The 72089-nt window shown below is 33.3% G+C and overlaps 2 protein-coding genes and 1 long non-coding RNA gene across 5 annotated transcripts; 1 reads left to right on the forward strand and 2 right to left on the reverse strand.

Moving 5' to 3' along the window:
• Nucleotides 1-32255: 32255 nt before the first annotated feature.
• Nucleotides 32256-33496, reverse strand: LOC139862229 (protein BRANCHLESS TRICHOME-like). Its single transcript, XM_071850796.1, has one exon. It carries the CDS (start codon nucleotides 33396-33398, stop codon nucleotides 32535-32537), a length of 864 nt encoding a protein of 287 aa, XP_071706897.1. The 5' UTR covers nucleotides 33399-33496; the 3' UTR covers nucleotides 32256-32534.
• Nucleotides 33497-34787: 1291 nt separating this feature from the next.
• Nucleotides 34788-37353, reverse strand: LOC139862234 (uncharacterized). Its single transcript, XM_071850806.1, has 2 exons — nucleotides 37217-37353; nucleotides 34788-35294 (listed from the first exon to the last, which is right to left on the reverse strand). The coding sequence occupies exons 1-2, from the start codon at nucleotides 37337-37339 to the stop codon at nucleotides 35199-35201; spliced, it is 219 nt and encodes a 72-aa protein (XP_071706907.1). The 5' UTR covers nucleotides 37340-37353; the 3' UTR covers nucleotides 34788-35198.
• Nucleotides 37354-38939: 1586 nt separating this feature from the next.
• Nucleotides 38940-41732, forward strand: LOC139862242 (uncharacterized). 3 transcript variants are annotated; one of them, XR_011764101.1, is made up of 6 exons: nucleotides 38940-39044; nucleotides 39313-39345; nucleotides 39666-39696; nucleotides 39859-39926; nucleotides 40795-40948; nucleotides 41142-41732. It is a non-coding gene; the product is annotated as an uncharacterized lncRNA (long non-coding RNA). The 3 variants fall into 3 exon arrangements; XR_011764100.1 differs by having other exon boundaries at nucleotides 38944-39130; XR_011764099.1 differs by having other exon boundaries at nucleotides 38946-39345.
• Nucleotides 41733-72089: the final 30357 nt, after the last annotated feature.

The following is a 72089-nucleotide window of genomic DNA, read 5'->3' on the forward strand; positions in this document are numbered from 1 at the left end:
AACAAATCCTGTTCATTTACTTTTTCCTTGTTCTTACCCCTTTGTGTAATCGAATTAGCTAAAAACCTATGAATCACTCTTAATTCAGCTCTATCTATGTCCAAATAAGAGTAATTTCCCCCTTTGAAACGGTGATGGCTTGTCATTTGACTCCACACACCGTGTGTATCAAAATTTTCATCTATCTTTCTACCATTTAGTATCAATCCTCTACAATCGGCAGATGCTAACTCATCAGGCGTATATATACGTAAAGCCTAAGCCATGTCTAGTAAAGACATGTGACGCATCGAACCGCCTAACAAAAATCTAATAAAAGAACGATCGGTTAAACTAGCTACCCGATCATTCAACTCTATACTACACAACAATTCTTCACACCATACTTTATATACAGGTCTACGCATGGTGAATAAATGTACCCATTCATTAAAAGTAGAATTACCATACCTCTGTACAAGTAATTCCCTAATTGGCCCGGCCAATTCTACAGCTTCTAAGGGTCCCCATTCTATGACCCTTGGTACCTCAACAACCTTAGAATGAAGAGTATGCAAACCCCTTTGATATTTTGGATAATCTATCCAAAGTCTGTCAAATCTCAGGTTCGGGTGCAACTCTTCCAAGTGCATATCAGAAAAGGTCATGACTGGATGAGGTATATCCTGCTTGTAGTAGTTATCCACCTCCTGTTGTTCCGCATTCTCAGCAGGAGCATTGCGGGCTTGGGATGAAGATTCACCCCTTTCAGTCTGCAAAACACATCAAACACAATTTTTGTGCATCCAAATATGCATTAGTGTCAGCAAAATCATCAATCAAAATAATTACAATGACATGATCAATTTATATCAAACTTAAGCTCATTTTCATATTTTCATCAAATCTACACTTTTTCAAATAAGCATATACGAAAATGTTCGCCAAGTTCATAAACATTCAACTCAAATAACATGTCAAAATAATCATTACTAGCAATTAAACATGTTTCAAATGGCATTATCTTTCAAAAATCAAGTTCATGAATTTTAGACTTGAAAAAGTCCACTTTAATTCTCAAAATCATGTTTAGGCTCAAAGTTTGGATCATTTAACTACCTAGACATGTTACACTACTTAATTTAGCAACAATTCATGACAAAAATCGGCCATAACCTGTTTATATCAAAAAGCCCCAAATTTGCTCAAGAACACAAACCCTAGATTACTCTAAATTTGAAGTTTAAGGCTTCTAATCATGTTAAACAGCATCAATCTAGGTTATACAAGCATAATACCTAAACAATTTAAGCTAATTACACTAAAAAACATCAAAATCAAATTGGGGAAAAAATTGCTCAAGAACACCAAATTTCGGATTAAATGGTGTTTAGGTGTAGAAATTTACCGTTTTTCTTGAGTAATTCCTAGATAGCATCCTTCTCAACATGATTTTAGTAAAAGATTTGGTGATTAACGGTTAAAAATTGTGATTTTGGGGGTGTTTTTGGGTGTTTTTTCGGACAGTTTTTCGCAGTGTTTTCGGTTTTGGGGGTGTGGACTAATCAGTTTGTGCGTTTATATTTTTTTCTGTATTTGGTCCTCCCGCGACTCGCGGAGATTTCCCCTTCAAACTCCGCGAGTCGCGGAGTTTGGTATTTTTTTTTTTATAATCTTTAACTTATTAAAACAATTAAGTAATTAATTTTAAAATTTTGTTTCCCTTGTTATTTAGGACGAGGTCGTTTCGGATCGATGTCCTAGTCCGTCCTTCGACAAAATTTTAAAATTTGTCTTTTTGTAGCGATTGTTTTAAAAGCTAAGATTTTTGGTTTTTTAATGTTTTTGGCATACTTTAATTCAATAAGATTAAAAATAATGATAATAAAAGTTCTCGTCCCTCCCTTGGGTAAAGCAATTTCGGTTCAAAGACCTAGTCTTCAACTTACGACGAATTTTAAAAATCATATTTTTAACTTAATGAGATAAAGTAAATTTTTGTTTTTAAATTCACACAACTTAAATATGAAATTCAAAATTAATATTAAAAATTCACACCAAACTTAAAATTTAAAATGCATAAAATTAAAAATTCATATTTTAAAAATTCACACCAAACTTAATTTAAAAATTCATATTATAAATTCACACCAAACTTATATTATGGTTCAAATATTTACAATTTTAAATATATTGTTTATACAAAGTTTACAATATTAATTTAAGATTTAAATATTAATTTTAAAAACATGGTAAAAATAAAATTAAAAATCTTTTTGGCTTTTTATCCCACTTTAATCAATCAAATATTATCAAAAATATGCGCCCCTCTTTTCGGTAAAGTAATTTCGGTTCTAAGACCTAATTTAACTCATGACGAATTTTTGAAATATTTTGGGTTGATTGATTAAAGATATTTATACCTTAAGAATAAACGTTAAATTTCGCAGTGATGTAATAAATTTTTGAATGATATCAATAATTTCGGTCGCCAAACCTAATTTTATTCAATACCAATTTAATACTTTTTAGCGAACAAATTAGCGTTTATTATCAAAAGGTTAAAAATAAAAATAAAAATAAAAACTGTACAGACATACCTGTGAAATAGATTTCTTAGTTATATGATCTATCCCATTCATAAGATAGTCGGTTTAATTGGTTTTCCATGGCTACATAGGCGTAACCTCGAGCATTCAGTGTCTTTTCTTCTAAACATATGAACGGTCCGTCTCTGCATAAAGTAACAAATTCGGTATTTGAATAGGTTTGATTATTTGAACATTTACCTCCATGTGACCATTTTCCGCATTTGTGACATCTTTCTAGGTGTCGTGCTCTTCTTTTTGCTGCGGATTTTGATTTTCCTTTACCAAATTGTAACTTATTATCTTCGCATCTGGATTCTTTTCTAACTCCGTCCATTCTTTCTCTGATTACTGATACTATTTCACTCGGTAGTATGTCATTATTACGTTTAGTGATCAAAGCGTGTAGCATTAGACCATGGTTTAGTTCACAGGCAGTCTTCATTTTGTAAAAACCTAAAAAAATAAAAATTCAGAATGGGGGGAGAAGACTAGTTCTTTAGGGTCTGCTAGGGAAAGACCATTCGGGTTCCATTTTCGAGAACTACACGAAAACAGACAATCTAACTCTAACAGAAATACATATTATCCTTTAAATACTTGATTCTCCCCACACTTAGTTAGCTGTGGTGTCGAAATTGTGATTAACTTCGTTGTCAACTTCCATCGGACCATGTATGTAATGTTTAACTCTGTGACCATTAACTTTAAATTCATTCCCAATTGAATTTATTAATTCTATCGTTCCGTATGGGAAAACTCTTTTGACTATGAATGGTCCAGACCATCTTGATTTCAATTTTCCAGGAAATAGCTTGAATCGTGAATTGAAAAGAAGAACTCTGTCTCCTTCTTTAAATTCTTTTGAACTTCTGATTCTTTTATCATGCCATTTCTTCGTTCTTTCTTTATAGATTAACGAATTTTCGTATGCTTCATGCCTTAATTCTTCTAATTCGTTTAGTTGACTTAATCGTAAACGTCCAGCTTCATGTAAATCAAGATTACATGTCTTCAAAGCCCAAAATGCTTTGTGTTCAATTTCTACTGGAAGATGACATGCTTTTCCATAAACAAGTCTAAAAGGTGTGGTTCCAATTGGAGTTTTGTAGGCTGTTCTAAAAGCCCAGAGTGCATCCTCCAATTTAATGGACCATTCCTTCGGATTTGATCCTACGGTTTTCTCTAGAATACGTTTTAAAGCTCGGTTGGTATTTTCAACTTGTCCACTTGTTTGTGGATGATATGCGGTGGAGATTTTATGAGTTACTCCATATCTTTTAAGAACTTTCTCAAGTTGATTATTACAGAAATGAGTACCCCGATCACTTATTAAAGCTTTCGGTGTTCCAAACCTTGCAAAAAGACATTTTAAAAAGTTGACTACAACTTGTGCATCGTTAGTTGGGAGAGCTTGTGCTTCCGTCCATTTAGATACATAATCAATGGCTACGAGTATATATAGATTATTATGAGATTTTGGAAATGGACCCATAAAGTCAATACCCCAAATGTCAAATACTTCACATACTTGGATGACATTTTGTGGCATTTCATCACGTTGACTTATTTTTCCGGGCCTTTGACAAGCATCACAGGATTTGCAAAGAAGGTGTGCGTCTTTGTAAATTGTAGGCCAATAGAATCCAGCATCATAAACTTTTCTTGCTGTTAGTTGAGGCCCATAATGCCCTCCTGTTGGTCCTGTGTGACAATGGTTTAATATTTTACTAGCTTCATCTCCAAATACACATCGGCGTATTATTCCATTGGGACAACTTTTAAACAGATGTGGATCTTCCCAAAAATAGTGTTTTATATCACTGAAGAATTTCTTTCGTCTTTGGTACGATAATCCTTTTTCAAGAAATCCACATACTAAGTAGTTTGCATAGTCTGCAAACCATGGAATTTCATTATAATCTATCTTCAATAGATATTCATCAGGAAAGTTGTCTTGTATGGCTGATTCATTTAGAACTTCTAATTCGGGATTTTCAAGACGAGAAAGATGATCAGCGGCGAGATTTTCTGCTCCTCTTTTATCTCGGATTTCAATATCAAACTCTTGTAAGAGTAAGATCCAACGGATTAATCTTGGTTTAGTATCTTGTTTTGAAAATAAGTATCTAAGAGTAGAATGGTCGGTATAGACCACCGTTTTTGCTAGAACGAGATATGATCGAAATTTGTCAAAAGCAAAGACAATAGCAAGGAGTTCTTTTTCAGTAGTTGTATAGTTCATTTGTGCTCCTTGTAACGTCTTACTAGCATAATATATAGGTTGAAATCGTTTTTCAATCCTTTGTCCTAAAACGGCTCCCATTGCAAAATCACTTGCATCGCACATTAGTTCAAATGGTAGATTCCAATTTGGTGTTATCATGATCGGCGCATTAGTAAGTTTTTCTTTAAGAATATTAAAAGATTTGATACACTCATCTAAAAAGATGAATGGAGCATCCTTTTCTATGAGTTTATTCATAGGAGTGGCAATTTTAGAAAAGTCTTTTATGAAACGTCGGTAAAAACCGGCATGCCCTAGAAAACTCCTAACTCCTCTAACATTGGTGGGATGTGGAAGTTTAGCAATTACATCTACTTTAGCTTTATCCACTTCAATTCCTTCTTTTGAAATTTTATGACCAAGAACGATGCCTTCTTTAACCATGAAATGGCATTTCTCCCAATTAAGTACTAGATTTGATTGTTCGCATCTAAGAAGCATTCGTTCCAGATTAACTAGACATGATTCAAATGTATCACCGAAGACTGAAAAGTCATCCATGAATACTTCTATGCATTCTTCTATCATGTCATGAAAAATCGCCATCATACACCTTTGAAAGGTTGCAGGGGCGTTGCAAAGTCCAAATGGCATGCGTTTGTAAGCAAAAGTACCATAAGGGCACGTGAATGTGGTTTTCTCTTGGTCTTCGGGTGCTATTGGAATTTGAAAATATCCGGAAAATCCATCTAGAAAACAATAGTAACTATTTCCGGCTAATCTTTCCAACATTTGATCTATGAAAGGTAAGGGAAAGTGATCTTTTCTGGTGGCGTCATTTAATTTTCTATAATCAATACATACACGCCATCCTGTTACAGTCCTAGTAGGAATAAGCTCATTTTTCTCATTTGTAATGACAGTCATGCCACCCTTCTTAGGTACGCATTGAACTGGGCTTACCCATGGACTATCAGAAATTGGATATATCAAACCTGCATCTAGCAGTTTAATAATCTCTTTCTTAACTACATCTTGCATATTAGGATTTAGTCTTCGTTGGCGTTGCACATATGTTTTATGACCTTCTTCCATAAGGATTTTATGTGTGCAATACGAAGGACTTATTCCTTTAATATCATGAATCTTCCATGCAATGGCTGGTTTATGAGCTTTCAACATAGAAATGAGTTGTGATTTCTCATTTTCAGTAAGAGAAGACGATATTATTACAGGTAATTCAGATTCACCATGTAAATAAGCGTATTCCAAATGGTTTGGAAGTGGCTTTAACTCTAATTTCGGAGGTTCTTCTATCGATGATTTGTATCGATATCTGTCTTCTTCTTTTAGCATTTGAATTTCTTCTGTTGTTGGTTCATATCCATTAGCTATTAGTGTAGCTAACATTTCAGCTTCATCAATTGGTTCATTACCTTCTCCTAAAGAACATTCTCCTGTTCCTTGTAATTCTAGAAATTCTTCTAATAATTCTGCATGTGCATCTATAGTTTGAATATAATAACATGTATCATCTGCAGATTGTGGTTGTTGCATTGCTCTATCAACTGAAAAGGTAACACTCTCATCCTCTATACTTAGGGTCAGTTTCTTACTGAACACGTCTATCATTGCTTTAGCCGTGTTTAAGAATGGTCTTCCTAATATGAGAGGAACTTGAGAATCTTCTTCCATGTCCAAAACAACAAAATCTACTAGAAATACTAAAGTACCAACTTTAACTAGCATGTTCTCCATTATCCCTCTAGGATATTTTATTGATCTATCGGCTAGTTGTATGCTTATTCTTGTTGGTTTCAATTCTCCAAGGTCTAGTTTAGCGTATAGTGAATACGGCATTAGATTTATACTAGCACCTAAGTCTGCCAATGCTTCTATTGAACTAAGACTACCCAGAAAACATGGAATTGTGAAACTTCCTGGATCAGATAGTTTTTCTGGTATCTTATTCAACAGCACTGCTGAACAATTAGCATTCATAGTAACAGCCGAGAGTTCTTCCATTTTCTTTCTATTTGAGATTAGATCTTTCAAGAATTTAGCATATCTAGGCATTCCTGAAATCACATCAATGAAAGGAAGATTTACATTTATCTGTTTAAACATATCCAAGAATTTGGATTGCTCGGCTTCAAGTTTCTCTTTCTTCATTTTACTTGGGTAAGGAAGTGGTGGTTGGTATGGTTTAACATAAGGTTTATCCTTAGCTGTGTTATCTTCATTAACCTTTTAAACTACCGGTTCTTTTTCCTTATCTTGATCAGGTTGTGGTTCTTGTGGAGTAGGAATAGTTTCATCAGAAGTTACAGGTATTTCAGGTGGTTTAAGTGTTGTACCACTTCTTGTGGTAATGGCTTTAGCTGTTTCATTCCGGGGGTTAGCATTTATATCACTAGGTAGACTTCCCGGTTTTCTTTCACCTATTAACCTTGCTAGGTTACTTACTTCTTGTTCCAAATTTTGAATAGAAGCTTGTTGATTTCTAAATGCTTGAGCATTTTGTTCATTGGTTTGTTTCTGAGATGTGAAAAACTGCGTTTGAGTTTCAACTAGCTTCGTCATCATATCTTCTAAATTCGGCTTTTTATCATCGGTTTGTTGTGGTGGTTTGTTTTGAAAATTAGGTCTTTGCTGATTGTAAGTATTATTGGATACTTGTTGATTGCTAGGACCTTGTTGGTTGTTGTATGGAATATTTCGGTTATAATTTTGGTTTTGATTGTAAATTGGTCTTGGCGGTTGATAATTATTCTGATAATTATTTCCAGGCCTTTGGTTTATGTATGAAATATTCTCTCTTTGTTCCATTGTTAATTCAATACTGAGACAATCTTTTGTCAAATGTGGTCCTCCACACTGCTCACAACTAATTCGTATTGAGTGAATATCTTTAGTCATCTTTTCCATTCGTCTCTCGACAGCATCTATCTTTGCGGAAATGGAATCTAAGTCATGGCTAGAATCGGCTCTAGCTGCTTTAGATGATCTAACGATATCTTTTTCTTGGTGCCACTCATGTGAGTGGGAAGCAGTGTTATCAATAATTTTGTAAGCATCAGTTTCGGTTTTCTTCATAATAGAACCACCAGCTGCATTATCTATGTCTTTCCTTGTAGTGATGTCGCATCCTTGGTAGAATATTTGTACTATTTGACAGGTGTCTAAACCATGTTGCGGACATCCTCTTAACAACTTTCCATATCTAGTCCACGCCTCATATAGAGTTTCATTCGGTTTCTGTGTAAACGTAACAATTTCTGCTTGAATTCTTACGGCTTTAGATGCAGGAAAGAATTGTTTAAGAAATTTGTCAACTAAAACATCCCATGTATCGATCGCCCCTTCAGGTAACGATTCCAACCAATCTTTGGCTTCTCCCTTTAAAGTCCAGGGAAATAACATGAGATATATCTGTTCATCCTCCACTTCTCGGATTTTAAATAGTGTGCAGATCCTATTAAAGGTACGTAGATATTCATTTGGATCTTCCTTAGGCGCACCACTAAATTGGCATTGATTAGTCACCATGTGTAGAATTTGTCCTTTGATTTCATAATCTGGCGCATTAATGTCTGGATGAGTAATTGCTTGACCTTGGCCAGTGCGTTTAGCTTTCATTCGGTCTTCCATACTTAAAGGTTCCAGATTCTCCATAATTGAATTTGTTGAATCGGAATCACTAGAGGATTCTGATTTAATGGTTCGTTCCTCAACAATCTCTGTTTGAATGATTGGTGGTTCCGGAGGAAAGTTTAATGGTTCAGGATCTACGAACCGTTCCTGAATATTCTCCGGATTCTCAATTGTGAGGTCGGGTTCAAAAAATGGATTATCGGAAATTTGAACTGAAGTACTTGGTCGACTGGATGACGATTCTAAAGAAAAATCAACGGCAGTAATATTTGCTAAATGTCTTGATCTAGTTACAGGTAGTGAACGTACAAAAGGTGGTGATCGTCTTGCTCGGTGCATTCACTGAATATCCTATTAGTTTTTAAAAGGAAAGAAAAATTATAATAAGTTATCCAATCAATAGACTTTTCTGATTTTGCCCACGTTTCGAATAGCCAAAAGATGCAGCAGAGGGGCAGGATTCGTTTGGTCTCAATATAATTGAGGACTGTTTGGCTCCATTAACCCGGTCCACGTACAAATCCAACTATTACTACGAACCAGAAAATTTTGATGTCTATTAATTTAACTACTTAAAATAAATTTTCGTAATTTTAAGAAATTTAGATAAGAAGTAGAATAAAAATCTATGTCCTAAAACTAGAATAGCGAGAAATAAGAAAGAAAAAGAGTTCGTCGAAAAAGGTCGAAAAAGAAAAATGGTTGAAAAATAAAAGGTGACGAAAAAAAATTAAAGAAACTTATAAAAACTTAAAAATACTTGACTAACCTAACCTTATTACTACAACTAACTTAAAATTATAATCGCAAATTGAGATTACTAATTGGAATGATAATTGATACATAGGTAAAAGGTGTCTAAAAATATTAAAGCTTATAGGAAAAACTATATCCCAAATGAAAATAACTTAAAAAGAAACTAAAACTTAAAAAGGCGTCGCAAAATTCTAAAGCACCTAAATCTTAGTCTAAAGAAAAAGCACTTAAGGAATTCTACGGCAAAGCCTAAAAATCTAGAAGTAAAAATAACTATGGCAAAAACTAAGTTTAAAACTAAATATGAGCTAAATATACAAATATTACGCTAAAACGATTAAAAAGGGACAAAATATAAAAATATACAAAAAGTTATAAAAATTACAATTTTTATAAAAATATTATTTATTTTATTAAACTATTAATTTTACAATTTAATTAAACTAATTTAACTAAATAAAATAAATTAAATAAAAAGTAAAACTAAAAATAAAATTAATAATAATAATAATAATAATTAGGGTTAATAATAATAATAATTATTAAATACCCCGTAATTAATGCTGAATTAGGGTTCTGTCGCGTGTCAGAGTCACTCCGCGAGTTGCGGTATTTAAAAAATCAAACCCCGCGAGTCGCGGGGTTCCAAAATTCAACTCTGGAGCAGTTTGAAATTTTACGCGTTTTTTTTTTTTTTTTTTTTTTTAATTTCTGTTTTTAATTTTCTGTTTTAATAAAAGTATTTATATAATAAAAACTTATATCTAAAAACTAAAATAGAAATATTTTATAATTTTATAAATAAAAATCTTAAAACTAGAATTATATATATATATTTTTTTTTTATGTTTTTAAATAAAAACAAAATACTTAAATAAAACTTATATTTTTATAAAATAAAAATAAAGAAACTTTATAAAACTTAAATATTTAACAAAATCTTAAAAATACATAAATTTTTTTTTTTATATTAGCGTTGCGCTTCCGGCTTTTAAGAGACTCCCCGGCAGCGGCGCCAAAAATACTTGATGTGGTAGCGGAGTGGTATAAAATACTATTAAATTTTAGCAGAAAATACTATTAAATACGATACAATTTTACACAAGATATTTATTTATTTATTGAATGGATATACTTAAACCTTGCTACAACACTTATAGGCAGTGTACCTAATCGTACAGTAGTGTAGTTTTTAGTAAGTCCGGTTCGTTCCACAGGGAATCTTTTTTAAACAAAGCTCAACGCTATATTGGTTTACTTTTATAAAAATACAAATATATATATATATAAGTAATATTATTATTATAAAGGGGGGGTTTTACCGTTTAATGACCGGTTTGTCGATTTTAAAACTTTAGTCGCAGTTAAAACCTAATGTAAAATATTAAATAAATAAAAGACTTAATTTAAAGCGTAAAATAAATAACGATAATGAAATTGCAATAAATAAAAGTGCGATAAAATAAAATTGCGATAATTAAAAAGTACGATAATTAAAAGTGCGATTAAATAACAATAAATAAAAGTGCGATAATTAGAAGTGCAATTAAATATAAAATAAAGGAAATTAAATATGAAATAAAAGAATTATGCTTATTTAAACTTCCGTAATCATGATGTTTGACGTGTTGATTTTAGTTTTATGCCCATGGGTTAATTGTCCTTTGTCCTGGATTATTTAATATGTCCATACGGATTTGTCCATAATAGTCCATCAGTCATAAATATAAAGAGCGAAAGCCTTCGTCAAATTATTCTTATTCCCGAAGTCAAATATTCCAACTAATTGGGGATTCGAATTGTAACAAGGTTTTAATACTTTGTTTAATGAATACACCAGGTTATCGACTGCGTGTAAACCAAGGTTTTACTACTTTGTTAACAATTACACCAATTACCCTTGAATGTAATTCACCCCTGTTTCAACAAGTCTATTAACTACTAATCCAGTTCCGTGTCCGGTAAAATGAATAATTATTGGTATTTATAGATATCCCGCCCACCGTACCCAGTCAAGCGTATGTGGTTATATATAAATACGTCAAATTATAAGTTTGTATATTAAATTAACAAGGTATTGTTTAGTTAATATAAAACCCATTAATAGCCCATAGTCTAATTTCCACAAGTGTCGTTCTTTTGTCCAAACCCCAATTATGGTACAAAGCCCAATTACCCAATTTTAGTAATTAGCCCAACATCATGATTACTTCGGATTAAATAAGCATAATAATAACTTAGCTACGAGACATTAATGTAAAAAGGTTGAACATAACTTACAATGATTAAAAATAGCGTAGCGTTACACAGACAGAATTTTGACTTACACCCTTACAACATTCGCTAACATACCCTTATTATTATGATTTAAAATTAAAATTAAAATTATAATATATATATATATATATTACGTATATATTGAGAGAAGAAGGAAAAAAGATGATTAAAATGAACAGAATTCGGTTGGCTTTATAGGCAGTTTCTAATTTTGGGGCTCCGCGACTCGCGGCCAATTTTGCCTTCAAACTCCGCGAGTCGCGGAGTTTGAAATTACAGCTCAGATACTTTGGAGTCTTTCTTGCCGACGGATTTATAAATATATATAATATATTAAATAATTATAAGAATTATTTAAATATTATATTATATTTATGTGCATAGTTGATTTGTAATTTTTAGTCCGTTGCGTCGAGCGTTGAGAGTTGACTCATGTCCCGCTTCCGGATTTTCGAACGTCCTTGCGTACAATTTTATATTTTGTACTTTGCGTTTTGAATCTTGTACTCTTGTAATTTCGAGACGTTTCTTATCAATAATTGGAACCTCTTTGATTGTCTTTTGTACTTTTGAGCTTTTTGGTCGTTTGCTTCTTCAATTCGTCGAATCTGTCTTTTGTCTTCACCTTTTATTATTTAAACGAATATCACTTGTAAATAGAACAATTGCAACTAAAAGCTTTTCTTTCTTGAGGAATAATGCTATGAAATATATGTTCATTTTTAGCATTATCAACCTCCAACTGCTTAAAATTTCGGGACGAAATTTATTTAACGGGTAGGTACTGTAGTGACCCGAACTTTTCCATGTTTATATATATATATATTAAATGAAATTGTTATTTACATGATTAAGTGTTTCCAACATGTTAAGCAATTAAACTTATTAAGACTTGATTAATTGAAATAGGTTTCATATAGACAATTGACCACCCAAGTTGACCGGTGATTCACGAACGTTAAAACTTGTAAAAACTATATGATGACATATATATGGATATATATATAGTTAACATGATATTATGATAAGTAAACATATCATTAAGTATATTAACAATGAACTGCATATGTAAAAGCAGGACTACTAACTTAATGATTTTGAAACGAGACATATATGTAACGATTATCGTTGTAACGACATTTAATGTATATATATCATATTAAGAGATATTCATACATCATATTATTATGATAATATAATAATTTAAAATCTCATTTGATATTATAAACATTGGGTTAACAACATTTAACAAGATCGTTAACCTAAAGGTTTCAAAACAACACTTACATGTAACGACTAACGATGACTTAACGACTCAGTTAAAATGTATATACATGTAGTGTTTTAATATGTATTCATATACTTTTGAAAGACTTCAAGACACTTATCAAAATACTTCTACTTAACAAAAATGCTTACAATTACATCCTCGATCAGTTTCATCAACAATTCTACTCGTATGCACCTGTATTCGTACTCGTACAATACACAGCTTTTAGATGTATGTACTATTGGTATATACACTCCAATGATCAGCTCTTAGCAGCCCATGTGAGTCACCTAACACATGTGGGAACCATCATTTGGAAACTAGCATGAAATATCTCATAAAATTACAAAAATATGAGTAATCATTCATGACTTATTTACATGAAAACAAAATTACATATCCTTTATATCTAATCCATACACCAATGACCAAAAACACCTACAAACACTTTCATTCTTCAATTTTCTTCATCTAATTTATCTCTCTCAAGTTCTATATTCAAGTTCTAAGTGTTCTTCATAAATTCTACAAGTTCTAGTTTCATAAAATCAAGAATACTTCCAAGTTTGCTAGCTTACTTCCAATCTTGTAGAGTGATCATCCAACCTCAAGAAATCTTTCTTATTTAAAGTAAGATATATTTCTAATACAAGGTAATACTCATATTCAAACTTTTATTCAATTTCTATAACTATAACAATCTTATTTCGAGTAGAAATCTTACTTGAACTTGTTTTCGTGTCATGATTATACTTCAAGAACTTTCAAGCCATCCAAGGATCCTTTGAAGCTAGATCCATTTTTCTCATTTCCAGTAGCTTTATCCAGAAAACTTGAGGTAGTAATGATGTTCATAACATCATTCGATTCATACATATAAAGCTATCTTATTCGAAGGTTTAAACTTGTAATCACTAGAACATAGTTTAGTTAATTCTAAAATTGTTCGCAAACAAAAGTTAATCCTTCTAACTTGACTTTTAAAATCAACTAAACACATGTTCTACATCTATATGATATGCTAACTTAATGATTTAAAACCTGGAAACACGAAGAACACTGTAAAACCGGACATACACCGTCGTAGTAACACCGCGGGCTGTTTTGGGTTAGTTAATTAAAAACTATGATAAACTTTGATTTAAAAGTTGTTCTTCTGGGAAAAGGATTTTTCTTATGAACATGAAACTATATCCAAAAATCATGATTAAACTCAAAGTGGAAGTATGTTTTCTAAAATGGTCATCTAGACGTCGTTCTTTCGACTGAAATGACTACCTTTACAAAAATGACTTGTAACTTATATTTCCGACTATAAACCTATACTTTTTCTGTTTAGATTCATAAAATTGAGTTCAATATGAAACCATAGCAATTTGATTCACTCAAAACGGATTTAAAATGAAGAAGTTATGGGTAAAACAAGATTGGATAATTTTTCTTGTTGTAGCAACGTGAAAATTGATAATAAATCTATATTAATCATATCCTAGCTAACTTATATTGTATTATACATGTATTCTAATATATTATGTAATCTTGGGATACCATAGACACGTATGCAAATGTTTTGACATATCATATCGACCCATGTGTATATATTATTTGGAACAACCATAGACACTCTATATGCAGTAATGTGAGAGTTAGCTATACAGGGTTGAGGTTGATTCCAAAAATATATTTACTTTGAGTTGTGATCTAGCCTGAGACGTGTATACACTAGGTCGTGGATTGATTCAAGATAATATATATCAATTTTTTTCTGTACATCTAACGTTGGACAACTAGTTGTAGGTTACTAACAAGGACAGCTGACTTAATAAACTTAAAACATCAAAATGTATTAAAAGTGTTGTAAATATATTTTGAATATACTTTGATATATATGTACATATTTGTTATAGGTTCGTGAATCGACCAGTGGCCAAGTCTTAGTTTCCGACGAAGTAAAAATCTGTGAAAGTGAGTTATAGTCCCACTTTTAAAATCTAATATTTTTGGGATGAGAATACATGCAGGTTTTATAAATGATTTACAAAATAGACACAAGTACGGGAAACTACATTCTATGGTTGAATTATCGAAATCGAATATGCCCCTTTTTATTAAGTCTGGTAATCTAAGAATTAGGGAACAGACACCCTAATTGACGCGATATATCTATTGGGCCTAACAAACCCCATCCAAAGTACCGGATGCTTTAGTACTTCGAAATTTATATCATATCCGAAGGGTGTCCCGAAATGATGGGGATATTCTTATATATGCATCTTGTTAATGTCGGTTACCAGGTGTTCACCATATGAATGATTTTTATCTCTATGTATGGGATGTATATTGAAATATGAAATCTTGTGGTATATTGTTACGATTTGATATATATAGGTTAAACCTATAACTCACCAACAATTTTGTTGACGTTTAAAGCATGTTTATTCTCAGGTGAATACTAAGAGCTTCCGTTGTTGCATACTAAAATAAGGACAAGATTTGGAGTCCATGTTTGTATGATATTGTGTAAAAACTGCATTCAAGAAACATATGTCGATGTAATATATTTCTATTGTAAATCATTATGTAATGGTCGTGTGTAAACAGTATATTTTAGATTATCATTATTTGATAATCTACGTAATGCTTTTGAAACCTTTATTGATAAAATAAAGGTTATGGTTGTTTTAAAAATGAATGCAGTCTTTGAAAAACGTCTCATATAGAGGTCAAAACCTCGCAACGAAATCAATTAATATGGAACGTTTATAATCAATATGAACGGGACATTTCATAACTTGCTCCAAGGTCAAAGTTGAACATCAAAGGCCGTCCGGGTTACTTCAACAACCTGAAATCCCGCAATGGAAGTGGGAAAGAATAACGATGGACTTTATCACAAAACTACCAAAAACGGCGGGCGGTTATGATACCATTTGGGTTTTTATTGACCGTCTCACCAAATCCGCTCACTTCCTAGCCATGAACGAAACCGACAAAATGGATAAAATTGCACAACTTTACATAAAAGAGATTGTATCCCGTCACGGCGTACCCTTATCGATTATTTCCGACCGAGATGCCCGATTCGCTTCTAGATTTTGAGGTGCCTTACAAGAGTCCTTGGGAACACGCTTAGACATGAGTACCGCATACCATCTGCAAACCAACGGACAAATCGAGCTCACGATCCAAACTTTGGAAGATATGTAATGAAAGGACCCGTCCTAATCCATCTGGACAAAGTCTTCAACAGTTGGTCCCATTGCGAGGTTCTGACCTCTATATGCCATGAACGACTCCATGTAATATGAGCAAATGCACAGCGGAAGATTTCTTTCATACCTGAGAATTAACATGCTTTAAAGTGTCAACCAAAAGGTTGGTGAGTTTATAAGTTTATCATAAAACAATAAAATTCATCATTTTGATAGACCACAAGATTTAAATCCTGCATGGTACAAATGGGCCTGAATCCTATACCCACCTGTAATGTACATGCTATATCTTTTAAATACAGTACATCTTTCTCGTGTACGAAACCATTTTTCATAAATCTTAGTATCCGTACACATATCGTGTGCACAAAAATAACATACACATAAACTGTGTATAAAATCATTCTCTCGATATATAACATTCACATCAACTGATGGCAATTATCATGTCCACATAATTCAATGGTGGCAATTATCATGTCCACATAATTCAATGGTGGCAATTATCATGTCCACATAATTCAATGGTGGCAATTATCATGTCCACATAATTCAATAATAATGCGCAGAACTTCTGTCTGCATAATAATTCATTCGAGGAATGTTTTGCTTGTGTCTATCTCGTCAAACATTTATAAAAGCATTTCACGTATTCGCAGTTCAAAATATATTTCAAAAGCATTTAATAAAGCAATTGTAAAAACAGCGCATGTATTCTCAGTCCCAAAAATGTAAAGAGTAAGAGGGAGCAAATAAAATTCACGCATATAAATATTGTAAAACAGTTAATAAAGCATTTGCATGTATTCTCAGCCCAAAAATGAAATGAGTAAAAAGGGATTAAATGAACTCACCTATTGTATTTTGTAGTAAAAATACATATAACATCATTGAACAAGTGTAAGGTTGGCCTCGGATTCACGAACCTATATCAAGTATATATATTAACACCTCTAATTGTAATCGAACAAATTTATTTATATTAGATTTATATATTATAATTGTTATCGTAGTAGATTAGGTGCTTCATTTGTAATCTAATTAAATGTATTTATTTTGTATACTTTACAGAAATAAATATATTAATATAGTTTTGTTAAGTATATTTTTTTTATATGACTAATTTTTATAGTCATATTGATAGTAATATTAATAGTAGTATTGATAATATTAATATAGTTATAATGATAACGATAATAATAATAATACTAGTAGTAAAAATAATAATAATATTAATAATGATAGTAATAATAGTAATGATAATAATAATAAAAATGTAAATTTTAATAAAGATAAAGATAATAACTTTACTAATAATGTTAAATTTTGATAAGTAAATGATAGGTTTAATAAAAATGATAACTTTGATAATTTTAGTTACAATGGTACTCTTAATAGAAATGATAATAATAATAATAATTTTAATAATAATAAAAAAAATAATTTTTGTAAAGATGATAATAAAAATAATAATTTTTAGTAATACTCATAATACTTATTTTAATGATAATAATATCTTTAATACTTATAAATATAGATATGACATTAGTAAGAATAATTATAATTCTAACAATCATAATAATAATAATCATACTCTTATCAATAATTAATAATACACATAATTCTAATAATAATAATAATAATAATAATAATAATAATAATAATAATAATAATAATAATAATAATAATAATAATAATAATAATAATAATAATAATAATAATAATAATAAAAGTAATTGTGTATACCCTTAAAGCTTTTGTCTAAAAAGAATGCTCTAGCCAAGTTTCGAACCCAAGACCTCACGCTCCGTGACTAGACGCCTAACCATCAGCACTAATTCTCATTTTGGTTTTTAATTCCAACCCCACATATATATATGTGTGTATTCGGCCCATCAGGAAACCGGCAACCCAACTGACTAACCACACGGCCCATTTAGTAAATCAAACTTGGTAGCCCAACTAGATGCACAACACATGTTATTGTTTTTAAAAAAAAAACATATGTCTTGGCTTAGAATCGAACCTTAGACCGCTCGGTTCCCAAACCCACTGTCTAACCATCCAAGCTATGCTGTGTTTCCTGAATTAATAGTATACTTAATTTTATTTAACTTATTTATGTTTTCATCTTCTTCTTGAATAACAACCCAGAACTATTCCTTATCATCAATATCATGTGATTTTCATTACCATCGTGTAACATCATCACCGAATCATAATTATCATCAAAACTTCGTGATTGTTTTAACACCATTATCAACATAGGTTTATTATCATCCTACATCGAAACATAATCATCAACATACACCATTTTAATCTAATCATCATCCTTATCATCTAGTCGACATACATCATCCATATCATAATGTCCATAATTATCCGTCACTGTTTATTCAACAGCCCAACAGAAAAAAATCTGGAGTTGGGTCACGACCCACTCAGCAAAATTCGAAAGTGTAATAAAATTCGAAACAAAACAATAACAGTAGCATACGCTGCTGTCTTGGCATTAGTAAGCAGAAAGAAGGAGCTGCAGGTTGTAGTTGAAGGTGATGATAGTTGCTTGTCGTTCTCGGTTACAAGGAGAGAAGTTGAGAGAGATTGGCAAGAAGATTTATGATGGTGATAGGGTGTATGTGATTTTATTTATGAACCATGTATATATATGTATATAGATATGTAAAAGAAAGAAAGAGAGAAGGATGATGGTTGGGTTCAAATGGGTTTGTGTTGGTTTTTGTTCTTCACGGTTGCAACAGGAAACCGAAAGATTTTATATATAAATAGGTGGTTGTCGTGCGTGTTCCAAAATAGAAACAAATGAATGATAACGAGGTCTTGGTTTCGTGAGGTGGTCATGTGGTGATCGGTTATGATGTAGACAAAACAGAAAAATAGGAACGGGTAGTAGCAATATGAAGTTGAATATGGAGTATATTACCTGTCAACAAAGTGGTTGTGGTTTTTCTTGATGCAGCGGTAGCTCATAATCGTTACCTGGTGATTCGGTTATGATTATAACAGAAGGAAATACATCTGCAGGTTGTTCTTGGTCACAATATGAGAGAGAGGGATGAGTGAGAGAAAAATAGGTGACGGTTGTTGATGTAGTTTATATTGATAGTGATAAAAATTGAATGAGTGAAATACCTCATGAATTGATTCATTTATATTAAACTGTAGTTGACAAAAGGTTGTTCAATCAGGTACGTAAAGAAGAAAAAAAATATAAAAATATTAGAAGGTGATTTCGACCCTCAACTGAATTTGTTTGAGTGTTGGATTGATTTTGACATGTAAATCAGATTAGAGACAAGGAAATATTCGATTACTAACAGAGTTTGTATCTTTCTGATTGTTTTAGTACAAATAAATATAAATATAAATATATAAAAATAATTCTATTAATAAAAATAAATTATAATAATAATAATAAGAATAATAATAATTATTAATGATAATGTTAATAGTGATATTAATAATTAATAATAATAATAATAATAATAACATTAGTGATAATAATAAGTTGTAAAAAAAAAATAACAATACTTATAATAAATTTATTAGAAATAATAATTTCATTGAAAATGATACAAACAAAACAATAATAATAATGTTAATACTTAATAATAATAATTTTTAATATAACACAATAATATTACTACATAACTATTTATATGAAATTATAAATTTCTATATGTATTATTTATAAATTTCTTATATGTATATATTCATACATATCTATTTACACATAATTGTTCGTGAATCGTCAGGCATGGTCAAAGGTAGTTAATTACATGAATATAGTTTTTAAAACTTCCGAGACTTAACATTATAGATTTTTGCTTATCGTGTCGGAAATATATAAAAGATTAAAGTTTAAATTTGGTCGAAAATTCCCGGGTCATCACAGTACCTACCCGTTAAAAGAAATTTCGTCCCGAAATTTGATTAAGGTCGTCATGGCTAACTATAAGAATGTTTTCATGACGAATATGAGTTGATAAATAGAGTTTTATCATCATTGAGTAATATAGATAAAATAATTTGATTACTCGAGGAGTATAAATGAAGCTATCGCAATAGAGTGAAATGAGTAACGTATATTCGTTTTAACCGATGACGTAATTATGATTGGTTTCCGAAATTTAAGGGATTTAAAGAAAATCTTCATAATAAGATTTGATTCTTCGGCGATTTAGGAAATCAGGATCCACTTTAAATGCGATCACCTGTTTTGATTGCTCTGTCGGATATTTTACTATAAATCCACCTCCTTCGTTTCCTTACAACTCACACCTTCTATTCTTTCCCCCTCAATTCATACTTTAAAACATTCGTCAATATGCTCCATCCCGTTCTGATCCTCGATATAATCTTAACTTTCATATTTGTCATTCTTCTCTTTCATCTGCCGCCAGATGAATCCATTCACTTCTACTATTACCTTGGGGTTATAGTAAATTTTAATTCTCCCGTACCTTTACGTGGCAATACGTATTGATATGCACAGTTTATAATTTATGTGTTGCTGTCGAGCTTTATATTTTTTTTTTATATATTCAAGAGTTCCATACTTTTGTCTCCTCTTCTCGACTTCAAGTCAAGCGAATAATGGTCCAAAATTCGTAGGTATGGGTAAATGAACATAGTTAATGTTCTAAGAAGGAAATCGTAATGGCACGATCTTTATTTGTCAAATTACCAGAATATCCGGAAAGATAGAACTATCAAGAATATATATTCTTAATAGGTTTGGAAATTGAGTAGAATGTAAGAGTCGTGTAAATGGCACATGATGACGTTAGGGTCTGTGAATCATCACGTTTCATTAGAAACTCAGCATAACTGACTATAATATAATCACGTTGATCAAGTGTCATTATATTATACTAACTCATGCTTCAGTTCCCAACACTACTTCAATAACATTCATATTTTAAGCTCGAAAGTTTACAGAATATAGAAACTAACAGTTTCTATATGATGTAACACTGATAGCACGAAGAGATTAATGATTTCTGATAAGAATAATTATGAAAATATCTTCAGAAATATGGAGGATATTTATAATGAAAGATACGATAATATCTTGGAATTTCTAATATCGAAGGATGGTGAAGAAAATTCGTCCGCAAGAGTTTGGAGTCGGAAGCAAGGTATTCGCTAAAGATTTCATCGGAAACAGAATCATCAAGATTCTTAATGTACAAGTTTAGTCCTTGTGATTTGTTCAGAGACTCCTTCGTGGTTAGCTCAATCTTTTTTTCCAGTTCCAACTTTTCTGAGCTTTTCCAACATACTATTCTTTATCATTAAACTTCCGACGATTAAGGTCTTTTACGGTTGTCTACAGTTTCTACTGCTTCATTCAGCTTTTTCAACATTCAGAGTATTGATTTGTAGACTGAGTGCTTTTCAGAATTTCAGAATGAAAGATCATAATTCTAAGAGATGAATGTTATATATATAACTATTGATGTAGATAGGCTATGAGTTTTCAAAGTACTGATTGCTGATTCCCGGTATTTGGTATGGCAGTTCTCGTTATAAGATGCGGATGAGTATATGATAGGGTTTTAACGAACAAATATAATGATTCTTCGGGAAACTTAAGTTGATGAGTAATGAAGTTGCTGATAAGTTTCTGTTAATGTGGTGGAATATAAAGAGTTCCCTGGTAACGATGCTGAAAGGTAGGCTTATAAATCAAGTTATAATAAGTTTAATTCGATCGAAAGTCAAAGTTGATTTGGTGGAGCTATGACAAAATTGGCTAATTTGGAAAGGAATTGTAAAGTTATTTTCAGTAGTAACAATGCCAAAAGAGCTAGCACAGATACGGTTTAAACGTTTACTCAGATTTCGAGAGTTTTTCAGGTGCGTAACTATATGCATCAATCTTTTCTTCCGTAGATGAAGTGCGATTGGTTCATCCTCTCGATTGAGGTGTTTTCAAGAATCATGAAAGGTTTGAACGCAGATTGTAATCGTCAAGATACAAATGAGGTTTAAGATGAAATTAAGTGGCAAACTTAAAGAATTATTTAGTTTCATATATTATAAATAATATTTTAATTTATTTTAATTGTCCAATGTCATTAGTCCACAGTAGATAATCCACAGTTAACAGTCCAATAATTCATAGATAATTTAATATATAATATTCGAATTAATTAATACGTATCGTGACCCGTGTACATGTCTCAGACTCGATCACAACTCAAACTATATATATTATTGTAGAATCAACCCCAACCCTGTATAAAGAACTCGATCATTACTGCATATAGAGTTTCTATGGTTATTCCAAATAATATATATAGATGCGTCGATATGATATGTCAAACCTTTGTATACGTGTCCCGATATTTAAAGTGCGTAAAATGAATAACAGAAATTAAATGACGATAAATAAAATTGCTATAATTAAATTGCGATAAATAAACTGCGATAAATAAAATGTATTTCGGAATTAACAGTTAACTAGGAATAGTTAGCTAGGATTTTATTAGCGTGAATTCTTAACAAAATTCTTCATAATTAATTTGTCTGTTTCTAACAAATTTTATTTTGTCAAATGTTTTCTTCATTATGCCACTTGCTGGATTCTGATAGGTCAAAATTCAAATATGAAATTGAATAAAAATAATTATTCTGCGATGAACAGATACGTATATCAGTGGTTGTAAGTAGGATAGTAAATGACTGTTGGATCAGATTGGAAGAATGTACAATGTAATTTATTAATGTGAAATCTAAATATTCCTCGGGTATTACCTACCCGTTAAAATATTTTCACCATTAACAGTTTGTACGAAAGAATTTTTAATCACAATCTTTATGAAATTATATTTACATATATATTTTCTTCAGATGTAATCATAGATTCAATGAGTTAATATAATATTAAACTCATTTGGTTTACCATTAGAATAAGAATATATATAATCTCTAAAACATTAGAGATTACATAATCGTCATATCGAACGAAGATAAATGATGTAGAACAATACGTAGAACGATGATTATACTCGAGGTACGAAATGAGATGTTGAGGCGTGTGATGTTGAAACTTGGGTTGTTGGTGGTACCGGTGTTGTCGGTGCTGTTGCTGAAGCTGGTAGGTTTTGCACCACGTTTTCCAAATTAATTACTCGAGCGCGAAGTTCGTTGACTTCTTCGATTACTCCGGGATGATTGTCGGTAAGAACGAGCGAATGAATAAGGTTTAGAATCTGAGATAGTATGTAATCATGACGAGAAATTCGGGAAATGAGGGTGAAAATGGTGTTTCGGACTAGTTCACTAGTAAGTGCTTCGGGTTCTTCGTCAAGAGGTAAATTCGGTTGGTGAAAAGGATCGCCTTCTTCACATTTCCATTGATTAAGTTAACTACGAACCCATCAGATGAATTGGGGGTGGTTGATTGATGGACTCATTCTGATGACACCGCTTTCGGAGCTTAGGTGAATATCCATGTCGGAATAGCTGTTGGAATAACTATCGGAATAGCTATCAAAATCTGAGGGACTCGAACTGGTTGAGGGATTCATCTCGTACGATCAGATGAAGGATTTTCGATAAGAAATAGATTATAGGATGTAGATTAGTACCCTGCAATACATAATTTACATATGCATATATAATACTAAAATCCCATAAATTACGGAGGAATCTACAGAAAATGACAGGCAAAGTTTACAATAACAGATACGCTAAGATATGGGTTAGCAGATATGCTAAGATATGAATTTATCTATACATTGTCTATGCAATAGAGGCAGTAAGACGTGTCTAGACTTTAAGGATGATAAGCAAATAATTTTTGACACTAAATGATAAGCAAAACTTTTGACATGCAGACACGGTCGAAGTCCAGACTCACTAATGCATCTTAACAACTATCAGTTAGACACACTAATGCAAGACCTGGTTCGCTAAGACCACCGCTCTGATACCAACTGAAAGGACCCGTCCTAATCCATCTGGACAAAGTCTTCAACAGTTGGTCCCATTGTGAGGTTCTGACCTCTATATGCCATGAACGACTCCATGTAATATGAGCAAATGCACAGCGGAAGATTTCTTTCATACCTGAGAATTAACTTGCTTTAAAGTGTCAACCAAAAGGTTGGTAAGTTCATAAGTTTATCATAAAACAATAAAATTCATCATTTTGATAGACCACAAGATTTAAATCCTGCATGGTACAAATGGGCCCGAATCCTATACCCACCTGTAATGTACATGCTATATCTTTTAAATACAGTACATCTTTCTCGTGTACGAAACCATTTTTCATAAATCTTAGTATCCGTACACATATCGTGTGCACAAAAATAACATACACATAAACTGTGTATAAAATCATTCTCTCGATATATACATTCACATCAACTGATGGCAATTATCATGTCCACATAATTCAATGGTGGCAATTATCATGTCCACATAATTCAATGGTGGCAATTATCATGTCCACATAATTCAATGGTGGCAATTATCATGTCCACATAATTCAATAATAATCCGCAGAACTTCTGTCTGCATAATAATTCATTCGAGGAATGTTTTGCTTGTGTCTATCTCGTCAAACATTTATAAAAGCATTTCACGTATTCGCAGTTCAAAATATATTTCAAAAGCATTTAATAAAGCAATTGTAAAAACAGCGCATGTATTCTCAGTCCCAAAAATGTAAAGAGTAAGAGGGAGTAAATGAAATTCACACATATAAATATTGTAAAACAGTTAATAAAGCATTTGCATGTATTCTCAGCCCAAAAATGAAATGAGTAAAAAGGGATTAAATGAACTCACCTATTGTATTTTGTAGTAAAAATACATATAACATCATTGAACAAGTGTAAGGTTGGCCTCGGATTCACGAACCTATATCAAGTATATATATTAACACCTCTAATTGTAATCGAACAAATTTATTTATATTAGATTTATATATTATAATTGTTATCTTAGTAGATTAGGTGCTTCATTTGTAATCTAATTAAATGTATTTATTTTGTATACTTTACAGAAATAAATATATTAATATAGTTTTGTTAAGTATATTTTTTTTTATATGACTAATTTTTATAGTCATATTGATAGTAATATTAATAGTAGTATTGATAATAGTAATATAGTTATAATGATAACGATAATAATAATAATACTAGTAGTAAAAATAATAATAATATTAATAATGATGGTAATAATAGTAATGATAATAATAATAAAAATGTAAATTTTAATAAAGATAAAGATAATAACTTTACTAATAATGTTAAATTTTGATAAGTAAATGATAGGTTTAATAAAAATGATAACTTTGATAATTTTAGTTACAATGGTACTCTTAATAGAAATGATAATAATAATAATAATTTTAATAATAATAAAAAAAATTTTTTTTGTAAAGATGATAATAAAAATAATAATTTTTAGTAATACTCATAATACTTATTTTAATGATAATAATATCTTTAATACTTATAAATATAGATATGACATTAGTAAGAATAATTATAATTCTAACAATCATAATAATAATAATCATACTCTTATCAATAATTAATAATACACATAATTCTAATAATAATAATAATAATAATAATAATAATAATAATAATAATAATAATAATAATAATAATAATAATAATAATAATAAAAAAAGTAATTGTGTATACCCTTAAAGCTTTTGTCTAAAAAGAATGCTCTAGCCAAGTTTCGAACCCAAGACCTCACGCTCCGTGACTAGGCGCCTAACCATCAGCACTAATTCTCATTTCGGTTTTTAATTCCAACCCCACATATATATATATATATATATATATATATATATATATATATATATATATATATATATATATATATATATATATATATATATGTGTGTGTGTGTGTGTGTGTGTATTCGGCCCATCAGGAAACCGGCAGCCCAACTGACTAACCACACGGCCCATTTAGTAAATCAAACTTGGTAGCCCAACTAGATGCACAACACATGTTATTGTTTAAAAAAAAAACATATGTCTTGGCTTAGAATCGAACCTTAGATCGCTCGGTTCCCAAACCCACTGTCTAACCATCCAAGCTATGCTGTGTTTCCTGAATTAATAGTATACTTAATTTTATTTAACTTATTTATGTTTTCATCTTCTTCTTGAATAACAACCCAGAACTATTCCTTATCATCAATATCATGTGATTTTCATTACCATCGTGTAACATCATCACCGAATCATAATTATCATCAAAACTTCGTGATTGTTTTAACACCATTATCAACATAGGTTTATTATCATCCTACATCGAAACATAATCATCAACATACACCATTTTAATCTAATCATCATCCTTATCATCTAGTCGACATACATCATCCATATCATAATGTCCATAATTATCCGTCACTGTTTATTCAACAGCCCAACAGAAAAAAATTTGTAGTTGGGTCACGACCCATTCAGCAAAACAAGTTCTCGGTCCAAAGTAGAACAAGTTCACGGTTTATTTATATCCTAACTAGCCTAATAGCAGCCCATACCATGTTGTAGCCTTTTAATCCATAAAAGGAGCCCAATAACACAAAGGTTATACGGTCCAATAAATCAACACGAGTATGATTTAGATAGAAAAAGAAGCGGGGTGTTTGTTGGGTGAATTATAACCGTAACAGTAGGTTAGTGATGGTGGTTTAAAGGAGTGATGATCTACGGTTGAGGGTGATTGTGAAGAATTGTGGCAATAACATGTCGACACAACAAGTTATTGTGCTTTGATGACTTTGGCCCACATCCTAAAAGTAGCACGATCAAGTGGAGGTTTATAATATGTATCATGATTATTAAAACAGCTGGAAACTCAATATTTTATGTGGGGTTTGGTTATAATAATAAAAAAAAATAAATAAAGAAACAAATAAGGGTAGCATCATTCATCTCATCTTTGTGAAAGTGTAATAAAATTCGAAACAAAACAATAACAGTAGCATACGCTGCTGTCTTGGCATTAGTAAGCAGAAAGAAGGAGCTGCAGGTTGTAGTTGAAGGTGATGATAGTTGCTTGTCGTTCTCGGTTACAAGGAGAGAAGTTGAGAGAGATTGGCAAGAAGATTTATGATGGTGATAGGGTGTATGTGATTTTATTTATGAACCATGTATATATATGTATATAGATATGTAAAAGAAAGAAAGAGAGAAGGATGATGGTTGGGTTCAAATGGGTTTGTGTTGGTTTTTGTTCTTCACGGTTGCAACAGGAAACCGAAAGATTTTATATATAAATAGGTGGTTGTCGTGCGTGTTCCAAAATAGAAACAAATGAATGATAACGAGGTCTTGGTTTCGTGAGGTGGTCATGTGGTGATCGGTTATGATGTAGACAAAACAGAAAAATAGGAACGGGTAGTAGCAATATGAAGTTGAATATGGAGTATATTACCTGTCAACAAAGTGGTTGTGGTTTTTCATGATGCAGCGGTAGCTCATAATCGTTACCTGGTGATTCGGTTATGATTATAACAGAAGGAAATACATCTGCAGGTTGTTCTTGGTCACAATATGAGAGAGAGGGATGAGTGAGAGAAAAATAGGTGACGGTTGTTGATGTAGTTTATATTGATAGTGATAAAAATTGAATGAGTGAAATACCTCATGAATTGATTCATTTATATTAAACTGTAGTTGACAAAAGGTTGTTCAATCAGGTACGTAAAGAAGAAAAAAAATATAAAAATATTAGAAGGTGATTTCGACCCTCAACTGAATTTGTTTGAGTGTTGGATTGATTTTGACATGTAAATCAGATTAGAGACAAGGAAATATTCGATTACTAACAGAGTTTGTATCTTTCTGATTGTTTTAGTACAAATAAATATAAATATAAATATATAAAAATAATTCTATTAATAATAATAAATTATAATAATAAGAATAAGAATAATAATAATTGTTAATGATAATGTTAATAGTGATATTAATAATTAATAATAATAATAATAACATTAGTGATAATAATAAGTTGTAAAAAAAAAAAATAACAATACTTATAATAAATTTATTAGAAATAATAATTTCATTGAAAATGATACAAACAAAACAATAATAATAATGTTAATACTTAATAATAATAATTTTTAATATAACACAATAATATTACTACATAACTATTTATATGAAATTATAAATTTCTATATGTATTATTTATAAATTTCTTATATGTATATATTCATACATATCTATTTACACATAATTGTTCGTGAATCGTCAGGCATGGTCAAAGGTAGTTAATTACATGAATATAGTTTTTAAAACTTCCGAGACTTAACATTATAGATTTTTGCTTATCGTGTCGGAAACATATAAAAGATTAAAGTTTAAATTTGGTCGAAAATTCCCGGGTCATCACATGTTACGAGCTTGCGTTATCGATTTCGGAAAAGCTTGGGAAAAGCATTTGCCTCTCGTCGAATTCTCTTACAACAATAGTTATCACGCGAGTATTAACGCCGCACCTTTCGAAGCTTTATATGGCCGCAAGTGCCGTTCTCCTATTTGTTGGGCCGAGGTAGGTGACAAGCAAATCACCGGACCCAAACTCATTCACGAGATAATCGAGAAGATCGTTCAAATCTGAGATAAGCTCAGGACGGCCCGTAGTCGTCAAAGGAGCTATGCCAACATTAGATGTAAGGATCTCGAATTCCAAGTGGGTGACCGTGTAATGTTAAAAGTCGCACCTTGGAAAGGTGTAATCCGTTTCGGGAAACGTGGGAAGCTAAATCCGTGATATATTGGTCCTTTTGAAATCTTGGAGCGTATTTGACCCGTTGCTTACTGTTTAGATCTTCCGACTCAATTGAGCTCCGTTCATCCTACTTTCCATGTGTCAAACTTGAAGAAGTGCCTTGCCGAACCCGAATTCGTCATCCCTCTCGAGGAACTTACTATTGATGACAAACTTCATTTCGTGGAAGAACCGGTTGAAATTGTGGACCACTCCGTCAAAACGCTAAAACAAAGTAAAATTCCGATTGTCAAAGTTCGTTGGAATGCCAAAAGGGGACCCGAGTTTACTTGGGAAATACAAGATCAAATGCAAAGAAAGTATCCTCACTTATTCATTGAGTTGCCAACGCAAGATTCCGAGGAAGAAACAACGACCACTACATCTACTTAAATTTCGGGACGAAATTTCTTTTAAGGAGTAGGTAATGTAATGACCCGTCTTTTTCCATTTATTTAATTTAAAGTCCGTTATTAAATTACAACATCACCGTTAATTTGCGTTTTTTTTAAAATATTTCGTTTAGATAATTCACGCACTCGCTTTTAAACTCGAGGGACTAAGGTTGCCAAGTGGGCAAACTAGTTGACTAGGTCAACTAGTCAACCCACCACCACCACCACTCATTCATTCATCACCTCCTCATCTCTTAATACTTCCACTTTATGCTCTCAAACTCCCAATTCATTCAATCATCATCTTAATCCGATCTAGCAAGCGTTCTTCATAACAAACTACATATTTGGAATCCTTGCAACTTCATCTTCGATTCCATACCAACTTCATCTCTTTTGGGTAACTTTCTAAAAACTCTAGATTTATGGTTCTTAGTGTTTTTAACTTATAAAAGTGTTAATTAGTGCCTATGGCTCAAGTCTAACATGAATATGTGATTTATTTGCTTGTTCTTGTTATTTTGGTGTAACTAGCTTAAACTTGAAAAATGACTAGTTTGATCTTGAGTTTTGGTTGATTAAATGTTTTTAGATGTTAAAGTGCATGTATTAAATGTGTTACTAGCATCACTAACTTCAATTTGGTATGTAGGTTGGCTTAGAAAGACTTCAATAACATGATTGATGAGTTTATAATTTTTAGTTAGGGTTTAGTAGCCTTAAATGTGAACTTTGATGCAGTAAATGCTTTGCGATGTTGTTTGTAAGTGTTTAGTTATATTGTATGCATAATTACCTTTGAAACGGCTTATTATATGTGTGTCTTAAGTTTCCGAATCGGCATATGCGTTTATGAACTTGAAACATTAAATGAGGTGCATTAAATGATCATTCAACGAGAATTCGGTTATTGTAAGTGATGTTTTTGTTTGATGAAATGTGCTTAGTTGTATTCCTCGTTAAATTACCTTTTCAACGATATAAGATACTTGTTTTGAATGTTTACGGTTCATGATTTATGGTTGTTTGAAGTTAAATTCGTGCACTAGACAAAATGCAGCAACAACCCCTGGAAACTCAAGCTTCATGATCGCGGAGCTCCCCACACACAGACCATCACGATCGCGGAGCAGTGGTCTGGAACTGAGAAACTGGCTGATCAAAGGGACTTTGTGATTTCACGTTTTCACCCCCGCTTAACCGCAACTCCGATTAACATGAAACTTGGCCAACATGTTTATATATGGTTTCTCATCATGGAAAAATTGTCAGAAACCCGACCCGACCCCGTTGACTTTGACTTTGACCAAGTTTGACTTTTAGTCAAACTTAACAAAATACTTATGCAATCGTTCTGACATGCTTTTATACTTATATCTTGCATGAAACTTGACAATTTGACTCACATGCTATATTAATCGAGTCGTAACGAGCCATAGGACTAATTGAACAACTTTGACCGGCCGTGTTTACCGATATTGATACAACCTATTTGTTTAGGTCAAGACTAGCATTCGTTCTTGCACACGTTTACTTGTGAAGTACATTTATATTCGTGCACTCAAGGTGAGATCATAGTCCCACTTTTACTCTTTTATACTTATATTTGGGATGAGAAAACATAAACGTTTCGTTTTACAAAGTGAACACAAGTACGAAAACAACCATTCTACGTACGAGTTAGAACAAAAAGCCTCAATTCAATTATCATTAGTTACACTTGCAGGGTGTAAGCGAGAACTTATGTTGTGTGGCCATACGGGTTTGACAAACCCTCATTCGGACGGTTCGCTACCGTTATTCGGATGAAATATATTTTCGAGTATAAGTGTAGGTTCTAACACTATATTAATGGGGTTCGTGACATTTAAGCCTTGATAATTGGGTGCTCGTGATAACAACAACAACTTTTAGAATGAGTTACTATTATTTCAACGTTATAAATCTTGTGGTTCAACTTACTCACTTACTTACTTACTTACTTACTAAATTCACCAACGTTTTCGTTGACAGATTTTCTATGTTTTTCTCAGGTCTTTGAATGCTAAGTGATACATGCTTCCGCACTCTATTTTGATACTTGCTTGGATGTCGAGTATACATGCATACATGGAGCGTCTTTTGACTTTACTTTAAATTATGTCGCATAGGTTTCATTTGTACTTAAAACGTTGTAACATATTTAATCGTTGAACTACCTTGTAAACTTTGAAACATCTTTACATTTGAAATGAATGCGACATATTTTTGGTCAAACGTTGTTTTAAAGACTTATGACCACGTAACGGGACCTAAGTAGACGACGAAGTCAATGACGATTTTGTCGGGTCGCTACACCTTTTATATGTATTGAAAAGTTTAACGTCAGTAAAGATCATATTTTATATTCAGACAAGGTCTTCCAAATAAGCGAGATGGCCCTATTACTCGACTCATTCCACTCTCCCGACTAGTTTAGAAGCCAAGGAGAAGGGCATGTGGCGCTCTACCTGGAAAAATGAAAACTCTAAATTCTCCACAATTCATTCGAGACGAAAAAAAGAAAATAGCAACTACTAACAACTTTACCAACATAAACATATCCGAATAAATATATATATATTTTTTTAGATAATATTGAAGAAAACTGTATCTATTGATTAAAATTTGGTTAATTATTTGTAGTTGGTTACATTTTATCATTGAATATTTAAGTTAAACCTTTTAAGATAAGATTACACTCTTGTACCTATAATATTTTCCTGGTTTAACCCAGATTGTTTATTATTTATTTATTTATGATAAAAATAGACTAGAAAAAAAGTACTGTTTTTCATCGAATTATTTTCGAAAGCATCTCAAGTTAATCCAAAATATATCTTGCTATCTTGATCGATAAACATAACATCATGATCGCCCCCACAAGATAGAGTACTTGTTGCTCTTAAATTGTTGGTCAATACCACTTGCTTTCCTTTTCCCATTTACCTTTCTTTTTCCTTTTTCTCAAAAGTAAGAAGAAATAAGTAAAATAAATTTTGATAATGAAAAGGAAATAAATGGTTAGAAGATATAATATATATAATATATAATATATAATTATATATAAAATGGTCCTTGAATCATTACCATTAATTATAATTATTAATTATCGTTTAGAAACATTCTAATTTACATTTTCAACATTTCATCAATATCAGAAACACTATGAAATCCCTCTGCATAACACATCAAAATATCACACCCTTAACTTTACGTACTCAAACTATGGATTATTACTTAATCACCAGTTCACTACAAACAGCTTCAATAGTTAATCATATCATATCATATCATATAAAAGATAAAAAAAAATATTTAATAAAAATAATGTAGTACTATATGTAGATGATCATGATCAGCTTAACTCATGATAAGATTATTGGACTGCATTTGTGTACCCAGATGCCTACTTTTCGACCCAATCGCTTTAACAACCCGTTGAAACTCTACAAACCCTCGAATTCCACGCTTTATGTGTGGATTTTCAGGCTCTGACAAAACCTTTCTGCCATGTAAATTATGAGAATTGTTCCCGGATGTAACATTATGGTTTTTGGGCTCTTTTTTAACATGATCATCATAGCTCTTATGAGTCATTTTCGTACTTTCTAATTCAAAAATCTTCTCTTCTAACAAAATTTTAGCATCACTTAGCTTCATATGAACTCTTTCTTCTCTCAAAACTTCGGCCACACGTAACATCTTTCGTTCTTCTTCCATGTCCGTCTTCAACCTACTAATTTCCGACTTATAAGCCGTTAACTCAGCCGCAAGCTCTTCACACACTTTCTCCAATGCTTTTGTTTCTTTCCTCTCTTCCACTACATCTTTCATCAACTTTTTAGTTAAAGACTCTGCCTTTTTACGAGCTTTACGTTCATATTCGAGTTGTGCTTTAAGCTCCATGATTTGGGCTTGTGCGGTTTCAAGGTCTGAATCCATAAAAGGCTTGATGAATGTAAGATCCCAGAAAGATGCAGCAATCTTTCGAGTTGAAACGGGTAAATGAAGAAGATGAAGTTGCTTATTTTCTTGATTTTGAAATTGAGGTTGATCTTGTTTTTGGTGGTTTTGTTGAAAAGTATAGGAAGGATTCTCATACAATTTCCAAGTTGGGGATGAGGTAGGGATTAAAGTAGGTATTATGGTTTTGAAAGAATTGTCATTTTTTTCATCAAAGTTGGTAGTTGTTGTTTGTGCTGTTCTTGTATTGATCGTCATCATCAATATAATGCCATCTTCTATTGTCTCAACTTCTTTTCTTATGTAAGATTTAATAACCTTTTCATTGTTTGATTTTTAATTATATTTAATATACATAAATGTATATGTTTATTTATAAAGAATGTTGCTTTTGTGTTGGCTAGCCAACTTTTATTGAAAGAGGTTGGGACCTACATATATGATGCCTTAATGGATGGAGATTGTGAAAAGGAAGAAGAGACATCACATGCTCTTCATCTTTATATGTTCACACATGCACTCACTCGATCTCATCATCACTCTTGCTCTTGTACAAGCAACTATATAACTATAACTATATTAATTATTTTTCACATATTATTTTATATATTGAATATATTGAATATTGATATTGATTTGATGTTAACATAACATAAAGCAGCTAGTTCAGGTACTACTAGATATGCGTTACAGAAATAATATCTAGGCAAAATTTGTGAATAACCATATCATGTATTTACAAAATAAGTAAGGTATAGTTATATCTGTTTCAGTTTTTATGGTAAGACATGAATGGGGAATAATTAGTAGGCCATGATACATTATCCCACCACATGGACTGTTTTATATAATTCTAGTTCTACCTCGGTAAAGTTTGTCTCTATCATATATTTATCGTCTATAATAATACCATCAATTTTGGATTATCAAAAGGCATAAAGACAGGATTTACGATCAGCTCACTGATATATTCTGTCATGATTAGCGTTACACAACTTGCTACACATCCGAAAGTGGTACTTATCCGTTTCCTTTTCTTCCATGTCATTGGGCCAAGGAAAAAGATGTTGATTTTACTCTTCTATAATTGAATGCTTGTCGCACTGAGTGGAGCGAGGCAAGTTATAGTGGGAAATGGGCATCGTTGTATGCACCCCACCGTGATTATTTGAATTTTGGGACCTGGCAATACCTGGATGCCAATGACATCAACTCAAACCAAAGGGCTTCTGGCCCAAACAGTTCTTAAAATTGAGAGTCCGAGTCCTGTCGTGAATAAAATGAGTGTGTTTGTTGTCCCTCCCAACCAACCTTTCGAGATATGGTGGTTTCCCTTTACCAACCATTAGTATCAAGTATCAACACAATCCTAGCTAGAAAATTTACAAGTTCTACAAAATAAAATTGGATCCAAAGTAAAAGATGACAATAATAACCCATTAGTTTTGAAATATGCCAATTGGATTATGTGTTGTGCCATACCGATGAGATTGAAAAACTTGAATAAAAGTTGGGAGACCTTTTGCCTACATGTGTAGACATCATGTAAATCCAAATCAATGACAGCAATATGGAAGCAATACATGTAAATGACTCCAAATCAATGACAGCAATATGGAAGCAATACATAGACTTGGGTCATCACTGCAGGTATATATATTTAATACCCATAATGTGCCAACCTACCAAAATATGTCACAACCTCTCCGACAGAATACTCAATTATATGTGTGGTATATATGTATCATAACGTTCCACAATATAGTTTTAATGATCCTGACCATAATGACACTGGTTCTGGAGAAGTTATCTAGTGAAAAATATATTCCCGATTGGAAACTAAATAATAAATCAAAGTGGTAAATTATGAATTCAGCTACCTCAACTTCACCAAACTGCTTCCTCTTAATGCGTTCCTCAATCCGCATTTGTTATTACATAAAACAAAAATGGCTGTGTACATCACGAAAGGATCTGAAATGTAACATAACATGATACTACAACATTCAATAACTTTTTAAGTCAGCAGATGCTTGGAACCACCAAAGATTTGGACTTATTTCATTCGGAAACTTCATCCGCCTTCATTGCTTCAACTTGTTTTAAATTTTCAAGTGACGAGATACGCCCGTCAAGAGATTTATACAGGTCATTCATCTAGATAATCAAGGATGACAATTTGTTAGAGCTTCAAACCAAAGCACCAAATAGATAGCAGAAGGAGTACCACAGTAGTTTGAATATACACATATGGATCATACTGAAAGCCACAAAAGAATGCTTGTGTTGTCAAAATTTATACATGACCGAAGGCAAAGTTCGCATGCACATTATATGGATTTCCAAAGGCATGTGTTGGATGATATAGCAAATTTAACGTTACGTATACATAAGATCCAATACAGAGAAACAAACATTCAAGCATATATCATTTTTCTAGGTCTTAATTCTTTTAGCTACTTAGATAGAAGGTGAGTGCCAACATTTAACTCCAGTGAAATCTGATAAGCATGACCTTCAGGCTATCACATTGCTCAAAATTAAGTTAGTCAAAAGGTCAACAGTTTAGCAGAAAAAACTATATTCAAATACAAATATACAAATACATATTACATATACAATATAAATATAAAAAATACATAAAATTATATGTAGTGTATTTTATTACTTCAATTTGCCCAATAACATAATGGGAAAGAACACATGAAATCACCCCCATGATCCTTGATTTCGAACATATTTGGTGTTGCTTCAGTTAATATATACAGATATCTTTTCAATTTGAATGGACCAATATAAAAGTGTCAAGAAAACTATAAAACGACCAGAAGCAAATATCCGAAAAAACCTCAAAACTCAGAGCACCATGGACCATGGTAAATCACTCATGTCATCTACACATACATATTTCAGTTACCAGGATCTGCTTTAAGCCTCCTGAGTTTTACGCGAATCAACTCAATTGTCAATTCTTCTTAATAAATGTCATTTTGGAGCCTTTTAGTCTAACAAAATTGGCTAATATGTATATACACTTACATACGCACAGAAATGTGTGCAGCATTTTGTTCTTAAATACGGAGTATTTAAGATAATACAGTAACTTTATACAGTATATTTTAAAATAAGCTTTTTATTGACCAAATTTCCGTGGCCACTCCTGACAACATTTTTGATGGATAACATTATTGGAAACACCTATACAACCGTTAAAAATGATAAAATCATTGGAAATGCCTCAACATTACTGAAACTCCTCTAAATGTTTGATGCTAATCAATATAATAGTAAAACTATCTATTATTAGTTCACATACAAACATGTCATCTGTATTACAATAGGCTATGAATGTACATCCCAAACTACATATCAACTAACAAGCTTAACTTAAACGCTTGAACCTTCCAGTCCAATAAAAGATCGAATGTAATAAAAGAACACAGAGCTAGCTTGTTTCGGAATGTAATAAAAGATCGAATCTAAATGGCTATTTCTCTAATGAAAAACTGAAAGCTCCATAGGTGTGTGAAAGGGTTGCACATTGGGAGATTAAGCTACAAACGAGCAGAACAAATGTATGCCATAACTTAATATGTTTTCTAGTTCAATAAACGTGTGACTTCTCCATAATACACAAATACTATTATATAACTTATAGAAAAGTTACTTAGAACATTATAAAGCTTGACAGGTCAATATACCTTCATTCAAAAAGATTAACTTAAACTGCACTTTCATTATACATCACAATGTTTTCCCTATGAATTTCCAAATCATATACTATTGCACAAATTGGCATCCTATAAGCTGGTTTATGCAATAAGTACTAAACAATTTCCCCTAATTTCAGATTTCAGTTACGAGGTAGTTAGGGTTTTGATCTCCAACTGTATATATACAATCATATTGAAATAACGCCTAGCACATTTGCCAATTACTGTTGCAAAATCTATATTCTATTCAAAAATAATATATAAAAAGAAACTACGTACCAAAATGAGAAGCGAAAAATATAAATTAATAAATGAATTAAATTGGTAGTATAAAATGGAAGATATAAAAGCGAAAATGAAAAACACCTGTAGGGACATGGATTGATGAGCGATTTTGTAATCTTTGTGAAGAAAATAAAAGCCACCGGCCGACGCCACCGCAGCTCCGGCGAAGAAGGACGCGAATCTCACCCGCAGTACGTATCCCATGACCTTTTTCTGATTCGTTTCTAGTCAGAAATGGGAATAAGGGGCACAATGTAATTGATGGGCCCGGATAAAAATAAATGGGCCTTTTAATATAGATTAGATTACTGGATCACAACATTCTTGTAAACAGGCCCATCCAAATTTGAGTCCTTTAAGGATGAAGGAAAAAAAAAAAGAATACATTCAAATGTTTTTGCTTTTCAACATAAATTGGTCAATTTCAATACAGAGTAGTAGTAGTATAATAATAATAATAATAATAATAATAATAATAATAATAATAATAATAACTAGTGAAATGACCCTTGGAACCACGAGTTTGTTTAAACGAAACAGTTTAATGATATGTTTTAGGTATTAAGTGAACGTTAATGCTAAAGTCATTTAGTTTAATGACCCGTGGAACCACAGAGTCCGACTAAGAAACTCGTCAGCTGAACATTTCATCAAACACCTAAAATGCATGTTAAACAATCCACGTCCAATCATAAGAGATAATATCATAAAAGTGTAAATTAAAATATAAATTTAGAATTGATTTCCTTATGCCTAGATTTTATACCTTATCGTACTAAATTCAAAATAATTAATTAAAATAATTTAAAATAATTTAATTTTAATAATTAAAATTATTATTAATAAGATTAAATAATAATAATTAATTAATAAGATTTAATTTTAATTCAAAAATTATTTAGATTAATGACATCACCCACAATACTTAGATTTTTTTCTTTTATTTTTTGATTTTTTTTAACAAAAGAATTGGCCTAATAATGACATCATCATTATTTAATTTTAATAATTAAAATTATTATTAATAAGATTTGATAATAATAATTAATTAATAAAATTTAATTTTATTTCAAAATTATTTAAATTAATGACATCACTCACTGTGATTAGATTTTCTTCTTTTATTTTTTGATTTTTTTCAACAAAATAATTAGCCTAATAATGACATCATCATTATAGAAATTTAATAGAAACTATAGATAATAGTGGTCCAACGGTTGGTGGTCTGCCTCCTTTAAGGGAGGTCAGAAGTTCGACCCCCGTTGGCTGCATATTAAAAACACAATTTCATCCCTGCCATGAAATATCCACCCATGACACCTTTCCCATATCGTTTGGGGGGTAAAGGGAGGGGGTTTTACTTGGTCGTGCCCTTGGATCGGTTTCAGGGTTTCCTCCCGGGCAGCGATGGGGTCGGGGTTATTATCACTGCATCGGCATAGTCGAAACGGAAGATGATCGCAACGGGTGGTTTAGTCCTCCTCGGATGAACCCAATCGCTATTAAAAAAAATAAAAAAATAAAAATAATAATAATAATAATAATAATAATAATAATAATAATAATAATAATAACTTCTTTATATTATAATAACAAAAATAAAAATAGATCATCTAAAAATTCAATCATTAATCTTAGCCTTTCATTATCATTAATAACCTTAATCTTAACCATCCAAATTTCATAATCAAAATTATGACCTAATAATCAATCACCTAACTTAATTGTTTGATTACTTTATTACCCTCAAAACAACTTAAATTAAAAAAAGGTCGGGCATCGATTCAAAAAATAGGGTTATTCACAAAATCAAATTACGATAGCTTTTCTAAAATCCCTATACACAATCTGAGATCGAAAACAACAGAACCATCACTAAATTAGGGTTCTTCGTTCTATCTACAAATCAGTTACGAAATCGCCCAATCTACAATCCATTATTGACTATATACTGTGTAAATCAACAATACCCACGCTAAATTAGGGTTCTTCGTTGTCAGTACCCTAATTTCTTTTCTTTTAATCATTCAGTCCCATCCAATTTCATGTATTAACTTTTACGATATAGTTAGATTATTTTGAAAATGTGATTTTTTTCAAGATTAGGGTTGTGTGATTGTTCATGATTATTTTACAACTGGTCCTGATCAACTGATTGAGTCGGAATTGTATTGCAGGAATCATTGAATTTTGCGATTGGATTTCATCAAGTAAGTTTCGCTAGAATTTTTCCCGTCATTTTCTATTTGCTGCGTTTTCTCTGGTAATTTCATGCTTTGGGGATTTTGTGTGTTTTTTACGTTTACAACAAGAAAAAGTGTTCGGTATTAAGAATTATATGATAGGTAAGTACTATGTTCATGTTACATAAACCCTTTTTAAAGTTGTATTGATAGAGCAAGCTACAAGTAACGAACATGTTAATTCCATCCTTTCTAAAGTTCTCTTTTTTGATTTGTTGTTGTAAAGAAAATTAATGAATGTTGTGTAATAATGTATTCTTTGTTTATCGGGTTTTTTTTTTTTGCAGGTTGTTAAGAAATTCTGGCTAGAGTTTGGAGGTAATACCTATTCTTTTTGTTCGATTAATTAGGGCGGGTTGAATAAACTATTTTCGTAGTTCTTAATTTGTAAGATCTTTATCATTCAGTTTCATACGGAGTACTATATTTGGTGATTTGTATAGTTAGTGTTTCATTAAATTTTTGATTTATGATTTGTAGATTTCGAAGACATACTATTTTTGTCGGGTGATCATGTTTACCGTGTGAACTGTCTTAACCCGTTGCAGGTAGGCATATGCCTGGTTTATCGATCGCATATAAGTCATAAGACTAGCTATCAGACTTATTTTCGCTTAACTTTTTAACTTTGCATGACAGAAATTTTTGGTATTGGTGAATTAGTTTGTGTTATCAGTCATATGAAATATTTTATGTCTACATTAGGTTTAGAAATATTATCACCATCAGTCATATGCATAAAAGTTATTAACAAGTTTTTGGTCAACATGTTATGAAACTAATTATAACTTGTTCTCAATTTGTATGTGTCCTGCCAAAGACATGGTCACCCCACTCAACCTTTTGACAGTTAGTGACGAAGAATGAAAGGTCCAAGTGAGGGTATTTTTTGCTATGGAAGTACAATTATACCGAATTAGCATGTTGCAACCTTTATCCTTCAACATCCAGAAGCAAGAAATAGAAATAGAGGCAGCCCATGAAAATTTTTGCACATAAAATCTTAAAAAATGGGTCATTTTTGTAGTACTCAAAATGGGTCATTTTTGTAGTAGTCATAATGGGTCAATATGACTCAGTCTGACCTACAACTACTTATTATGAATGATTTAAGCTTTAAAAGCAACATATCATATTTTTCAGATAAAAATGTGTCTGAGCGGTGTATGGTATCAATGGGGATGGCTTTCAGTCCATATCACCATATGACATGTTCGACCCATCAGACTATACTATAGATAAAACAGAACCCAAATACACCCATTTATTGATAAACATGTCACTATTGTTACCTCTAGATATAATGAATGAGATTGTTTTTTTTTATTTATTTATTTATTTATTTATTAGTTTTTGGCTATTTAGTCTTGTATTGGAATGTTTTTTTTTTTAGTTTTTGGCTATTTTATCTTGTAGTAATATGCTTTCGAGGACTACAAAGCTCAATCGTTCGTGTTCGTGGCAGAAGTATGATCATCTCAACAAAGGGGTCTTCATAGCTTATTGCATTACCTTGAAAGATATACAAGTTTTGTGGCTTTAACCATGTGTTTCAAGTTATAGTTAAATGGTGAGTTAGTGATTTTGATTGTAGAAATTTTCATTAGGATGTTTAGTTAACAATGGGTAGTTATACTTTTGAGTTGTGGTTTTGAAAAATCAAGCCACTTCTCGGGTTATTAATTCAATTATTGTCATGTTTTGTATACATGCTGAAGATTCCCGGTGGTTAATAAAACGTCTAATGAATGTAAATCATGCAGGTGTGAATCTTTTTAACATATCCACACGCGCAAGACCTACTTCATGCTTGAAGGGTTTTTTCAGAAATCGTGGATTGTGGCGGCAGCGTTGAATATTTACTGCTTTGGATGGATCATATGCTAAGACCACAAGGGTTTGTCATCATTAGAGATAAGTCTTATGACGTTGATAACATAAGAAAAGTCTTTTCTGCTTTAAGATGGGATGGGTATTCACTATCCGTAGAACCTGATGAACTTTCTGTAAATGAAAAAAGAGTTGTAGTTGCTAAAAAACAGCTATGGGGAGATGAATATGAAGAGGAGGCTTCAAATGTTTGAATATTTTTCATATTAGTAGGTTAGTCGTTTTTTGTAATTGAGTTCACATGCCAATTTCAAACATATTATAGATTATTGATTTGTTACATGAATGTTTGGGGCCAACTGAGCAAAATGGGGACTGTAGTTTTTAGGAGTGTAAGATCGTGCAGATTGCATCATGTATATTGCCTATAGTAATTCCTTTAGAAAACTTCGAAGGACCAAGATTTTGTAATTTACCTAGCTTTTGATTAAAGAAAGAAATATAAGTAGCTTATGTGCAGCCATTGATAACATTTTCAAGTGTTAAGTGTCGAGTTTAATTCCTACAATATATTTAAACACTTCTATATTGATCGAAACCGCGTATTATTGAAAATCTATAAATGTTTTGATTTAGTTATTGAAAATATATAGTTTCCTCTTTTGCTAAGTTGTTTTTTTTTTTTTTTTTTTTTTTTTTTTTTTTAAATTATAACTATAACTCAATTTCTAGGTAAGTATAACTCATTCATTTGTATTTGTTAACTTGTACATTAGTTACTATAGATGTTGAAATGAGCTACTGGTATGGCTTAACTCTTAAGTCATGGGTTAGATGAAATGGGTCAAAACAAGGTAAGGTTTACCTACTGGTCTTTTGACATTGCACATCATACAAACCAAAATTTTGCTGATTGAACTGTTCCTCTTTTGCTAAGTTTTTTTTTTCCAGTAATTACAACTATCACTCAATTTCCGGGTAAGCATAACTCATTCATTTGTATATAAATGAATTGAAATAACCACCTCCAACTTATCACATTAAAGGTTTCAAACTGGCTATTTGTTTTTTGTTGCACATGTATTACAAAATGAGAGGGAAACTATAGAAACACGCTATGTCAAATTACTAATATTAAAATACTAAGAACGACATGTTCACGTACTTAAGAAACCAATAGTAATATACTTGACATGTTTCGTTCCATCATTTAGACTTAATTTAGAATTTCTATGTGTAATTCCGCGAAATCGCGGGTTATAAGGTGGTGGTGGTAGTAGTAGTAGTAGTAGTAGTAGTAGTAGTAGTAGTAGTAGTAGTAGTAGTAGTAATAATAATAATAATAATAATAATAATAATAATAATAATAATAATAATAAGGGCAGTCCCTATTTTGGGTTGGGTCAGACGATGAACGCAAAGACTTACCGATGTGTGTTGTGCTACCGGTTAGGTGTTCCCTTGTTCTCTATCTCGACGGCATGCTCTGCCTGTTCAAGGGTTTTTACTGGGGATATTTTCGGGGATCACGCCGTGTCTTGTGCTGGTATGGTGGGTATTAAGCATCGACATAATATTGTTCGGGATTCCCTTGTTGATGTTTGTTATCGATCTGGGATTTCAGCGAGAAAGGAGGTTGACATTGGGTTGTCTGGAGGGAACGACAGGGCCCTCAGACCTGCTGATGTGTTACTTTATTCCTTGGATTGTGGTCGCGATGTTTGTGTTGACTTGACAGGGTCTTCTCCTTTGACGCAGTCTGGGCTTTCTGACTTTGTCCCTGGACGTGCTGTGGTTGATGCGGCTCGTCGGAAGCGGGTCAAGTACGAATCTAGCTGTCAGGCGATTGGTTATGGTTTCATTCCTTTCTCATTTTCTTCCCTGGGGGAATTAGAGAATGAGGCTATTTCTTTGCTAAAGCGGGTTCAGAAGAGTTCGATGGCGCAAGATATTAGTGCCGGTGCTGCTGCTCATATTTTTACTAGGATAGGTTTTGCTATTGCTAGAGGTGTGGGGGCCCAGATTGTCTCTAGGCTTCCCACTAATTTTTTGTAAGTTTTAAATCTTTTAAGTTTTTTTTATAATAATAATAATAATAATAATAATAATAATAATAAACTATGTTTAGTAAAAATCTCACCTAGTGTTTTTTCTATTTTCACCAATTAACTATACCATATTAATTATCCAAATTCTCGTACACTTTTTCCTTTTTTTCATGTTTAGGTCCTGAAACAATTTTTCTTTTGTACATATATAAATTTATTGATTGTTTGTACAATTGTACGAGGTACATGTGTTACCACATTTTGTGATACATGAGAATGAGATGATACAAGTTTCTACCAAACTTTTCCATATATCACATGTAGATGTTTAGATTCAGATTTGTTAGTTGGAGGAGTTACTTTTCTTCATCATTTTGTGGTGGTGAAATACTTCATTAAAAGATGGTAGTTGAAGCAGACGTGAATGTGTATTTAATTGTTCAAAGACTAAAAATCGATGAACGTTTATTTCAACAAGTTGCATAGATATGGAAAATAGTACTTTCTGATTCAAGATATTGACCCCTCATTGATTCTGCTAGTACTTTTAGATTCAAGATTTTTTGATGCCCACTATGTTTTTTCTTTAAATATATCATCACTGCTATACTATTTACCGACCATAAAACCACGATCAATGAAAACAAGTTCATTTTGTCTTTAGGTAAAAGTAAAATACCATTTTTTGCATTGGACTATGACTTTTATTCCCGATCAAACATTCAAGTTTAGTTTATATGTTCATAGGAAAAATTTTAGAGTCCCTATAGAGCATATTTCGTTTTTTAAGCTGTCTCTAAAGCTTTTTCTTCCTTGATGAATCTTTGAAATTGTTAAAAATTTAGAGAAAAAATCTACAATGATCCTCCACCGTATCTAATTAAAAGAATTTTCGTTAAAGTTCATGCTAGATGAACCTTATGATTGTTTACCTTATTTTCTTACCATAACCAAATAGATGGTAGTTTTTTTTTTTATACGTGATTTACTCATGTAAGACACTCATGTTAATTAAAATATATCCGGTTTACTCATGGAAGTCACTCATGTTAATCAAAATATATCAGTTTTGACCACTTACCTTATTACCCATACGATGTTACCCAACGAGTTTTGAATGTGATCTATTGTGAGGAAAACGTGATGTTTTAGCGTCAAGGTCACGTTTATTTTGGACTTAATGAAGAAAATATATTTTTTTTTCTTTTTCGTTTAGTCGGTATTTATTTTTTTACCATTCAGAGCATTAATACATAAAATAAACAACTTCTTTATCATATATGACTCATTCATGACATTCATATTCATATTCATATTCATATATCTACTACATACTATGAAATGGCTTAGCACATGACATCACTTCATTATTTTAATCTTAGGTTAAAAAAAATCAAGGGACACTTGGCACAACATAAGATATCCTTGCTTACACATCAAATAAATAACATTTTTAATTATTAAAAAAAAAAACGTATTTAAAAAAAAATATAATCCGGACAATAAAAAAGCTTCACGCGTGACTGATTTATTTTGAAAAAACTTCAGCTTTTTCCATATCATATCAGGCTTTTTGATTTTTACTTATTCCCAAACACTCTTTCTTATCTATCAAACATATTTACCCTATTTCATTATTTCAGTTTTCAATTGTGATTTTCAAACAGCCACCATCACTCATCGCCACCATCGCCCATCGCCGCCGCCACCGCCACCGCCACCGCCACCATCACCATCGCCCATCGCCAGCGCCACCAACGTCCATCGCCATCGTCACCATCGCTCAATGTAAGTTTTAATTTCTTCACACACAATACTTTCAATTTTGATTATTTAATTTCTTCTTTTACTAACAATTACTGGGTTAGGCGATTTTTAGGGTTTACTAACAACTCTCAACTTGCTATCAGTTTTACTTCAAAGTCCGTATCTTCAAATTAAATAAGGTGACGTTCCAATTTAAATTTTTGATTTTTATATATAAATTTTCTTCTTTCTTTTTAAGAATTACATGATTCTTGCAAATGGGTTTAAATATGTCAGTGTGTGGTTAGAACTATACATGTTAATCTTATCTTGAATTTAATTTTTCTTAGTTTTAATCTGATATCTCTTCTTTTGATCTGATTTTAGGGTTTTTTTTGCTTGATATAATCTTGCTGGATTAAGCTGCTGATGGTGCCGCATAACATGCCTACACACGAGTTAATATGCAGGTTTTGATTTTCAATTCTTTTCCAACTTATTTTGTTAGAAAATTTTTATCCAACTTTTAGACATGGATTAAAAAATGTTAGGTTGTTACTCTTTTATACTCCGTAATTGGGTTTGTGTTTTGTTTGTTTAGTCAGTGGTTTGTTTTAATTTTAGGGTTTTTTTTTTTTTTTGCTTGATATTTGTAGGGATTTTATTTTGCTTGCATGATTATATTAGGCAATAAGAGTGTTTGGATTTATTGATCATTAGAATTTTAAGCCTTCTTCTTTGTTATATCTTAGGGTTTATGTTAAATTTTTTTAAGGTTTATGATTTGGTTTGATTCTCTGCAGTTTTCTGCTGATGAAGACACTGTAACTGTTCGATAAAATGCCCAAGAGAAAAAAACTAACAAAGGTATAACATTATTGATATATGTTTTGTTTTCTTTGATTAATATTTGTTGTTGGTAGGTAATTTGTATCAACACTTATCATTATCTTGGATTCATCACTTATAAAACCTGAATTTTTAAAAAAAAATCATGCTGGATAAAAATAAATGTGTGCCTGACATCCTCATTCAACTGCACGCCTCCTACTCCTTTTTCTGATTGTGTGTATTTTATCAAGAATTCAAAATTCAAATGTATCTCTTCATTAAACCTCGAGCTGTACAATTTAACATTACCAGCAGGTATGCTTTCAATCCAGACGATTGAATCTTCATTCAATCAAAAAATCATCATCTGCACTTCTGATTCTTACAAATGGCCTCAATAATGAGATGATTTCTTCATCATTCTTTTCGAGAAGCCTCAATAACAGGTTAGTATTGGATTAGTCGACTTGCCCTAATTTTTACTTCTTGAAGAAATCTTTCAAATACATGTTAGTCGATTTGCTTTAGATTATTTTTTTGTTTTATGTTTATTGAAATTACTTTTGTTTTATGTCTATTCAAACTTTACTATATTCGTTAATGTTTTTCATTATCAATTTGTTTTTTTGCATATATGATTTGGTATGTTGCTTATATGATTTGTTATGACTTTGATGCACATTTATATGGTTTTGTAGGTATTTTCGTTGATGCACACAAGGTGTTCGATGAAATGACGTATATGAATTTGTTCATTGAAGGTTAGTAAACTTTATAGAAAGTAAGGTATATAAATATCTACTTACATATATGTATATAAAAAATTGCATTCAGATGTACAAATTATATGTGCTTTTTAATTATTTGTGGTGAATGTTGCAATTTGGCAACACGTATTTGTTAGTTACTGATTTTGTAACTTTTGAACTTTGTTTAATCATTTGAAGTTTTCTATTAAGATTGCCTTTAAATTATTTTTAAGCACCCGATTTTGAAGTTTAATAATGTAAATATTTCTGTTTATTAATTACATTTGAAATTTTATCTTAAGATTGCCTATAAGTTAACTTTAAGCACCTTATTTTGCTTTGAATAATGTAAGAACTGCTTTGAAAATGAATGTTCATAAACCTCATAAGAAATGTTATACGACATTATTTAGAGTCATGGTGTTGTGTATTGTTGTATTTTATTTGTGTTATTTTGAATTCGTAATCCATTTCAAGCTGATGTTTTAGAGGGTTCATGTGCTACCCTGAATATGGTAAATGCTGCCCTAAGGTAATTAAACATGATAATAGATGATTTGGGTGTTCTTTTCTTTCGTAGATTTGAAATGATGCTAGATATATTTGTTTTTCCAACTTTGTGTAATCGTATTGGGAGCGGTTTGATTCAATAATATCTACTTGATCTAATGTGCTAATAAATAATTTTTTTATTTTGCAATAGTTTATGTGTTTCTTATACTATGGTTGTAGTGGAGTTTTAACTCATTTACTTTTGTATGTCTTAGCTTGGGTTATGTGTTTTTATGTAAGTTTCTTATCGTGTTGGCCTTTATATGCTACTACAAATTAGTCACTAATCTGTTCATTCTTAGCATCGTAAGTTGGGTGGGTCACATGGGTTAGCTATTTGAAAAATATATGAGACAATAGTAATGATCTTTACCGGGCCATTGAGGCAACACAATGCTTAATGACATTTTATATGAAGCTTTACTAACGTTTTTTTTAATTAATTTTAATGGATGGTATAGGTAAAATATCACTTGCAGATATTGCTACTATAAAAGGTATGGATGGGTTTTTGATTTTGTAGATTTTCATTAAAGGTTGTTAGAATGATGTTTGTATATCAGTATGTAAGACATATAATTTTTACTAAATTTAATGTAAGCATCATGATTCAACACTTGATTTATAGCTTGCAGATCCTTTTAAGCTTCTGAACTAAGTTTTAAATAGAAATATTTACTGATGTTAGCTTAGTTTTGATGCCTTCATTTCGAACTGATGTTTGGCGTGATGCAATACGGATGTCCGATAGGTCAAGAGGGTTTGAATTTCGAAATGCTTAGCAAGACATGAATCAAGGTAAATTTTTAGTTTTTTAAGAAAATTTTTATAGCAAATTGAAGGCCTACTACGCCAATAATGACACAATGTCATCCCAAATGAAATAAAAGGTCTATTTTTGATCTTAAAATTTTGGAAACATGCACATGAGAATATGCAATGTTGTGTAGAAAGTAGTGAAAGTGATCTTAAAAGTTTCCTATAACTTGATGCAGCTGGACAATTGACGAGGTACATTTGGCTTCTAAGTGAGTTAAAATTGTATAGATGAGTAATACTTTTGTAGCTTCTATATGGGTTAAAACTGTATATGTGTAGTTTTGCTTACTACTCCGTACATTAAGACACTCGACGATTGCCTCTATTATATAGCTAAGGTAAACGAATTTGCTACTAATATTATGTCTCTTATGTTAAATGACAAAAAAATATATCTTCTATTTGATATGTGCAGGTTTGTGTCAAAATGGGTGATGTTGTATCGGGTTGTGTTAAAATGGGACATTTTTTGGAACGGGGCATTTGCATTTTCTTACAGTAAGTTCCTTCTTAAAATTTGACATCGTCCTTTTATTTACAGTCAAAAATGTGCTTAGTGGAACTAAATTTTAAAAATTGTATCATATTGCTGTAGTAATGTTGCATGGCTTGTACTAACATACAAGTTATGTTTTAAAGTTGCAGCATGATTTGGAGTTTGTTTTTGGGAAGAACTCACATGCATTTGTTCATGATGACTATATGAATAAGCTTGAATGTATCTAGCTCATGCGCAGGCTTGGTGCCAACAGTGATGCAAATAAATGTTCTCAACTTTGGCATTTACATTAAGTAGCTTATAGGATCAGTGATTTTATATCTTATTGTAGTGCCATCTATTTCATGTATATGATTTTCAACTATACTTTTACAATGTTGAGTTCACCAAGTTTAAGATGTTGCTCAATATAAATCATTCAACAATTTTTTCTTAAAAACCCGTGAAATCACGGGTCCCTTCTAGTTACCCCTATATACTAATATGCATGGAAGAAATTGTAATTTCAGTTTTATCCGAATGTTGTTTTGAGTTCGCGTTCACACTACACCAGGCCCCTCAAATTCGGGTTCATATACACAACAACCCCAACTTTCTACTTTTTCAGGGGTAAAATGCGTAAATATATAATTTTAAAAAAAACAAAAGAAAATGATTCCACCCGTATTTTTAACGGGCCCTATCTTCTCACTCGGTCCGAGTTAAATTTTTCTGAGACCACCGTTTAACTCGAAAAAATCAGACGGACACAACGGGACTAACTATGCGCGAAACGGACATCGTTAAAAAAACACTAAATAACAGGCCCTATATTTGTAACACCCTATTTTTTTTTTTTTTTTTTTTTTTTTAAGTCACAGCGGAAGTCCTGTTTATAAAATATGACACGTAATACAAACGACACCTGTATTACATTACCTTAATATCATATCAAATATTAAAAGTCTTTTACATATATAAAAACCATGTGTTACGTTAAGCAAAGACACCAGTAACAATAGACACGACATCAGAGTTTCGACTTGTCAAACATATCATCCCGCATCCCATCTTCACCCTGGTATCTAACAAGCAATCGTACTGAACCAGCAAGGGTGGAAATGTGGGGGATTAGCACAACTGCCAAGTGAATGAACTATCTAACAGCTAAGCATACAGTATCAAACATGCCAGGTCATCTATTGCTACATGCGTCAGCAAACGACTAATAGCAACACAAGGATTGGCGGCTTGTACGGGCACACGACTAGTAGCTGATCGGGCTACAGTCTACCGATAGTCCCTCCTACCGGATCACCTGCATAACCGCCCAGACGCAATGCGTGCGTCCTTCTATGCTATACTGAACATCCGTAGGACTTGGACCCAACCTAGCCTGGCCTCGGTTGACCTCGTGCGGACCCCACCTAGCCTAGCCTCAGTGGAATCCCCAGCTAGCCTGGCCTCACTGGTGCTCACAAAATAGTGCACAGAGATCACACAACATCAAGGCAAACTATCTAGTGCATATAGGCATACAACGCTAACTATGCATGGCACTCGGCTATCAACAGTATAAACTAACAGTAGCATCGCTTGCTACTCTATACTATAACCGGAGATAGCCCCACTCACCAATCGCCGGCAACTCGGTAGTCTAATGTCACCGAGTCTTCTCCTCGTTTGTATCACCTGAGAATAAACACTGAACAAGTTAGTAAACCGCTCTCTCTCTCTCTCTCTCTCTCTCTCTCTCTCACACACACACACACACAAAATATATATTTATACACATATATATATTCATATACAAAACGCCTAAACCCATTCGAACGGGTCGCAAGCAAAACGGTTAATCAACACATATATGCACACTTATATATACGTATACATACTTATATATACATATATATACACTCTTACATATATACACTTCTATATACCGTAAACATGTCCAAACGAGCGGGTCATGAGCCACACGGGTGGTCAAACAACATACACAAACCATAAAACCAAGATACGAACAACCGAGCTGCGCACCACGCCAAGCCACTGCGCGCCACGCGGGCGAACAGCAGCAAAACAACGGCGGAAAGCAGCTATTAAGCTGCAACAGCAGCTGAAAACAGCAGCAGCAAAAGCTGCACATCAGGTAGAGAAACAGCAGCAGCAAACGCTGCTGTCCAGCTGGGTTTCGACCCCAAAATTTATGTTTCGAGCAGCGTTTTAGACAATAAATATATTCACAATGATACACAACATATATACAATATTTAACTAACATCTAACAAGTTAAATGACACACTTATGAACATGATTTAACACAAATTGTACACATAAACCTATTAAAACCCAAGTCAAAACCAACAAATGGGTCACGAGCTAAATGAGTAACCAAAACCTTATAAGCACACTTAAACATATACATAAACTTGTATAATCATATAAGTCAATCAAATGGGTCAACGGTCAATACGGGCGATCAGTATTATATACATACACATATATAATCATACATATATATTTATACGAAATGCCTAACACCGTTTGACCGGGTCACGAGTAAAATTAGTAATCCACAAAAGTCCGCTTTTACCACTTATAACCAAATTTATAGACTAACAAATGGGTCACGATAAAAACAAGCACTCCTAAATTAATATGAATGGATCGGGGTCCAAACCGGTAACCAAAACACCTCATGCACAAAAAAAAAACGCAAACCACCGCCCCCGGCCGCCAACCACCACCGCTGGCCGCCAGCTGCAGCCGGCAGCGACGGTCAGCCGCCGGAACAGAAACAGTAACAGCAGCTACGGCTGCTGTTTCACTATGGTGCACCCCCCATTTTTGCTATTTCTTTAAATTTTAAGCCAAATACAAGTGTACAACCAATTACTAACAACCATCTAACATCAATCTAACAATTAACAAGAAATATCATAACCAAAATCAATAAATCAAGCACCAATTGCATCTTTTTTTACAAACTAGCAAAATCCTAGAAAACAAGGATAAATGCACAAAATTAAAGACAAACCTTTGCTAGATGCTAAAGGAAGAAATAAACCATGAATGGAGCTTGTAATTTTCATCACCATCTTCATAAATAAAAACTAGATTTATGTTGGTGATGGTGGGTTTAATCGCGACAGGAAAAGAGAGGGAGGGAAGGAAAAGCCACCATTTTCAAGCTTTGCAATTTATTTCATCTTCATCATTAAAATTAAAGATAGGGTTTATACATGTGTGTGTGTTGGTGTCGTGAATGAAAGAAGAAAGAAAGGGAAAACCACAAATGGTAAGAAGAATACAGGGGGTGCGGTTTTTAACATTAAAAGGGGTATTAAATCCCATACCCGATAAAACACGGGTATTTACCTGTTTTCAGAAACGCAAAACTCCACGGTCGGGGCTCAAACGAAGTCCAAATTTAATAAATAAAATATATCTGTGACCCTTGTCATAAAACGCACACGCTGAACTAATAATAAATTAAAAACACCCAACAATTTATTAATTCATTAAAATGCTATTTAAAACACTAAACGGACAAAAAGGGCAAAATAGGTAATTTTTACCTAGGCCCGACATCAGGATGTTACAAATCTACCCCCTTAAAGAGATTCCGTCCTCGGAATCTGGTCCGTCAAAGTCAACAAAGGTCATGGGTACTATAACCACCTCAACAGGTCACAACTAGACTTAAGTCGAAGTATTTCTTACGGTCATATGCCTTACAAAGCTTTGTCCTTATCTCGTGGGTTTAAAATTAACTTACCCAAGCCTAGGTTCTACATACTAACCTCTCAAGCCATCACTAACGACTCTCTACATTGTATCTATCACTCATGATTTGGGGTTATCCCGCGTCATGTTCATCGAATTTCCCAAATCAACTCATTCGAAACACTGATTAATGACTATCATTTACCTTAGAACACCCAAACTTAGCTAATTTCATCACTACAATTTTACTAAGTCAACTCGGATCATACTTAATTATCCAAACTCCGTAATTTAATACATGTTTCAATCCTAATATTCAATAGATTTATTGAAATTCGCTTATCTGAGTCAATATTCACCCAATTATTCAACGACTAGTTGGCATATCTGGTCCACTCATCCATCGTGACCCACTTACCAACACAGTTCCAAGTCAAATCTAATCACTTAAATCACGAATCCTGAGTATAGAATAACCATCATTCCATACCGGAAGTAATTATCTACCTGTTAATTTCCTAAAATAACCTTAATTCTTCTGTCCGACATCGTTAAAGTTACTCCTCAAAGGTCATGACTAGGTTAAGATTCCATCAGAATCCTCAATCCCAACCTATTAAGTCAATAACTTACAAAAATCTAGGTACATTATCTTCGTCGGTACCATATCATTAAAGTCAACCTTTGGTCAAAATCCTCTGAAATTCAAAATAGACTATTAATCACTACACCTCCTCCGAATCCCGAAACTACGGTATGATTTACCATGATGTATTTCGTTGGCCAGGCGTAATACATCATACCAAATCATATCTTCAATTCGGGTATTTCGGAGCAAGACCCTAATCGAGTCCGTCAATCGATCGCAGTCTATTTACTTTGATCACTGACAGTTATAATCCACTAATAACAAATATATTCTAAACTCAGGGTTTCTAAATTTGTTATCCGATTACAACTATCCTGGCACATTTTCACTGTTCAAATGTACTCAACTAATCCTTCTTTCGCAACACACTAGTACTTTCAAACACTTCTCTCTAAGTCTTCTACTGTCACAATACCCCCTGAACATGGTATTATCAACTTATATTGATTCATCCTTAAGTGATACTATCGCAACTCAGAGTCTCTAAGTCTTCAATTCACATCCAAAACTCAATCCTCAGTCCAGTCAAAGTCCGTCTCTACCTACCCAATAGACCAATACAAGGAAACAGCATGCACTTACATTCTAAAGACCACGCACAAGGTCACAACAAGTCAAGGAAGGAAGACAGTTCCTTAGGACAACCCTACGGGTTTTACATGATAAGTCCAGTCATACAAGGATGCTACTGGTCCAGTTACATCTAATGGTTCTGTCACTGTCTATTAACCATACAGACTATGTCTCAAAAGGCCACTAACTAAGGCTCACGTCTCTGGTCAAGACATAAGGGAACTATGATCCTAAAACAGTCCATGCGGGCACTACGTGTATCCCGCCAGTTAACAGTCAATGATAAAGAAAAAGACTTCCTACAAGTCTTAGTTCCCACTAACGGATCTTGCATAGCAGCATAAACTAAATCTGAACTAACAGGCCAATCACATTCATGATAGCTATCCAATGCCTAAAGCAAGGCACTATTACAACAATATTAACATGTCACATCAACAGGTTGCACGCATTACAAATAACCTGTTTCAACTAGCATGGCAACCTATTACAAAAATTAAGCCACTATTCACTACTAAGCAGGAAACTAGTCTAAGGCCATCTATATAGTTTCCACTACATTAAACAACATTTGTCTAGCATAGATTTTCACATTGACGACTTACTATACGCAACTACTAATTATCAACTGTAATAATAAAATCACAAAAGTGTAATAAACACATACCGTTAGTCGAGTCGTCATATGTATCACCAGCCTCTGCCACCATCTAGTATGCTCCAACTGTATCCACTGTGGGGTTTCTTCTCTCTTGTCTGACCACAAGAGCAGAAGGTTACCCGGCTGATGAAATTTGTGTCCCAGACCCCGCCCCAGAACTCTACATCTGATCTGTTGAAACACCGACATGCTCCGTGTACCATACACTGACCCATCCGTCCAAAACCGCCTCTGAAGGATAATAACTGAACTTTCTAATCTATCTTACCACAACTCACCTATTTCACCGTTAAAAGAATCGTATCGCGAAGTAGGGCACCATCACACCCTACTCCTCACATAGAATCCGTACCTTCCTGCCTTGGTCCTTCTATTGGGTTAAATCCATAAGAGTTCCTTAATTACTGAATGATTTTTGACCCGCAATACCTAAGGGGTCAACTACCAACCAACTGTCCAACTGAACCCCTTCTTCTGTATTATTATTACTATTTTATTATTTATTTATTTATTATTTTATTATTTTATATTTTATATTTTTTTTTTTACCCTCTGCAGTTTCACCTAAGCGAAACTGAACACCCGCCTAACACTATCTAACCGTCTGATCCAAAGGTACAATACTTGGGTCCACCTGCACTTACTATTCTAACTCATATTTAACTCGTATTACCTGACCGGAATCCCTTGGTAACTGACATTACAACCCAAACATAAGTCCTTACAACCCTGACATCTGTTTCCCACATCTGTTTCTCAGATTCTTTACCTGATACACATATACTCTGAAGCTCTGACTGTTCCAGGGGCGTTGGGGGTCACAGCGTCACCGTCACTATCAGCCATACCTGTACTGCACAACATCTCACACCAAAGCTTAGTATAACACTGGTTAGCAACTAACAATTAACACTGTTATACCTATCTTATTCACTTAACCCATCCCCCAAGATATGTTTGACTCGACACATGATTTGCGAACATGTCACTTCCGTGAACACGCTGCCAAATCCACGCTCTGATACCACAATTGTAACACCCTATTTTTTATTTTATTTTTTATTTTTTTTTTTTAAGTCACAGCGGAAGTCCTGTTTATAAAATATGACACGTAATACAAACGACACATGTATTACATTACCTTAATATCATATCAAATATTAAAAGTCTGTTACATATATAAAAACCATGTGTTACGTTAAGCAAAGACACCAGTAACAATAGACACGACATCAGAGTTTCGACTTGTCAAACATATCATCCCGCATCCCATCTTCACCCTGGTATCTAACAAGCAATCGTACTGAACCAGCAAGGGTGGAAATGTGGGGGATTAGCACAACTGCCAAGTGAATGAACTATCTAACAACTAAGCATACAGTATCAAACATGCCAGGTCATCTATTGCTACATGCGTCAGCAAACGACTAATAGCAACACAAGGATCGGCGGCTTGTACGGGCACACGACTAGTAGCTGATCGGGCTACAGTCTACCGATAGTCCCTCCTACCGGATCACCTGCATAACCGCCCAGACGCAATGCGTGCGTCCTTCTATGCTATACTGAACATCCGTAGGACTTGGACCCAATCTAGCCTGGCCTCGGTTGACCTCGTGCGGACCCCACCTAGCCTAGCCTCAGTGGAATCCCCAGCTAGCCTGGCCTCACTGGTGCTCACAAAATAGTGCACAGAGATCACACAACATCAAGGCAAACTATCTAGTGCATATAGGCATACAACGCTAACTATGCATGGCACTCGGCTATCAACAGTATAAACTAACAGTAGCATCGCTTGCTACTCTATACTATAACCGGAGATAGCCCCACTCACCAATCGCCGGCAACTCGGTAGTCTAATGTCACCGAGTCTTCTCCTCGTTTGTATCACCTGAGAATAAACACTGAACAAGTTAGTAAACCGCTCTCTCTCTCTCTCTCTCTCTCACACACACACACACAAAATATATATTTATACACATATATATATTCATATACAAAACGCCTAAACCCATTCGAACGGGTCGCAAGCAAAACGGTTAATCAACACATATATGCACACTTATATATACGTATACATACTTATATATACATATATATACACTCTTACATATATACACTTCTATATACCGTAAACATGTCCAAACGAGCGGGTCATGAGCCACACGGGTGGTCAAACAACATACACAAACCATAAAACCAAGATACGAACAACCGAGCTGCGCACCACGCCAAGCCACTGCGCGCCACGCGGGCGAACAGCAGCAAAACAACGGCGGAAAGCAGCTATTAAGCTGCAACAGCAGCTGAAAACAGCAGCAGCAAAAGCTGCACATCAGGTAGAGAAACAGCAGCAGCAAACGCTGCTGTCCAGCTGGGTTTCGACCCCAAAATTTATGTTTCGAGCAGCGTTTTAGACAATAAATATATTCACAATGATACACAACATATATACAATATTTAACTAACATCTAACAAGTTAAATGACACACTTATGAACATGATTTAACACAAATTGTACACATAAACCTATTAAAACCCAAGTCAAAACCAACAAATGGGTCACGAGCTAAATGAGTAACCAAAACCTTATAAGCACACTTAAACATATACATAAACTTGTATAATCATATAAGTCAATCAAATGGGTCAACGGTCAATACGGGCGATCGGTATTATATACATACACATATATAATCATACATATATATTTATACGAAATGCCTAACACCGTTTGACCGGGTCACGAGTAAAATTAGTAATCCACAAAAGTCCGCTTTTACCACTTATAACCAAATTTATAGACTAACAAATGGGTCACGATAAAAACAAGCACTCCTAAATTAATATGAATGGATCGGGGTCCAAACCGGTAACCAAAACACCTCATGCACCAAAAAAAACGCAAACCACCGCCCCCGGCCGCCAACCACCACCGCTGGCCGCCAGCTGCAGCCGGCAGCGACGGTCAGCCGCCGGAACAGAAACAGTAACAGCAGCTACGGCTGCTGTTTCACTATGGTGCACCCCCCATTTTTGCTATTTCTTTAAATTTTAAGCCAAATACAAGTGTACAACCAATTACTAACAACCATCTAACATCAATCTAACAATTAACAAGAAATATCATAACCAAAATCAATAAATCAAGCACCAATTGCATCTTTTTTTACAAACTAGCAAAATCCTAGAAAACAAGGATAAATGCACAAAATTAAAGACAAACCTTTGCTAGATGCTAAAGGAAGAAAGAAACCATGAATGGAGCTTGTAATTTTCATCACCATCTTCATAAATAAAAACTAGATTTATGTTGGTGATGGTGGGTTTAATCGCGACAGGAAAAGAGAGGGAGGGAAGGAAAAGCCACCATTTTCAAGCTTTGCAATTTATTTCATCTTCATCATTAAAATTAAAGATAGGGTTTATACATGTGTGTGTGTTGGTGTCGTGAATGAAAGAAGAAAGAAAGGGAAAACCACAAATGGTAAGAAGAATACAGGGGGTGCGGTTTTTAACATTAAAAGGGGTATTAAATCCCATACCCGATAAAACACGGGTATTTACCTGTTTTCAGAAACGCAAAACTCCACGGTCGGGGCTCAAACGAAGTCCAAATTTAATAAATAAAATATATCTGTGACCCTTGTCATAAAACGCACACGCTGAACTAATAATAAATTAAAAACACCCAACAATTTATTAATTCATTAAAATGCTATTTAAAACACTAAACGGACAAAAAGGGCAAAATAGGTAATTTTTACCTAGGCCCGACATCAGGATGTTACAAAATTCTCGCTCGGTGCGAGCTAAATTTTTCCGAGACCACCGTTCAACTCGATATTATTTTACGAACACAACGCGACTAACTATACGCGAAACGGACATCGTCAAAAAAACTCTAAATATTTCGAGCTATATTTCATACATATACGTACACGTCCAACAAACAACCCAACCTACTAGATATATTAGGTACCAAACAACGTATATACAAATATGACCGCGCGTTGAATACAACCGCAACAACGCGCGGTCGAATTTTTTGTAGTATATACTAATTGGCGTAACATAACTCCATTCCTATTGCCTAAAACTACTTTTTACTGTTATATTGTCCCACTCTATCCCAACATAACTCCATTCCTATTGCCTAAAACTACTACTTTTTACTGTTATATTGTCCCACTCTATCCCAATTCTCCGTACATTTCAAACCCTATTTTCAGTTAGCCTCCCCTCTCATTCCCTTTATCATTCCCTGCTACATTTTAAACCCTAAATTGATATTGATGATGCTTCATTCCATGGTACTCACGGCGATTGCTTCCTGCCCTTGCATCCTTTTATCGGAATGTTCCTTTATCTGCTCTAAATATCATCTCGGTACGTTTCTCTATTCAATATTTTGGTATATTTTTTTCCAATTTTCTTCGTTATCCGATTGTAGCAAATGAGGAAGCGGCGTTGTTTTTTTTTAAAGATGGAAGCAGTGTTGGTGATGGTCGTCATTGTATCTTTTTTTTTTTTTTTTTTTGAAAAGCAAGATGATATATTAATAGCCACACACAAAACACAAATACAAATCAACATCCGTTGCTAAGATCGCAACATGAGAAATAAAGATCCTACCGCAATTATGCTACCACCACAAGAGAAATAAAGATCCTACCACAATTATGCTAACACAACAAAGGATTATTAAACCATACGTGCCAATCTAACTTATGATTTTTACTTCTTCGCGAAATCCAATCGAACGAGATCACTTGAATTTCACTAAACAAACCCGAAGCCGAGTCCGTCTTGAAGTTGAAAACTTTTGAATTCCTTGATTTCCAGAGCGAGTAAGATACGCACCAACATAACGCTTGCCAAATAAATCTTTTATTATCGGAAGCCAACGTGCCAAATGTACCTTCGAAAATGTCACTATAGATGAAATTAGCCGATGTATAACCCCACCAATTAAGTACTTTTCCCCAAATATCTTTCGCAAACTTACAAGAGAACAAAATATGCTCTACCGATTCCAAGCCGTCATCACACACCGGGCATCGAGTACTATGGAGATCTATACCACGTTTATCTAATTCAAGCCTTACCGGTATCCTACCCCTTCTTGCCCTCCAAATAAATACCTCAATCTTTTTAGGCACTAGACGATTTCTAAGAGTTTCCGTCGAATCGGAATGCGATGTAAGGACTTTACCATCGATTAAATCCACCAAGTTGCTGACCGAATACTCCCCACTGTTGTCCAGACCCCACTTCCACCCGTCTGATTTGTGAGGATCAAGTACGACGCCATCAAGCTGTTCCGCTAGCAAGACGAGTTCCGAAGCTGTTCTACCCGTTGGTTCCCTAATCCATCTCCATCCCCAAACCGTAAGCCCCTCCCTCGACACCCCTCTTTCCTGTACCGCAGCTATTTTGTCGCTCTCCAACCGATATAACCTCTTGTACTTGTCTTTAAACCTTGTATCCCCAACCCATTTGTCTTCCCAAAATCGAGTGTCCGCCCCGTTTCCAATAACCCGAGAAAACGAATTTGAAAGAGAAATTCCCAACTCATCTACCTTTTTTCCTGCAGTATATATGTTAGACCAAAGACTAGATGGTGAGAGACGAGCAAGCTCATCCCCCTCCACTAGCCCACCGTTAGTACCATAAAGACTTCGAATTACACGAACCCATAAAGTGTTGGCCTCGGTTTTAAACCTCTACCACCACTTACAAAGAAGAGCTAAATTTTTACTTTTGAGTGATTTTAAGTTTAAGCCTCCTTCTTCGTGAGGAAGAAGGATTTTTTTTCCATTTTACCCACGATAATTTAGAGTTAGAACCCGACCCACCCCAAAAGAAATTACGTCTCACACTCTCACGTTTATTCAGTACACAAGGCGGGGCACGAAAGAGTGAAAAATAATATAGAGGTAAGCTCGATAGAACCGATTTCACAAGAGTAAGTCGACCACCAAACGAAATCTTTCTAGCTCTCCAATCTGACAATTTCTTCTCAAATTTATCAACAACCGGAGACCAATCCATAAACTTCTTCATCTTATTTCCCACCGATAGCCCCAAATACATGAAAGGAAGGGAACCCGCTTGACAAGAGCACCACGTTGCCATATTTTCTACCTCGATTTTACTAACTCCAACCCCGTATAGCACACTTTTATTATAATTAACTTTTAGTCCCGAAGCTCGCTCAAAACACTCCAACAAGTACATGAGATTACGCGCATTACTACGACTCCATTCCCCGAAAAAAATCGTGTCATCCGCATACTGGAGATGCGATATTCGCACTAAATCGCCACCTATTTCTATCCCGTTGTACAATCCTTTCTCTATCGCCGCTTTTGCTAGAATATTAAGCCCCTCCGCCGCAATGATGAAAAGGAATGGAGATAAAGGATCTCCTTGTCTTACACCACGACTTAACGAAAATTCCGGAGTCGGCGAACCATTAATAAGAATTGAAATAGAAGCCGAGCCCAGACACGATTTAATCCACTTCCGCCATCTCTCACCGAAACCCATACATTTCATAACCTCCAATATGTACTTCCAGTTAATCGAGTCGAATGCCTTCTCAAAGTCCACCTTAAAGATGATTCCATGTCTCTTGTTTCGTTTAAGTTCATCCACCACCTCGTTTGCTACTAAAACGCCATCGAGAATGTACCTTCCACCGAGAAATGCACTTTGCTCCGAACCTATAAGATTGGGTACCACTTTTCGAAGTCTTAAAGAGAGTAATTTGGCGATAACCTTGTAATAGCTTCCAATGAGACTAATCGGCCTATAATCCCCAAAACATAACGGGTCCGTTTTCTTCGGAATTAAAGAAACGAAGGAAGCGTTGCATCCCTTAGAAAACTCACCATTTACCCCAAACCAATTAATCGCCGCTACTAAGTCACTTTTAATTATGTTCCAAAATTTTTTGAAGAAACCTAAGTTAAAACCGTTCGGCCCTGGAGCTTTCGAGCTACCGCAATTCTTAACCGCTTCCCAAATCTCCGGTTCCGAGAACGGTATCTCAAGCAAATTTGCCTCATCCAAGGAGATCGACGGGTAATGAAAGTCCTCTAAACTTGGTCTCGAACTACTCTTTTCCTCAAAAATATTTTTGAAGTGATTGAACGCATTCGTTTTAATCGTATCCGGATCTTCACACCAATCACCATTTATATTAATACCCCGAATACTGTTCTTGTTGTAGTTGCGCTTTAGAGAATTATGAAAATATTTGGAGTTCTCGTCACCATCGATTGTCCACTTAACCCTCGCTTTTTGCTTCAACATTTCGACCTTTATTTTCTCCTTTTCAATCCATTTTTTTCTCAATTCAAGCCACTGAGCATACTCTCCTTCAGACAACGTACCCGATTCCGCCTTTAAGATTCACATTCGTTAACCCTAATTTTATGATTGAAGGTATATTTCAGTTTATTAACCACTTTGTTGATCTATTAGGAATTGAAATTTTATTGCTTATTATTTGTGTAATTTGATGACTCTACTCAATTTAAATTTAAAGAGTTAGAATGGTGTGAACTAGTTATTGAACCCTCGCTTTGCGCTGGGGGTTCGATTTTTAATGTATTTTATTGCGTTTAGTAAAATTATTTTGTGGCAAACGATGATGTCGTTGAAGCGCAACTCGAGTCGAACTAAAAGGTATAACTCGTGAGAGATTTAAATGTTATTTTAAATTAACAATATATGTGCATCTCCGCGTTTCGCTATGGAATTGTCGACTTTTAAAAATTTAACGCAAAATCAACGTGTATGAAAAGTACTCCAAATATTTAGCGTTTTTTAAAAGCGTCCGTTTTCCGTATAGCTAGTGACATTGTGTTCCTAAAATTATTTCGAGTTTAACGATGGTGTCGGAAAAATTTAACTCGTTGCGAGCGAGAAGATATGACCCGTTGAATATTTGGGTGGAGTTTATTTAAGATTTTTTATGAAAATGGTTATTTGACACTTTACCCCCTGTTTGGGGGGTCGATTTGAATTTTTCAAAAAAGTGTGGGGGCCTATGTTGGTAAAATGAAATTTAGTTAAAATTAAAATATTAAAAAAGTGAAAAGTCGAAAATGCCCCTGATACTATTCATAACTTTTGTCTATCAGTTAATATGTAAATATAATTTTGAATAGTTTTTAACCTCAATTAGTTGTTACCTGATTTGTGAATTTTCAAAGTTTTATGATTCATTAGCGATATATACATAGCCTAAATCGTTATGTCCATAACTAAAAGCACCACACACCACATGTACATAAAGTTGTGTGTATAGTTCTACCAACGAAGCATTGCTTCAATGGTACCGCGGTTACACTTGTGTACTCGCAGGGCTAGAGGTCTCGGGTTCGAGCCACGTCACCCGCTCTAGGAATTGAAATATATTCCTTGAAGGTGGCCCAAAGGGAAGGTTTTACCGACCCGCTCCGAGACTAAGATCCGGCCCGCCTGCCCCTCGGGATGGTAAAGAGTCGGATCCTCAGAGTGTGGTTCGGGTTTCCTGCCCGAAAGCGCGTGTGTGTGTGCAAATGATGACTAGACTTCGGTCCGGACTGATGCAAGCTTGCCTTTAAAAAAAAAAAAAAAAAAAAAAAAATATAGTGTTTTACCTCTGCTGCTTCTAAAACAGAGTTTCAGATGTTGTTGTTGTGTACATCCCATTAGGAAAAAATAAATTGCAGCTAACAGCGGACAGTGTGCATCTATCTGAATTTACTCATTTATACTAATATGTACGCTTATTTGTATCGTTTTTGGCTTTCAGCATTGTCGATCCAAGTGTTTCTCGGGGGGTGTTGCCCCATGGGTCGACCCAGACTCAAAAGAGAGTGTTATTTCTTTGATTGAATTCTGTTTTTGGTGTACATGTGCTTTCATCTCTTTTTAAGGTCATGTGTTCCCTTAAGTTTTCTTACTCATTGAATTTTTATTTGTGGTGTGTGCATCATACAATTTTGGTTTTTAAATATAGATGTTTTGATGATCGTTAGCACACTGTGGTTTTTGATTCCCCAATTTATGTTTCAACATCTGTAAGTTCTCTTTGAGAATTCCGAACTAAAAGACGCCCTAATGGGTGTCGTTTTAGTGTTGTACAATGTTGTTTTAGAAGGGATGTTCACACTATATATTTTTACTTTTATTGTTGTACAATGTAAGTCAATCATATATGTACAATTTTTTTTGCTGCTGAACATATTAATTTTTTTTCAGTGTATCGAGTTTATGTAAGTATCCTTTTGTTTAACCTGAGTTTTTCTTCCCCGGAATAGACATTTTAGGGTGACCAGCGAGTAAATTTTTCCATAAATCTATGGGGGATTGCTTTCCACGACGCATCTAAGAGACTTTGTCCTGTTCGTGCCAATGGCCATGAATGTGGTCCCCGCACCCCGTGTTGACAATAACGTCATGTATTATTTATTAACGTAAGTAGTTTCGAGCTCTTCAAAACTCGGAATTTTCTATAACACGTAAGGTAAATAATATTATATATAACAAAGTAAGGTGGGATATCATGTATTGAAGATCTTTAAACTTTTTTTGCTTTCATTTGGTAACGGAATAATGTCTTGCTGGACTCGATGTAGCCATGTTTAATGCCATCTTTTGTGAATCAACCCATGAAATGCCAACTAATCCTCTCTCAGATCCTATTGTCGAATCCAGAGTTTTGCCTATTTCAACTAGGATCTAAGTTTTGGATCTGGTGCCCAACTCAAAAAAGTAATATGTACCTAGCCTCCCTGTATGTAGAAGCTAACTAAGAAAACGAAAAAAATAACCCCAATGCGAGGTTGTTAAAGGTGGCGAATCTGGACCATTTTACTTATGCCTCGATTGAGTTGTTTTATGTTTTATTTGCAACTGGTCAAAAATGGGTAAAAGTTTAAACACGTCCAAAGTCTTCGAAAATTCCTTTTTCATATATTAAACCTCTTGAGATAATATAAATGGATAAGGAATATAACGTTTACAGTCACATTTGACACACTAATTAAGATATTGATTACTTTTGACAAACGGTCTTTTAGGCCATCCTTACCCAATTTGACCCATGACTGTTTTGATTCTTTACCAAACCAGCCTGACCTGACTACAACTGGAACACACGAACAAATAATACATATTCCTATGTTCTTATGTCGGCAATTGGTCTAGATGGCTATCTGATTGTTGGTATGGATACTGAGCATGAGCATACCATCAGTGAAGAGGATCAATTATTTTCATCTCCTAGATGTGTTAAGTGGTCTTCTAATGTTGTTGAAAGACGTGCGTTTGGACATATTAGTTATAACTGGGGTACATGATCATACTAATATTAAGGATATACATGTGATCATCTTCATATGTCGTCTCACGCGTCTATTTTATCTACCAGGTATGTCCATTGATCTGACTTTCATCGCTGAAACGAATTCTCTGCAATTTCACTCTGTGTGAATTTTGTCCTGAAACTTTTGCAATCATTCATCTGGTCAGATTATTGGGTTACTGTATATTCAGATTATATATATGATTCAAGATTTCATATAATACAATTTATAATATTTGACAAAATATAGGATGTTTGTGTATTAGTATGATAACATTGGAGTTTAGTTACTGGCAATACTTTATATTTAAGTAGCTGCATGTTTGTAGAGGATATTATGAACTTGATACCTTAATAGAATGTCTTTTATAAATGGTTTAACATCTTCAAGGCATAGTTGCCAAAAGAGTAGGCTCTAGCCGGAGGCTGTCAAATAGATGCCAGAGAATGCTTTTAACCTTGGAAGCTTTGCCAGCCCAAAATAAGGGTCATGAAGATTTTGAAACAAGTGGTTGAGGAAAATGGAAACTCATTTGTGAGCTAAAAATGATGTCGTATGCTATTAAACTCCTTGAAGGGTCAGAAGTAAAAGTGTTGTTGTAAGAAGCTTGCACCACTCAGTATCGCAACACTCCAACGAAACTAATATCGCACCTGTCGGGCCCTTGACGCGCCGTCGGACCTGACCCGCTGTCTAATATTGTTCATGGTGGTGGTGAATTGCAGCAGTGTAGCGGACTTGATCGCCGGAGAAGAAGGGTTTGAAGGCACCGATTCAAAATGAAAGACAAAAGAAGATACTATAGGTGGACTTGAACTTAGTTAATAGGTTGTCAATAATGCTTTTGTGTTCAATATGCCAAGTACTTTTCCATGTTGATCATGCATCACATTTGATCAAGAATACCTAAAATACTGGCTTTTTAATATGCATCATATTTAAGAATACCTAAATTAATGCTAGCTCTGATAGTTTTTAAATATTAATAAGTCAAAATGTTTATAAAAGTCCTTAGATATGCAAATGCAATTTCAACCGCTTTGAGTCATCGTTTTTTTTATGTTGCTTGATTCTGTATATTATGCTTCTTTAAATGTGGTATGTCTTTGTGGTTTTTATTGAAAGTTTATGATTTTATTTACGTGCAGAATTCTGTTTCCTTTGTATTCTTTTACATGTTCAAGGTTTCCTAAAACTATATATTTATCACTTAATTTGCAGGTAACAGTTTTTCATCAGATGTACATGTACATCAGCCAAATCTTCCAAATTTTCTCTAAATCTTTGATTATTCTCTCTGTAATATTTTGACAAGAAACTGACCGCAGAAGTTTCGGAGTAAATAATAGCAGGTATAAGTGTAGGCGAACTCTTTGATGTATTGTTGTAACTAAAGTGAGATAGGTTGCAGATTTAGACACAGTACTGTTTGTAGTTACACATGTGTTACTAGGTGTTAATATTATATTACTAATGATATGTTTGCCTGTATAAGTGTTTAGGTGGGTAACTGGTCATATATGTATTCATTTGACTTTATTTTTTCAGTTTTATGTTTGCATTTGTTCTTTCTAAATGGTGAATTGTTTGTATTATTGGACAGCATTGTCAATGAAAAGATTACCTCTATGTTATCACTTATAGCCATTTTATGTAAAATATTGCCGGACAGTAAAAAGTCATAGCCGTTCTTGGGTACGAATGATGACCAAAACGCGAGCGCCGCAACGCGCAGCCCGTTTCAATACTATTTCATTATATATCTGGATCGACGATGCGTATATATGTCTTTTCAACGGTTAATAAAAGAATAAATTAGGCTTAAGTCCGGTTAAAATCAAACTAGAAATATGTATATAATTTGCATATACAATACAATTACATCCTGTTTTTTCATTTCGAGAACAAATTATGGTGTACGTGTTACCTTGTTGTTCTACTAGTTAAAGATATATCAAGGTTCTTGCAACTCCTCGTGATGATTAAATGATTACAAGAACTTAAAGATTATACATATAAAGTAATTGTGCATCACAATATTACAGTAGTATCTAAATTATTATATATACCAACTTTCTAACTCTCATATATACTTCTACATCGCTTAAAAATTAAGTCCTTCGATTCACCAATATGAGTGACTAACTTACTGCATGTAGAAACCGAATTGCTCCACCCAACCCTCAATTTTTTCTTTTTTTCTTTTTTGGTTGGTTCACAAGGCATTCTTTGATTGGTTGAATCTATTTTGACCTTTGATTTGCCTTTAATTTTGAGTCACAAGCTAAGCATGTGACATTTACTTTTGTTTTATAAATTTCTTTATTGTAATTTAAAAAAATGTTATTTTTTTATTTATTTTGTAATTTTTTTTTTTACTTTTATAACTGTATATTATTTTTGATTTTTCTAACGATAGTCCTATAAGAATAACATATTATTGACGTACATAAATCAATTGTACATAATGACTATTATTTATTTTTAATTAACAGTGAATATTCATTTCAAACATGTTAAATAACTAAATTATGTGAGTTTGATTGGCTAACTAAAAAACATCAAAATTATCGGAAGACTTTTTTGTGTCATTGGTCCCTCGATTATACACTAAATAGTGAACAACATCACTTTCATTTTTTTTCTGCTTACAGCATCCCTCTATTTTACAACTTTGTGTTTCAGTGTCCCTCCGTCAACCATTCGTTAGAAATGTCCTTTAAGTCATGACATGTGCACTGCATGTGAGGGTAAATTCGACTTTTTACCTTCTTTTTCATCTAAATATTCAACAAACCCTAAATCACCAAGTTCATAACTCTTACGGTGTTCTCTTATTCACCATTCACTCATGAACTCAAAATTCAACCTCATCAATCCGTGATTCTTAACCAAATCTAGGTCTAGAAACGTGATCTAGAACATAAACTAAAGCTTCGTGATCAACTTTTATCGATTATCATCAACAAAATCAGAGTGAACTCGATCGTGTTCATCGTTTGTTCGAAAAATACAAAGATCGATGAGTTATGAAAGATTTACTGCATCAAAATATGATATGAGAACAGTTTCGAAAACATCACAGCCTAATCATGCTACGTGAAGCCTAAAATCGAATGGAGAATCACTTATGAACTCAAGATTTCAAAGTCAAACTATTGTTCTTCATGGTTAACGTTTTAATTCGAGAATTATAGTATGTTTCTGAATCGATTGATGATTGACGAGTGTTAAGGTGATGATTACGAACACATTTCATGATGTCATCATGACCTTAAAGTGTCTTATTTCTGAAATTCGATTTGAAATTAGGGTTTAACTACTTTAGGTAAATTGATAGTATCAAGACCTGCAATTGGTTCTCGACTCAATTGTTTATTATGAATAATGTTCATTATGTTGCGCAAAAGATAAAAGGATCACCTGAGTTGAGGGAGATGATCGGTGATGGTTATTTAAAAAAGCTTACAGGGGAAATTACGCAGGCTGCAACGAGATACCAAAGGGCAACGTGGGTTGGTGTTTTGTATTGATTGAGAGATGAAGGGATACACATGATCGAGAGTTTTTCGTCTGGTATTTCAAAGAGTGTATTGAGAGAACGATTTAAATCGTTTAATGGCATGTTTGAGGAAGTACACAGACAACGGGCTTTATGGTTAATACCCGATACGCAGCTTCGTGAGGAGGTACAGATACCTATATCATTTTTGTTTGTAAGCATTGTTGTTTGTATGTGTTTCTTTCACTAGTTTTCAGATATTTGTTTCATATGCTTGTATCGAAATTTGTTATGCATGATCCATTCATCTTGTGTTTCATGAAATTGAAGGCATATTATCTTCTTGAACCAGTTCATTATTAGCTTATGTAATCATGACGAGTGTTAAGGGATATGGGCTTCGATTTAGGAATTTTAAAAGTGATAGAAATTAGGGTTTGCAATTTGGGGAAGAACAAGTTGAGCAAAAGCAAAGCTTCAAATTCAAATGAAGAAGAAGGTCAAAAAGACGAATTTATCCTCACATGCAGTGCACATGTCATGACCTAACGGACATTTCTAATGAATGGTTGACAGAGGGACACTGAAACATAAAGTTGTAAAATAGAGGGATGCTGTAAGCAGAAAAAAACAAAAGGGATGCTGTTCACTATTTGGTGTATAATCGAGGGACCAACGGCAAAAAAAAGTCTTATCGGAATAATGTAGGTTATAGTGAAAATTTTCCACGACTTTTTTTAAACCAGATATCTTTTTGAGTCTTATGTATGCAGTACTTATTATTATTATTATTATTATTATTATTATTATTATTATTATTATTATTATTATTATTATTATTATTATTATTATTATTATTATTATTATTATTATTATTATTATTATTATTATTAATTTTTTTTGGGTAAACGAGTAAACCCTTCTATGAAGGGGTACATACTATCTACTAATTCTCATGAGCTTTCTACTGTTCACAAGAGTATTCCGGTCATTTCACACTCTTCACTTACTGAATGGTAGCAGTGTAATTAAAGCCAAAAAATAGGGCAACTTGCCAACCCACAGACCAACATCAGTTTACCACCACCATCAGGCACGCCACCATCACCCACCTTCCACCGCCACCATCATCCACCGTCCGCCACCATCAAAATCTAACACCGCCAAGGCGCCAGCCAAAACTGTAATGTACCTCCGTCCACCCACACTACTACGACCATCAATTTACGATCACCACCACCATCGACCTTCATTCATACACCATCATCACTAACCTGCGTCAACTGAAATGTCCCGTTCTTATTGATTAAAAACGTTCCATATTAATTGATTTCGTTGCGAGGTTTTGACCTCTATATGAGACGTTTTTCAAAGACTGCATTCATTTTTAAAACAAACCATAACCTTTATTTCATCAATAAAGGTTTAAAAAGCTTTACGTAGATTATCAAATAATGATAATCTAAAATATCCTGTTTACACACGACCATTACATAATGGTTTACAATACAAATATGTTACAATAAAATAAGTTTCTTGAATGCAGTTTTTACACAATATCATACAAGCATGGACTCCAAATCTCGTCCTTATTTAAGTATGCGACAGCGGAAGCTCTTAATAATCACCTGAGAATAAACATGCTTAAAACGTCAACAAAAATGTTGGTGAGTTATAGGTTTAACCTATATATATCAAATCATAATAATAGACCACAAGATTTCATATTTCAATACACATCCCATACATAGAGATAAAAATCATTCATATGGTGAACACCTGGTAACCGACATTAACAAGATGCATATATAAGAATATCCCCATCATTCCGGGACACCCTTCGGATATGATATAAATTTCGAAGTACTAAAGCATCCGGTACTTTGGATGGGGTTTGTTAGGCCCAATAGATCTATCTTTAGGATTCGCGTCAATTAGGGTGTCTGTTCCCTAATTCTTAGATTACCAGACTTAATAAAAAGGGGCATATTCGATTTTGATAATTCAACCATAGAATGTAGTTTCACGTACTTGTGTCTATTTTGTAAATCATTTATAAAACCTGCATGTATTCTCATCCCAAAAATATTAGATTTTAAAAGTGGGACTATAACTCACTTTCACATATTTTTACTTCGTCGGGAAGTAAGACTTGGCCACTGGTTGATTCACGAACCTATAACAATATATACATATATATCAAAGTATGTTCAAAATATATTTACAACACTTTTAATATATTTTGATGTTTTAAGTTTATTAAGTCAGATGTCCTCGTTAGTAACCTACAACTAGTTGTCTACAGTTAGATGTACAGAAATAAATCGATAAATATTATCTTGAATCAATCCACGACCCAGTGTATACGTATCTCAGTATTGATCACAACTCAAACTATATATATTTTAGAATCAACCTCAACCCTGTATAGCTAACTCCAACATTTACATATAGAGTGTCTATGGTTGTTCTGAAATATATATAGATGTGTCGACATGATAGGTCGAAACATTGTATACGTGTCTATGGTATCTCAAGATTACATAATATACAATACAAGTTGATTAAGTTATGGTTGGAATAGATTTGTTACCAATTTTCACGTAGCTAAAATGAGAAAAATTATCCAATCTTGTTTTACCCTTAACTTCTTCATTTTAAATCCGTTTTGAGTGAATCAAATTGCTATGGTTTCATATTGAACTCTACTTTATGAATCTAAACAGAAAAAGTATAGGTTTATAGTCGGAAAAATAAGTTACAAGTCATTTTTGTAAAGGTAGTCATTTCAGTCGAAAGAACGACGTCTAGATGACCATTTTAGAAAACATACTTCCACTTTGAGTTTAACCATAATTTTTGGATATAGTTTCATGTTCATAATAAAAATCATTTTCTCAGAATAACAACTTTTAAATCAAAGTTTATCATAGTTTTTAATTAACTAACCCAAAACAGCCCGCGGTGTTACTACGACGGCGTAAATCCGGTTTTACGGTGTTTTTCGTGTTTCCAGGTTTTAAATCATTAAGTTAGCATATCATATAGATATAGAACATGTGTTTAGTTGATTTTAAAAGTCAAGTTAGAAGGATTAACTTTTGTTTGCGAACAAGTTTAGAATTAACTAAACTATGTTCTAGTGATTACAAGTTTTAACCTTCGAATAAGATAGCTTTATATGTATGAATTGAATGATGTTATGAACATCATTACTACCTTAAGTTCCTTGGATAAACCTACTGGAAAATAGAAAAATGTATCTAGCTTCAACGGATCCTTGGATGGCTCGAAGTTCTTGAAGCAGAATCATGACACGAAAACAAGTTCAAGTAAGATCATCACTTGAAATAAGATTGTTATAGTTATAGAAATTGAACCAAAGTTTGAATATGATTATTACCTTGTATTAGAATGATAACCTACTGTAAGAAACAAAGATTTCTTGAGGTTGGATGATCACCTTACAAGATTGGAAGTGAGCAAGCAAACTTGAAAGTATTCTTGATTTTATGTAACTAGAACTTGTAGAATATATGAAGAACACTTAGAACTTGAAGATAGAACTTGAGAGAGATCAATTAGATGAATAAAATTGAAGAATGAAAGTGTTTGTAGGTGTTTTTGGTCGTTGGTGTATGGATTAGATATAAAGGATATGTAATTTTGTTTTCATGTAAATAAGTCATGAATGATTACTCATATTTTTGTAATTTTATGAGATATTTCATGCTAGTTGCCAAATGATGGTTCCCACATGTGTTAGGTGACTCACATGGGCTGCTAAGAGCTGATCATTGGAGTGTATATACCAATAGTACATACATCTAAAAGCTGTGTATTGTACGAGTACGAATACGGGTGCATACGAGTAGAATTGTTGATGAAACTGAACGAGGATGTAATTGTAAGCATTTTTGTTAAGTAGAAGTATTTTGATAAGTGTATTGAAGTCTTTAAAAAGTGTATAAATACATATTAAAACACTACATGTATATACATTTTAACTGAGTCGTTAAGTCATCGTTAGTCGTTACATGTAAGTGTTGTTTTGAAACCTTTAGGTTAACGATCTTGTTAAATGTTGTTAACCCAATGTTTATAATATCAAATGAGATTTTAAATTATTATATTATCATGATATTATCATGTATGAATATCTCTTAATATGATATAT

The sequence above is a fragment of the Rutidosis leptorrhynchoides genome, chromosome 1, assembly GCF_046630445.1.
Source record: "Rutidosis leptorrhynchoides isolate AG116_Rl617_1_P2 chromosome 1, CSIRO_AGI_Rlap_v1, whole genome shotgun sequence".
NCBI classification, from domain to species: Eukaryota; Viridiplantae; Streptophyta; class Magnoliopsida; order Asterales; family Asteraceae; genus Rutidosis; species Rutidosis leptorrhynchoides.

Coding starts and splice junctions, on each gene's coding strand:
- LOC139862229 (XM_071850796.1), bottom strand. CDS start 33,398: ATGATGACGATCAATACAAGAACAGCACAAACAACAACTACCAACTTT.
- LOC139862234 (XM_071850806.1), bottom strand. CDS start 37,339: ATGGGATACGTACTGCGGGTGAGATTCGCGTCCTTCTTCGCCGGAGCT. Junction 35,295..37,216: donor ATCAATCCATGTCCCTACAG/GTGTTTTTCATT, acceptor TTGATTATCTAG/ATGAATGACCTGTATAAATC.